The following is a 72,089-nucleotide window of genomic DNA, read 5'->3' as shown; positions in this document are numbered from 1 at the left end:
AGCGAATATCTCGTGTATGAAGTTAATTAGATTTTTTTTTTATCTTCAGTGATATTATGAGGTCATGCGTACTGAAATTCGTTCCGCTTCAATGATTTTGCCAGAAGGAGGCGTAGGCTCATGCAATTGGAGCCTGGAGGTAACTAAAATACTGAAATTTTAGTTATTTTCGTTTATAGATAGGGTCTACGGTAAAACAGCTGTATGATGCTAGGTCATTGTTGATAATACGCTATAAGTCAATTTTAAAATTGGTGTAGGTGGTAAATTTGGCAAAAATCAGTGGAGCGGAACCAAACGTTAACTCGATTTGCAACTCATTATAGTAGATTAGCATACCAAAAATCAGCTCAATACGTGAAGGCGTTAGAAAAAAAGTATGTATAACTGTTATTTTCATGAAATTTTCAAATTCCAAAGCCTGTAATTTTGGCAAAAATCAATGGAGCAGAGCCAAACGCAAACTAGATCTATAATTCATCATAGTAGACTCACTTACTAAAAATCAGCTCAATATGTGAAGGCGTTTAGAAAAAAATCCGTATAACTTATTTTCACAAAAATTTCGAAGTCCAAAGTCCATTTTTTCGGCAAAAATCAGCGGAGCGGAACCAAACATAAACTCGATTTTTAACTCGTCATAGTTGACTCACATACTAAAAATCAGATCAATATGTGAAGGCGTTTAGAAAAAAAATCCGTATAACTGTTATTTTCACGAAATTTTCGAAGTCCAAAGCCCATAATTTCGACAAAAAATCAGCGGAGCAAAACCAAACGTAAACTCGATCTTTAATTTGTCATAGTTGACTCACATACTAAAAATCAGATCAATATGTGAAGGCGTTTAGAAAAAAAATCCGTATAACTGTTATTTTCACGAAATTTTCGAAGTCCAAAGCCCATAACTTCGACAAAAATCAGTGGAGCGGAACCAAACGTAAACTCGATCTTTAACTCGTCATAGTGGTCTCACATACTAAAAATCCGCTCAATATGTGAAGGCGTTTAGAAACAAAATCCGTATAACTTTTATTTTTCACGAAATTTTCGAAGTCCAAAGCCCATAATTTCGGCAAAAATTAGCGGAGCGAAACCAAACGTAAACTCGGTCTTTAACTCTTCATAGTAGACTCATGTACTAAAAATCAGCTCAATATGTGAAGGCGTTTAGAAAAAAGTCCGTATAACTGTTCGTTGCGAAATGATGGAATGACGGATAAGAGTAACACAATATGGCCCGATCACTTTGTGGCGGGGCCATACAGATAGGATGAGGTTCAGTGACAACAATACCTGTAATAATTTCCATTTATCTATTCTATAGTCATTTAAAATCACTTAAAGTATAATATATAAACCTACAGTAATAATGCAAAAATATATAGTTAATATATTGAAAGACATTTGTTTGAAAGATTTCACTTAAAGTATAACATATACACTAACAGTAATATATAATGCAAAAATACAAAGTTGATATATTGAAAGACATTTGTTTGAAAGATTTCACTTAAAGTATAACATATACACTAACAGTAATATGCAAAAATACAAAGTTAATATATTGAAAGACATTTGTTTGAAAGACTTCACTTAAAGTATAACATATACACTAACAGTAATAATGCAAAAATTCAAAGTTAATATATCGAAAGACATTTGTTTGAAAGACTTATGGTGGTGTATGTCATAATTAATTGAAAGACTTTGGTAGCGCATCCAACATTAATTTTCAATGAAGACTTCTTGTAATACATTTTACAGTTCATAGAAAGACGTGTGGTGTAAATGAATTTTCCGTAATATTCCTGTCTGTCGTATATATTACCGTTTTCATTGACAGATTGACAGGTTAGGAAGAACGATTGGTTTAATTTAAAACATCTAGGATTTTCAAAAAGGGTGCTATGCAAAGTTCATAAATAAACTTTCATACTTCTATAATCACTAGAAAAAGGAATACCATTTGTTTTCATAATTCCAAATTTACAAAAAGGAACAGGAAAGACAGACAAAAAATAAAAGACTTCCGGCAAAAGGGGGAATCTGTCTACATACATCGGCGTCTGAATACAATTCGTTTAATTTAGAACTATAGATCACTGTCGATAATATGAATTCACGGTGTTGTAAGTTATCCGTCGGATGTCTATAGTAATTATGACATCAAGACGTTTTCTCAATCATAAGAATCTTCTGCATAAAGACTGTCAAAGCCTCTGAAAGAAAAAAAAACGTTATTATTATTTTTGAATATTTCAAAATCACAGAAATCAAACCTAAGTTGAAAATTGAAATACAACAGATATATTTAAAAAGGCACATCGATTCTAAAAGATTTCAAAGTTTTCTGTCTCAAACTTACCTGTAACAAGTATCAGATTTTTTACGATTGGTAAATTTTGTTTTCAAAAGTTAAAGGAACATATTTTAGTAATTACAAAACGTTTCCCCCTTTTTCAGATTCTAAAACGGCTTTCATGTTTATCGTTTACGATTGAACTGAGATTTTTTTTGTAAAATTGAAATGATGATAAAATTACCTGTTAGTTCTTTGAAAGGCAATGGTTTAGGATTCCAAAGCACGCCAAACCAGTAGATTGGTATTCCAGAAAATAAGATCGCTAGTCCTATGCCCATCTTATGAGGTTTTTGATATATAGCTAGTACAAGCACAGCAATGTTGACGATGAACATGGAAACAGGCACAAACAACATGGTCTAAAATTTACAGATAAAATCTCCAATTAGAAGATTAGAATGTTCTTCTGTTTATATGAAATACGAAATACGAAATATTTTATTAAAGAAAGCTCAATTATGAACATAATCATTAATAGCATAGATACAACAAAGAATAACATTTAAACTATCTAACTAAAATTAATACTACACAAGTATCAAAATATTATGTGTTATGTGTTCCAGGGGGATTAACTCTAGTGTAAAAAGACAAGTACATTATAAATAGCAAACAAAAATTTCACACTTTTATTCTAAGTAAAAAACACATGTTTAGGTACTTAGCTATACTTTTGCATACATCAGTGTCTTCATTACTTAACAACCACATAAACTGAGAATTAATATTTGTAGTATTAGTAATGTTTTTATTTAAACAGTTGTAGACTAACTCCTTCCTTAAATGAGAAAATTTTGGACAGTCTAATAAAAAATGTAACTCATCTTCAACCAAATTTATATTACAGCTCTTACAGATCCTGTCATCTATAGGAGTTTTTGGTATAGTGTATCTACCAATTTCAATATGAAGTTTATGACTGCTGGTTCTTAACCTTGTCATACTTACTCTATCATTATCTTTAGTTACAGCGGATAAATATTTTTCAAATTTAAAAATATTCTTAAATAATCTATATTTTCTCAATTTATCACTAGTTTGTAGTTGCTGAGGCCACTGTTTTTCAAATTTACACTGAAGACACTTTCTTAATACTAACAAAAAATAATTTTTAATAGATTTTGGATTCTTATAAAAGTGTGACAATCCACATTCATTTAAAATACATTTTATACAACTAAGCCAACATTGTTGGTTATTATCTATCATAGTAATATTTTCAGCTAATGCTTCTGACAGTAAAGCATCTTTAGGTTTATCATTATACAATCTAATCCAGTACTTAACCATTGACATAATAATATCAATATACAATTGAAAACGGCCTAGCTCACCATACAATGCCAGTTTACATGTTTTTCTATTTACTTTCAGCAAATATCTGCACATATTGAGATTTATCTTTTCAGTTGGTACAGTATTAAAAATCTGGTCAAATATATTTTCACTGTTATATCTATTACATTTTCTGGTGTCAAATATGCCCAGAATTTCAGAAGCATACAGTACAACTGGTTTCACAGTATGGTCAAATATAAATGTAAAATTTTGAATGTCACAAGGAGTGTTTTTTAATATATTAGTCAATTTAAAAAATGCCTCCTGACCTCTAGAATTTAGGTCATTGAGGGCACGTTTGAAACTCCCATTCAAACTAAATAGAACACCCAAATATTTATATTGATAAACAGACTCAATACTCTTGTCGTTTATAAAAAACTTTCTAGATATCATCCGTCCACTTTTATTAAATAGCATCACTTTAGATTTATCATAATTTATTTCAAGCCCCCAATTTTCACAATAGTTATGAACCTTGTTCATACAATTCCGTAACCCTTCAGCTGATTCTGATACAAGAAGTAAATCATCTGCATACAATAAACTATTTAGTAACTGTGATCAAAGTGATACAGGACAGCATGAAGCATCAAATAACTTAGTAATGTCATTAATAAATACATTAAAAAGACTTGGACTAAGATTGTCCCCCTGGAACACACCAACACTAGATGAAAAAACCTCTGAGAGTGAAGAATTATCTAATTTAACTCTAAGCTCTATATTGCTATACATGGATTTCAGTAAGGATAAAAACTTTCCACCCACCCCTGCTTTTATTAATTTGAATAGGAGTGCAGGGTGCAGAACAGAATCATATATATATATGTTATTTCCAGTCGTTGCATCTCAGTTTTGTCTTCATTTATAAACTATGTTAAAAAAAACAAGAGGCAACACATTTAAGTTATATATCTAGATTTCTACATAAACAAAAAAATACTTCTTTTTATTTGGTCTCTGGTGGACAGTTGTCTCATTGGCAATCATACCGCATCTCCCAATTTTTATATTTAAGAGGAAATAAAATAAATTTGGTTTGAAAATGAATAATTTCAATATCATACCCAAACTACTTGTAATGCTATTTGTAATCTGTTTTCAAAGTTTAAAAAAAATGTTGTGGCATACATGATGTGTGTAAATGTTGAAAACTACACAATATATACAGTATATATTACCTGATACGGTCTTGGTAGTTTGGGTTTTGTGATTCTTAAGTATAACAGTGAGGATACAACAGCTATTCCCATTATCGTTGAAAATAAACTGATAAACTCCATCATATCGGTAACTCCTCCTGTGTATAGCATTGCCAATCCCCATGCCAACTGAAATGTAAAAAATCGAGTAATTTGAATTAAAAGCAGGGTACCACACAGACACTATCATTGTGACATGCAGAGGATTTATTTCTACATTTTAATGGCAGCAAATAAATCATATATCCAGGAGACTGCCAAAACAGAGACTTCTCAAAACAAGTTCACATACTATATATACTACCTTTTTTTAGAGATCTACAAGTAGTAAACTACTTTTATTATAATTGATACTGAAAAAAACCTCATCAAATATATCAGGCTTATAATTTTGTACGCTAGACGCGCGTTTCGTCTACAAAAGACTCATCAGTGACGCTCGAATCAAAAGAGTTAACAGGCCAAACAAAGAAGGAAGTTGATAAGCGTTGAGGGTAAACAATTTCGAAAGGTTAGCTAAGGTAATATTTTCCTTGGAAAGAAAATCCTTAGTGTTTGGAACAATTCAAAATTTTGTAAACAGTTAATTTATAAATATGACAATTCCAGTGATAATTCATGTCAACACATAAGTGCTGGCAACTGGGTGTACCTTAATGCAGTTTACATGATCCAACAATGTACTCACACAAAAAATTGAAACATGCAAGTACCTATAATCTCGGACTATTGTTGTGTCATTTTTATCATACCTCAAACAACTCCCATTAAAATTCATAAAATAACATGTAAAGTCAAAACAAGTTAAGCACACATTTTAATAAGTACTGCACATTTGCACCCATTATGATGTGTTTTGTCAATAAATTGTTCTCAATACGAACATACAATTTTCAACGTTTGCTATGTTATATCAAAATCCCGGCATATCTTGTAATTTGGAGTTGACTGCGTAACATTCAAATGGTAAAAATCTTTAAGCGCATTTTTTCTACTTTTGTTGCAATTTTTTCTTTTTTCATATTCAACTGTAAGTAAAATTATTTTATAAGTTTACTTACAAGCACTATAATGGCTGGCCATGGAGTCAAATATTTCCGATGTATCATACCTAAGATAGTAGGCATATGTCCCACACGTGCACCCGCGAATATCAGCCTGTAAGTAAGGGATTTCTGTTAGTTTCAAGCGTTCGTGAAAAAATTTCTGTCTCAATCACTTCTTGTGTTTGTGTCTCTACGTGGCTTGTAAACATTGTACATACATGTATGATTCTATCCCACCCTATGGTATTATATTGTATCGGTCACACGGGAAAAGGAGGATATTCATATATTTGATTACGATGCCGCAAATTATAATGAACTAGAACACACCGGCGACATCGCGGATCCGTGACTGAATTAAAGTATCTAATTATGTATAAGCCTTATGTTTAGCCTGGATTTTCAGTATTGGTATTGTCATCTGATAAAGTCATGCTGTTTATAAGATGCACGGCTTTCTCTGCTTTCAAAATCTTCTGTTTGAACCCGTCAACCTGGAACTAATTTTTATTTCGAAAACAAAAGGGCCTGGAATGGTGTAAGTTTTAATCAACGCCATTGTCCTATATATATATATATAAGTTATATATAAAGTTGAATTTTTTTACTCGCCGTTTTTACGTCATGCCGGCTAACAAATAGGAAACTATGCCTACCCTTATTTTAAGTCTGTATTTTTAGTATTCGTATTGTCATCTTATAAAGTCATGCTGATTAAAATACTACAATAGGAAACAATGATTATGACCCGTGTATATAGATAGCCAATCCCAAATACACCGTTTGGTGGTGCGCCTAATTAACATGCATATGCGGAACGTACATATTAGGTAATAGGTAACAGATGACATATACTATTGGTATCGGTATCCACCCGGAACTTGTTAATTTTTGGTAATATTAATGATGTGGAAAACAAAAGGGCCGGGAATGGTGTAATTTTTAATCAACACTATTGTCCTATATTAGTTATATATAAAGTTGAATTCTTTGATTCGTCGTTTTTACCCCATGCCGTCTAACAAATTGGACCTCGTTATTTTAGTATTACAGATTCGCTGAAAGCTTTGTTCTAAACTTGATAATGCCAAGTTTAATCTTTAGATACACACAACAAATCCGCGATACGAAGTTTTTGCGAGATGTGGAGCAGTTTGATACTGAGAGTATTTGATATTTAATATGAAGATAACTTTATCTAAATGATGTAGAATAAACAAAAACAATAGGTAGAGATATGAGTTTGTGTCAGCTATGATGTCCTACAGTCTTATCGTTTTTGAAATAGAAAAAGGATCTAGGGATCAATACATGTAATTATATTCTAGTGACGTGTACTTCTACTTCCTTGTATTCGTACATCATTTCATAACCCAATGAAATCAATGTATTAGGGATGGTCAACATTTAGAACGTGTCCTTTATTTTCCCAGGTAAAAATAGGTTCTTCCGGGATGTGAAGAAATAATATTTGTATACACCTAACAGTAGCATACCACAGTGATTATTAGTAGCTAAACAAACTTTTTTTTTTATATCGTCTCATTCTGCATTTTTGAAAGAAGATATTGTGTTAATCAGTAAAAATGTTAAGATTGAGTTCTATTTTTATGTCGAAATTTTGGTCATATATCTCGGATTGTCAACTTTATCAAGATACAAAATTCAACATATTTCATAAGACATTTTTAACTATTTCGGAATGACTGGTATTTTCACATGCACGTTAAACTTTTTAAATCAATATTTGATATAAATTTAGATATTGAGATCGATTTATCATGTTTAGAATTTTGTATAATAATTTTATTTGAGAAAATCTAAATTCCTGTTACTGGAGATAATACAATACTTATAAGGAAGTGAAAATTGCTGTTGTTTAGTAAATATTTTTGTTTGTTTGAAAAAGCTACAATTTTCTTGTTAAACGTCAAACTATATAGAAATTAATCCCCTTATAAATGCAATTAAAACCCATTATCCTAATTTTAACCTGCTTGACTCAAACTCTAAACCTAAAACTATTTTAGATCCCAATAATGATATTATATTTTGTCTAGTGTAGAGGGCTATATAAAGCAATCCATGAAGTTGCGAAAACAAGGTCCACATTAGGCAATTATCTATATACTTATATATATATATTATTGATATTAACTTGACTTGTTAAGAACTTTTTTCATGTACATGTATTGTATGTTTCTTGTGTACATGTCTGTTATGTTTGCATTTTTTTAAACACGTCAGGGTTTTACTTTTTGCAATAAAGTTATATTATTTCGTATTAAAAAAATGAAAAAAAAGAAGACAAAAGAAACATATTTGAATTAAAAATTGAAAAAATAAGAGGAAATTGCTGTTGCTAAGTAATATTTTTCTGATTGAAAAAGTCGCAATTTCCTTATTGATAGTCCTAGACTCCTAGTCATGTTTCATATTAAAAACATTGGAAAGAATAAAAGGCAAGAAAATATGAGAGTTATACATTTAAAAATCAGAAAACTCGAATTAAGATAACATTATGATAAATGCGTTAAACTCTTCTTCCGCGTTTAAAGGTTATTCAGTACCTACTTGAAGTTTTCTAAGTAAACAACTTACCTCGAGTGTCCCATTATGGAGGCATTGAGTGCACCAATGGATGTCAGAGCTACAAAGACGGATATCACGGCAGTCAGTGGTTTGTAAAAACGCTGGATATACACCTGTAACGTAAAATTGCGTGTACATGTCTCATAATGATGACACTGCAATGTTTCGTTTTGAGAAAGCATAAGTCAAATTAAATATTATTTAAACCAATAAATTAAACGTCTGGTTGTAACTAAACAAATACAATCAACTATTTTTTTGTTTAGAATGACTGCAAGACTCGAAATTGTTGTTAAAGCATAGAATTAAGTGTTTTAACTTTTCTTCGTCTTAACTCGCCTTTAACTCCCTGAGACAGCAGATACCAAAGGGAAAAAAATCATTATAGTAGAATAAAACCGACAAAACAATGGACAGAAAGAAAACACAACCAAAGACCACCAACATTCAGTTTACAAAACACCACCGTGACAGAGTACTAAAGATTAATAACCCCATCAAAAGTCGGGGTGATCTCACGTGCTTGCTCCAGAATCGCATGCAGATCCTGCTCCAATAGTGACCCCATCTGTGTTACTAAGGTAAAATACGTTTTTGAGTCATCAGGTGATTATGCATTATATAATATCAGATTGGTGAATGTCTCTTGTCTTACCATAAGAAATTCCCTGTTCATAAACCATCGGCATAATACATTCTCTAACCGTAAGCGTAACCAATGTGAAAACGAGGTTTATCAGGACAAAGCTGACACAAGACAGTCAGCGGTAGAAACAATACAGACATCTTAAATACAATAGAGCAAAAACAATACTGAAAACTAGAGCAAAAGCAACACAAACCCCTTTAAAACATAACATAGGGGCGATAGTTTTTCGGTATTCTTTTGGGTTTTCTTGTACATGGCTAATTCAAAGATATGAAGCATATTGCTAACGAACGACTTACCAATGCAACAGCGTTAGATGCTACAACTTCCGACGGTGACATGAGCGTAAAATAAGCCACATTAGTCAGGACATATTTCATGATAACGGCTATCATAGCAATGAAAACTGATCTGGGCAAATCTCTGAAAAATACAAATTGAGAATTAATGCGGATTGAGACGTACGTCTTCAATTTTTGCACCCGTATTAAAGGCTATATTATGAAACAGCCGAAGAAAAATTAATATCAGGGTTTTTTATCAGTGATCTTAAAAATGATAATTAAGATGCTTACTTTTCTGGCTTTTTCACTTCTTCCATTAGACTTGTCATTACCTGCCTGTAAAATATCCAAAAATGTGTCAGGATTACAGTCGGTAGAGTACATTACAAAAAGCAAGCGGTCTAAGAAAATGTTTTTTAGTGTGATGAGTGTAGATATTTTGACCTTAACCCCAGACAAGAACCCTTTTTAACAACGTCCAAAATATCACATTCACATTCAGAATGACAACATGTAAGTATTATATAATGAACAAAAATAATCGGACTCGAACCGACTAGCATTTCTGTTACTCCTAAATGCCACGTGCTTTGTGTGAAGAAGCAGCAAATGGAAGTATTTAAGACTATGATGATTCGGCTGGGGATCGAACCCATGAGCTCTTGCACTCGAGGCAAGTACACTACCACGAGACCGACATATTGTTGTTATTGTCCTTATTAAGATATAACCGTTTCTCTGTAAGTGTCATTTAAATATAATACATAATACACTAACCATCCGCCGTAGGAGAAGATTGAATAAAATATTGCAACTGCAAATTCTCCTGGTTCTTTAGTTGTTCCTTCAAAAATATGCTCGAAGCTTTCAGTTTCCCCTAAAATAAAGAGATTATGAAAGTGTTCATTCACACATTTACTTTAAACGGTAGAAATTGATACAACGTTTGCTTTTAGAGGCATTAAAAAGACACATATACACACAAAATCTTCTCGTTTAAAATGCGACGAGAATCGGGGGGAAATCATTATGATTATTCTTGTCATCGCGTTATATTTAATACCCAGACTCTATTTCTCTTTCTTTTTGCATATTTATGTTAATTCTCGATCACATTTATAACTACATATATTCTATAGGTGGTTTTGCACAGTATTTATTGCTATCGGCATTTTGAGCTAACGACTAAGCATAAATAATTTGATAATATATTTCATACATACATACAACTTTTAGTGATTAACATACCTTTTGTGAAGTTAACTATCCCTGATGCTATGATTATCAATAAAGCTAAAACTTTTGTACTGGAAAGCAGTGTCTGTACTTTGGTTACATACTTCATGTAAACACAGTTGATGACCACAAATGTTACTATGAAACGAAAACAATAATTTGAGTCTAAATTTAAATCTAGTACAACACATCAGAACTTTGATCACAAGTAAAATTTACTTACTTACTCGCATAGATGTTATGAAATATTTATAGCGGTAGTTAGCTGATACCAAAGACTACTGAAGTCGAAACTAGGGTCATCTTGATCTTGCTGTAAGGAGTAGTGACATATTAAACACAACATTGAAGACCTTCCAACAATGACTATATACAGAATTAATATATAACAGCAATAGAGACGTTTTCTTATATCATACAGTTATAGTTGTTTATATTCTCGTCCTTTGGTCCCTAGTGGATAGTTATCCCATTTGCAATCAACCACACCTCTTTATTTTCATACTATTTCTAAGTACAACCTCCTTGGGAATTCTAGATATGTCGTATGCATTTCAACTTTTTTGTCAATGTAAAATTGATTAATAAAAAAAAGTATGACATACGCTAAAGAAATTGAGAGAATAAACAAATAAATTCTTACTCATTATCCATCCTGCTAAAAGTTTCACTGCATTTTCTGGAGCCTCACAATCGGGAAAAAATGGTTGGAAAATATACAAAGCTGCGGTGTATGCTAAAAAGGCCCAAAACGGACCAGATATTAAAACAACGTATCCCCACAGAATTAAAAAGCCTGGCAAAGGACCAAACGTCCTCATAACATAGGCATACGGACCACCAGCTTTTGGTAGCATAGTACCGAGTTCAGCAAAACACAACGCCAACATCATATTAATAAGTCCGCCAACCAGCCATACAATTAACGATGCGCCTACAGACCCTGCAGACTTCAATATTGCTGCAGGAGATATAAAAATTGAGGAATGTCCCGTCACAGCAATCATTATAGCAACGCAGTGAACAAGATTCAATGATTTCTTCATTTGAAAGTCTGAATGTTTATCTTTTCTCTCAATTTCGACCACTGGTGGCGTTCCATTATCTTTCTTGGATTCTTCGATGCTAGAAACCCCACTACTGTCCGATATATTATCATATGAATTGTCATTCACATATGCCTTATTTTCATGTCCTGATATTGAAACTAAATTCACTGGATTTTCTTTGCTTTCTGGTGTAGCAAAAATCTCTATCTTTTTTTTTGATCTTGTCATTCTGTTATTTTTTCTTTCAATTGTAGAGTTTCCTTTGCTTCGATATTATACGTTTAAAGTCTTAAATGTTACTGAAAGACCTTTTCACAAGTACACACAAAGGTAAGAAATATAAATTGAATCCGGTTCATCGTTTGTGAATCTATACTGTACAAATAATTATTAACCAATGGGGAGTCCGTTTCAAATCCGGTTATTCTATCTAATTATTGAAAGTCCAGCCCTTCGTTACTTGGTCACGTATTTAGTTTCATAATTTAAAATTTCTCCGAAACAGTATAAATCGTTTTTCTCATTACACAATCTTATAATTTAATAATTGTTTTTTTTTATATCCATACAACTTAACATGTCGATGCATTTAGTCAGTTAAACTACTTCTCGCTATTTTCATTAGGTTAGTATAATTCAGACTTGAGAGAAAATCCAGGTACATTGATCTCAATCTAATACCCAAGCAATATCACGGGTGTCATTCGGTGTATCGAGAGAAATGAACAATTAAGTGAAATTCTACTTCAAAATCTGTGAAAAATCGGCTATATTTTCAAAAGGTGGAACAAATAAAAAAAAAAAGTCTTTCAAAATGATTCAACTTCCTTAATAATACTGTGCACTAAGTTAAAGAAAAAATGCAGTACCTTTTAAGAAAACACAAAAGGCGATACACAATCCTATGAGAATCATTAGGAAAAAATCACGTCAGGATATATTTGAAACTTAATCTTTATTGTGTCATATAGTCCAGTAAAATGAAAGTATGTTATTACTTTAAAAAGTTCATATTATTTTTGAAAAAGCTGATTTTTGTTGATTTTTAATCAAAATTGATCGTGAAAGACAAGGCGTGACCAGACTTAATGATCAGAAAACAGCATTTCTTTTACCAATTGATATACTTGTAATTGGTTGAAGCATGTAATTACGTACTAAGAACGTAAATTAATGCTTTAATTTTTTTTTGTGATATATGTACATAGATCCCCTTACGGAGTCCATTAAGTGCCAAGTAAATAGAAATATTTTCGTTTGCCAGAGATGTAATCTGGTGCGCACTAGTTTGAAAAATCGTGCGCATGACTTTTAATATCTAGACGACATTAGAAAAATTATGCGCATTACTTTCAAAAACTGGTACTAGTGCCCACTTTTCATTTACTGTTATCAAATGAATATCGGTTCATTTTTTAACGCCGCCGGGGTATATGCAAAAAGGATATGCCTTTTTTACCCTCTCTGCCATGGTATTTGCCAAAAAATACTCTATCCGACTGGACGCTTGTAACGTCACGATCATCAATGCGTTTTGGAACGTTAACATTCGGTGTAATTAAACAGATATAGCATGTTCTTGAGGGGTATTTGCGAAAAATACCAGTCTTGAGAATGAATTTCCCTCGCCTTACGGCTCGCGAAATTTAACATTCTCTCGACTGGTATTTTTCGCAAATACCCCTCCTTAACATGATATATCTGTTCAAAATTAGGTTTTGTTGTATGTCTGTGATGTATGTTTACACAGTTTTGGCTGCTGGGTCCCATATATGGCCACGTTAACCAATTATGTCTGTATGGGTTTCCCAACCAATTTGGCAATATTACGGAACATTAAACAACTGTCATACAAGTGGGCGTATTAGCTAGCTAGAAGACAGGAATATGACAGTTTTTTTAAACAATGCTTTTTTCCAATTTTTACAAAGATCAACAAGGATCTTCGTTTTATAGATATGACTGCGCATAAAAATTAATGGAACTCAGATGAGACAATTTTAACTTTTCAAACGACATAAACTTATGCAGGACGAATAGACAGACTTATATTGTTATAAGAAAACTAGTCGGTGTGGTATTATCAAATAATCAGATCCAATGGCATTGAACCATAATAGCTCTATTCACAAACAAAAGTGAAGCGGAATAAGTCTTGCAAATTCAATCTTTTGATACACCAATTACAAATATAAAAAAAATCATTTGATCGTTTTCGTGAATTTTTTTCAATAACGAATAAGCGGCAACAGATCTTTCACGATCCTTTTCACGATCATCAAAATGTGGTACCTGATCTTTCACGATCCGAAATATCAATTTTTTACAAATATTACTGTTTTTGCAAATTTTCTGATTAAACTAAATCAAAATAACTTTAAGAACTATTTTAAACAGTAATATTGAACGATATTTTTAGGAGAAAAGTAGTGTGTGCATTAAGAATTTGAAAAAATCATGTTTGTTTACATTTTTATTTCATTGAAATTTCGAAGAGCAATCAGCCTTTTGTAGTTTGTAGAAACTGTGTACTTTTAAGCCTTGATTTTTCTCGGATACTGATCCTAATGTTGAACCATTTTAACAGACAGTTTTATTTTTCAAATATTTGTCATTATAATTGATTTAATTATATCATTTACTGACGTTGTATGCGTCTTCTCGATTAGATTTCCTTCAAGATCCTATACCAGATCTTTCACGATCCAATCGCAATACTTGACCACCGTTACTCATTCTTTCACGATCATTTCTCTCGATAAAACGAATGATAGCCGTGAATATATTATTGAATGACTTTTATGTAACGAAACAAGGAAAATCTTATTTATCTGTAAAAGCCAATCTCCAAATAACAACTACAGGTAACTAGAAATGGTTCTAAACGATCACCAAAAATCTTATTTATATGAACTAGAAATGGTTCTAAACGATCACTAAAAATCTTCTGTATAATTATGACAATCTCCTAATAACATCTACAGGTAACTAGAAATAGTTATTTATATGACATTCTCCAAATAACAGCTGGTCTAACTAACTAGAGAATGAATTCGGCAGCTGAAAATTATATAAACAGATGACAATAAATAGAATACTGTCGTGATGCCTACTTGGGACAGATGCGTTACAAATAATAATATTATCGTGCATTCCAACCCCGAGTGATTTAACGTGTATTCCTTCAGAAGAGTCCACAAAGGATGAATGTGGAATATAAATATGGTCACTTTGGTCTTCATCCGACCGGTAATAAAACCCTTGTCAAAGTGATGCGTCCGTTTGGCTCTGCGGTATGTACAATTAAGTACGCAGCTACGTCCGGTCAGAATGGGGACGTTAAATCCGATGCATCGTGTAAATTTAATGTACCAATATCTGCATGTGAAGAACCCTTGCAACCACTCTTTGAGGGGTCCGTAGGTGGTCTGTTGCAAGGCAAAATTTCAGTCCTAATCCAAAATATCCTGATTTTCCAGTAGCAGTCAAATTTTCAACGACCTTCATCCAGGACGGCCTATATTACAGGACCTACCTATTGTATTTATTGTTAATTTGTTCTAGTTCTGAACATGCATGGATTATTTGCAACTGGACGTTAAGCACCCAACAATCAATCAATCAATCCTTCACTAGAAAGAACGAACACAAAAGAAATACAAATGAGTAACCAAATGCCTGTTTTATTTGTTTGGGGCTCATATGTTTATTAGTTTTAATCTTTATATATTACATTTTGTTAATACATGGTTAATTGATTGATTGATTGATTGATGCTTGCTTTCCGTCGCATCAGCGCAAATGTTAAATCGTGGCGAGATCTTTTTGGTATAAAAAAGAGGCGGAAGATACCAAAAGATAAATAAAAACTTGTGTAAGTCGAAAAGTGATCCACAAAATCATAACAAAAAAACGGAAAACAACGAAAATACAAAGAACAGTCTACAAAACACTTATAAAGATAAAGTCCGAGCAACACGAATCCCACGATAAACCGGAAGTGATATAAGGTGGAACTCGTCGTCTTGCTCATGGTAATAAATAAACAGTATGAAAAATATGATATTTTTTTTAATTCAGACAACAGGTGCTTCACCATACTTAAACTAACATTGTAATAAAAAATAGTTAGATACAAATAAAATTCAATTAAAGCTATGTGATAAAAACAGTTGACGTAACAAAAATAGTTTAGATCTTAGCAGAAAAAAAGTATTAACAAAAATACCTAACTTGAAGTTAAATTTTAAAAAGAGGAAGTCCATAAAACTGACAAAATCAAACGTTAGACTATATCAACCAACGGAGCATATCAAACAATTTCTTTTTTAAATGAAACTATTTTATAGCTTGGAGTATTTTTGAATAAATAACAGAAATAAAAGTTTTGTTCCTTTTTATTTTTGTTTACATGCACATAATGATTTAATTTTTTGAATCGATACAGCATATCCTTTCTTTTCCAAAATGAAATCAACCCCTTATTAAATGTCATGCGTCGGAAGCGCTTTTCATGACTCACCTTCACCAGGAACGCCCAAAGCCGAATATTTGAAGCCAAGCATGTATAAGAACCGAAACAGTTGAAGCGCTATATGACCAAAAAGGACATAAAGATAATAGCTAAATCAATCTAAGGTCAACTTTGTCTGAGGGAGTTGAAACCTTAGTTTAACTTTATTTTATCCTGCACCACTTGTACAGATAGCACTTCACAGTTCAAGTTTCACTATTTCTTTTGTTTTTAGATAAATTTATTTTCCAACTTAACCTGAATGATTCCTTGCGCATACATATTACATCAACAAGTATTGAATACTCAGAAAACAATCTTAATAACTAAAAGAAGTTCGTTTTAGTTTCACTTATGGGGAGTACATATTTATAGTTGTGAAAGTGTTGTAGAATTTGTGATTGGGTATCTGCATACTTATTTTTTGTTTTGGAATCGTATTTACATATATATGTGCATGTATAATATTGACATTGATTAAATTAGAAAGAGTACACTATATGACAGTACTTTGATTTTGTATGCAACTCTTTTTTTTTTATTTTGTTATTTCTTAATACTGGCTAGTACTTCTTTGTTTAAGAGGCACTTTTCGATTTTGATAGACAAATTAAAGAACGAATTGTTGTGTTCATCAGTAGTATAGGAGGGACTAAATTAAGGCGACAGTAGTTTACCGATATTCAAATCTCAGAAATCCATTAGGAAGAGACAAATCAAGGAAACAAACAAAAACTGACAGAATTGCATAAACGGAGGTGACGTCGTTCATCAAGAAATATAGGATTGCTGTTCTGTGTATGCGAGAGCAAAAAAGGTGTATTGCGCAGGCATTAAAACCAGATACGTGACTGGAAGAAACTTGTGAAGGCCGTGATCTTTAATGTCCTCGATTGTTAAGGTAATGTGTATGTATATCGGTTTTCCAGAAGGTTTTACGTACAAAAAGTCACTAAAATTCTGTATATATATATGTATTTGTTCTCTGTGATGTCCGCGTTCTAAAGTTCAGTTACGGAAAGAGAAACTGCTGGTGCTTTCTTTGAGGTATCTCCAAGTCCACAAAGTAAGACACGTTCAAATTCCCAAGGGAGTGTTAGGACACAAGGAAGTTTGTTATTGTGGTGGAGAAAGCCGAAGTACTCAGAAAGAAACCCCCGGGCTCCTCAGAGGGAACAGACACGAAAGAGATATCTGCAGATTGATCTCCAGGTCAAAGTCGGGGGTCACTTTGTCCAACCGAGGCTCCCAAAGTACAAATTCTAGTTTAAACTTCGGTATAGGTACCAGAGATGTGTTTGGGAGAGTAAAAATCACTCTTCTAATGTACTGAAATTTCCAGCGCATCGAGTCAGGATCGAACCCGAAACCTTCAGCACTGTAACCATCGTTCTTTACCACACGGCCACGAACTCACATTTCTGAGGTTTCTGTGATGAGTTCAGAAGGATTACGAATGATATTTTCCTGCGGCTTTCATTTTTCCTTTAAAATGTTTACAACGGTAGATAAATGCTTTTCTCCGTTTTTCTTTTCTATATTTTTGTATAATATTTCCAACAGAGGTTTGGTTAGAGGGACTGATAAGGCTATTTACGCTGTTGTATTAAGAGCTTTACTCTTTTGAGGACCTTTGCTGCTGCTGCTTGAGTATGGGGTATTGCTGCTGCTCGTGTATAGGGTAATGCTGCTGCTCCCGAGTGTGTGGTTTTGCAGCAGCTGATAGGGGATTTGTTGTTTGGCTTTTGATTTTTTAGTAAATGAAGAATAAATAGCGTGAAGTAGTAGTGTTAAGGGCATACGATACAGTTTTAATCCCACGGTGAATTTTTGACGAAAGTTTGCATACCAGCTATTTTTCACCTAATCATTTCAAATATGTAATAAAACATATACCTTCATGTGCTACTTATAGAGATAAATGGGGTCGAAATTTTAGACATTTACTGGACATTTCGGTTTCTTGGACATTTCTATCCTATGACATACTTAACTTTTTTGTTTCAAAAGATAAACACAAGCGGAGTTTCGTAAAAACATCTTGAATATCTTCTCTTCAAAAGTGTGTTTTGAGTTTGTGTAACAATTTTTTGGAAATAACTCATTTTTATCAACTTGTCATGATTTTAGTAAAAAAAACCGGCATTTTTGGCTGTATATTAATTTATCTAATTAAAAAAAAATCATCGATGATTTGTTCCTAAAAATTGGCACAAATAATATTCATACATATTCAAGCCTAATGTCATTTTTTCACAGTTTGACGTCGCGAAAAATATCATTTTACGTTAACGACGTCATTACCTCCCCTGTAACTGTATCGTATGCCCTAAAGTGAGGAGAAGTCGGGAATTTATAATAAGGAATTAGATTTGAACATATGTTAACTAATGTTGCCAATTTAGTGGATGGTCATCTGTATTCTCAACTTGTGAGATTTCCCTACTTGATAAAGGCTTCGGCAAAAAACACTAACAAGTTGACAATCCTGGATGTCTACCTCTTGAGAAGATCGATCGTAATCGCATACTGATGAAAAGAAAAATGTATAACAATATAGTCGATTCGAATGTTAACTAGAATGATTTGATATTAAATTCTGTCTTTTAAAGTGTGTGTATTATACAAGGCATAGGGTAACTTAATTTCTAAACGTACTGGAAAACAGAATAGTCCGAACAGGTATATAAATTAAAAAGCAAGACAAAGGAATTTAGTCAAATATCATGACCGTAGTAATGTAAAAAAGCACTCGGATACATTTCTACAGGGTAATACATCCATGTTTAAAAGTTGATACATGTATACATTTTCTTGATTTGTGGATTGAAGAGCAAAAATTCGGGGAAATAGAAACAAATTGCAGACCATATAGAAATCTAGCAAGTGATACTTTGTAATTTGCCCGACAATTATGACTTTTAGTAGAGACGAATATCCCAAAAGGGACAATCAAACTCCTAAGTCGAAAATAAACTACAACGCCATGGCAAAAACCGAAAATACAAAAAGACAAACAAGGGTATACAAAACACAACATAGAAAACTCAAGACAGAGCAATATGAACAGCACCAAAAACCGGGGGTGATCTTATGTGCTCCAAAAGGGTAAGCAGATCCGGCTCCACATGAATCTATTGGTAAGTAAAAACGGCAAAAAGTAATTGGAAGCTAAGTTTTGCCAAAATTAAAAGTACTTCCCGACAGATAATGATATATTACTTTTCAAAACTATTTTTGAAATATTAACTTCAAAATATTCTATAAATGATTTATTTGATATATATTGTAAAACAAAATTCAAAAATAACAACATTATAAACTTTTAATTTTAACAGCAAACAGGATAAAATATACATCATGAAATGATACTGAATATGAAAGACATAATAAATAAATCGATGCAAAATGAAATGTAATTTTTGTTGTTATTATTTCATAATTTTGTCCGTTGATATCCCATATGTCCACTACCATTTTTGTTTTTTTTTGTACAGTAGAGTTTTTCCGACAATGATAAGATATGTTTGATACAGATATCCATAGAATTTCAATACATGGTACTGTGTTGTACTATTAAGCTTACTGCATTGTTTTTGTAACACCAAATGTTAGCTGATATACCGTACTTGAAGAATAAACATGATTTAATTGACTATTTTGTTTATGAACATGTCTGCGTTAAGTAAGGATACATGGCAGTTGCCCTGTGAGTGTATAAAAGTCCACTTTCATAATATCTATTCAATATAATAATTTATTTTCAATAATAAAATTTCTAACATACTGGATAAATCAATATATAATGAAAGTTCCCACCGAAACTTTTGTTACACAATAAAATTCTCTTGAACAAATATAATGTTGGAACTTTAGCAACAAATATGATTCCTACATGTATATAACACTTTGAGAGAAACCATTACATAGGAATATAAAAACTATAAAATTTGATTGTGAAATTGCAAGTATTTGTATTTGTGACAATACTCGTTTCAAAACAACATTACAAGATTTACAAAATATATAGTTATCACCGTTTTTAATTATAAAATAAAGGGGAATATTTATCATGTTACATAATTTCTAGGAATAGTTATATGTAAGAGAAGTTTTGTATATATTAACCTTCATGTACAGATGATTACAAAATGTACTTATCAAAATGCACTTGGTTGTAAACAATCACGTGATATACATGTGTATTTTTGCTGACATTAAAAAATCTGTCTATTGTACAATTTCCAGTCATCCTACGGTATGAACAAATTTTATGGGGCTTTATGTTCCAGGAAATAATTTTATGAAGAAGGATTAAATATCATTTGATTTTAGTTCTCAAGAACTTTTGTTATCTACTATCTACCATTTTGTTCCACGTGGAACATGTATTATGCGGAACAAATATGCAGACACAGCCCTTTCCCTGTATTATGTACAATCTAGAATAGTCTAGAGACAGAAAGTTGGATGGCCGATTTATTGATATCTAACTTTTAATCAGTGTAAAATGTAACATTCATTCACTGATTAATATCCTTGTTTGAACATTCCCATAGTTTACCCACGTCTGAAAGTTCGCTAATTAGAATAGTATAATTTATTAAAACTGCTTGTCAGATAATCTATATATTAGTATACTAAGATGCGAGCACTAGTAAAAAGTACTTTCGACATTGATAAAAACAGAAACAAAATGCTAAAATGAAAAATTAATAAATATTAATCAAATTGCTATACATGCAATAAATTGTTCATGTTAGGAAATTAAGTATTTTCTTTTTAATATTGAAGGCCGTACTTTGACCTATAATGGTTTACTTTTACAAATTGTGACTTGGATGGAGAGTTGACTCATTGGTTTTCATGCCACATCTTCTTATATCTATTAAGACAATATTTAAAACATTTTGTTTATGCATTTAGTGCAATACTTGTAAATAAAATAACTATATTTCTATACAAACTATGACAAGGAGAATGACATTCTTAATAAAGAAAATCAAGTTCAATGAATATCACATTTTTCAACACAACACTATATGTTAAATTTTTAAGTAATATTACAAAACCAAACGGATGGATTTTTAACCGTTTTTATAAGTCAAGATAATTTAGAAGTAAAGTAAACTAAGTCACTGTCTACAATACAAAACACACTACTCAAGCCAATGAACAAGTTGAGTTAGAGAATAAGCTTCCACAGACATCTTTAGCAACGATGTATGAAGTAACTGATTTGTAAAAGCATATTCAAAGCTTTTAAATGTTTCTATATCCCTTTTCGTCTGTCTTGAAGGCATCTATTTCATTTACAGATGTTAATGTTTTATTCGCATATGATGAAGCGCTATTTTATAGCTGTCCATTTAGTTCAAAATGAACCATGCCGTTATTTCTTGTCTCTTCTTCCGGTACAAAATCTGGAGCATTGTTAGCCCAGAGAGATGAACCATTACCATTGGACAAGTTAGTCGTTGCTGTTGCGCTGGTCGTTAATGATGCTTTTGATTGGTTCCTCTTGACATTATATCTCATTCCATCTTGTTGAGGTCGATATTTATACCAGTAGAATTCAAACGCCAGACAAATCAACGAAAGTGCAGTTCCAACAGCAATCACGAGGAAGACACCGCCAATATTTTTTATGCTTATACCATCACTTTCATTTTCAATGTCTGGACATGTTTTCTTCTTTTGGTTATTCGTCCACCATTTATGTTTCAACGTTTCCAACTTCCTTTGATTCAATAACTTTAATATCCTATAAAAGTATAAATTCAAAAGTAACATATATTCTTGGTTCCGCATGAGATGTTCAGAAAAGTAGAACATAATTCAACTGAATAAGAATCTATACAAAGAATAATTTTGTTATGTTGTTCCCAAACCAAATGAATATAAAAAAGGCAACTTGTGAATCGATTTGGAATGAAAATAAAAAACAAAAACCTAAAGGAAAGGCATGAACTGAAAATAGAAAGATCGTGTGGTCGACAGGGTAAGCGTATCCTATATGATTAAAATAACACTTTATAAATTACGTTCGTCGGGAGCGATTTTCTACATGCGTCGGGAGAGAGTTTCTTGATGAGCCTTATCAGGTATGCTCAATCCTAAATATTTGAAAGCTATAGATGTATTTATGCGTAGAAATTTTATATTTGAAAGCTATAGATGTATTTATGCGTAGAAATTTTATATTTAAAAGCTATAATAGATGTATTTATGCGTAGACATTTTAGAAGCTATATATAGAAAAAAAGAATAGCCAAATTTATCTAAGGTGAACTTTGAATGAGGGAGTTGAAATTTTAGTTTCTTAATAACTTCTTAATTTATCAACGGAAAGTTTCTGCAAATTACATTATAAGTCATGTCAGCAGCGACGCATTAAATACTGAGCTGGTGATGCCCCTGGGGACTAACAGACCGCCAGCAACAATATCGACCCAGTGCTAGTAAATAAAAATAACTTTTGAAGAAGAAGAATGAAAAGGATGAATGAGTTATAAGTGTAAATAATAAAAGACAAGCAATGAGAAAAGTATGTTACAAAGACGACGTGGTAGTGGTATGATGTTCCTTAGACAATCAATTACTTCTACATTCAAGGCAGTGCGTTCCTAAGAGAATATATTAGACATGTAGAAGACAATTGTTTCATTAGAACATCCCAGCTTAATATCTCTTCCGACCCTTTGTATTTACTACCTAAATTACACCAAAAAACCTTCAAATATCGTTTTCTCTTGCCATGGTTTCTAATAAATGTTTTACAACTACTATTTCTGTCCTTTATTTAGTTTGCTGATTTCTATCAAATAACTTATTATCAAATGTCCTAATAAAGCTATTAAAAATATGAAATAGAATAGTTCGGGAGTGTAAAAACTCTTGGGTGATCTAATTATATTAGCTGCGTTTGAAGATCCTTTCAATTCGGTTAACAATTAGAACGGTTGACTATCTACACTTCACTTCCACACAATATCATCAAGCAGAAGTTTTCATATTAACTTAGTAATGAAATAGCCCTTTGTAAAATTATAGTGCCAACTTATTTGCTGTGAGTCATATATAGGCACCAATTGCACCCCTTACATAGCGCACTTGATCCTGTATTGGTATGAATCACAGTTTAAGGCTAAACTCAGTATTCATCTAAATTTCCAATGATAGAGTTTTTGTTTAGAAAAGTACAATATTTGCGGTTGTTTTACAATTATGACGTTATGGATAGGTTAGAGATTAAAATGAATTGTACGTATGAAATTAATGTTCATTAGATAATAAGAAAGTTGATACAAAGTTATAAAACAATAGTTATTCTTTGGATTTTGTAAATATTCCATATATGGTGTTGTGGTAGTGCTCCATTCGGCAATCGAATTAGTCAAGGTAAATTGCGGCGACACCCTCTTCAGAACTAATTACTATTTGCGTTGTTATTGTATTATTCTAGTCCTACATGACCGGCATATTTAGTCAGTTTTATATCGATTACGTGGTCTTGATCTTGATCTTCATGTGAAGTTGTAATTTTGTTTTTTTTACTTCTTGCTTCGGAAAGCGGGAGGGGGCGGTATCTATTGTTGATTTTTTCAATACTGTAGAAAGATTTTTTTTATGCTTTCATTTATTTTGTTTTCAATTAATTAAAACATGAATAAATATGTAAGGCTATAAATTTCTGAAAAATTCTTAGAAACTGGTCGATAGTCAGTCATAGTTTGACATTGCACACTATCATGCTTTTGTCAGATTGTTTATGATACCTTTAAAACAGCAGTTGCAAAAGTACTGATTAATACTCTAGTCTTGAAAACAAGGTTTATTTAATAGTTGAACTTGATTTTGAACTAGATTTCAGTAACCAGAGTGCTCTCAGATCTGCACTTTTTGTATTTCTATTAATTATTTTTGTGCTATAGAAAATGAAAGGATATGGAGTAAATGTTCATAGGACAAAATCGCACACAATACATAGAAAACATAGAAAATTATCAATGAACAGGGCATTTATTCCTGTATGCATCGATCTAATGAGTTTTTCAAAAGAGATTTACAGTTTGTTCTTATGTTGTGCTGTTACACTATGCATGGGATGGTTGAGCGCTCACAAGCATGTTTAACCCCGCTACATTCTTTATGTGCCCGAAGTAGTCATGGTTGCTAGCAATTAGGGTTTCGTCAATCAACAATAAACTGTATGAGATTGTGTCCTTAAAAACTTTCGCAATTGAGTGAGTGAGTGGTAGACAAGGAGCAAATGAAAGCAATTAATTCATCTGTTCCATTGAAAGGTGGTGTATAACAAGATGAAAGAACTAACCCAACCATAAGATAATGATCCTGGAAAATTCAGATAACAAGTTTGAACGAGACGACAAAATCCTAAGAAACCAAATCATAAAACAGACGGACAAGCGTTCTTTAATAAAAGCTATGAAAAATAGCTAGTGAAACTACATATAAAGTGATCTAGACCGGTAATGTTAGTCCAAGTCTGTTCTGAGTAAACACCTGTAAAAAATGCTGTAAATGTCTAACATCATTTCTGACTACTTACGCATTGGACAGAATATTCCTCAGTGGTGAGCCTTCTTGTACAGCAAACGCAAATGGTTTACGGCTGAATTCTTCTCCAACTTCCCATAAGTCACATTTTGTCAACGTTTGAAATTTATTCTCCGCAGCATCGCCTATCATGATTGTAAAAATATGAGTTATAATAAACGGCATATAATAAACGTTGTATTTCATTAGAAAAACATTTAAATCTGAGTGAAATCCGTGGATTTCCATATTTGAAGATAATACAGTCTACAGTCTGAGTGTGTAACAAAAATAAGACGTTGGAATCAGCTAAATGTTTTTTATAGATCGAAATGCAGGAATGAATGTATTATTAAAAAAGAAGAAAATGTTAGTGCCTATATATATCTACAAGTGTATGTTCTTTCTTTGCGATTTTATCGACATACTGATTATTTATACATAGTGTGTTTCATCGAATCTATGTATCCTATATATACAGACTGAAACTCCATCTATGTCCTTATCTGCAAGTTAACATTTTAATCGTAATGCTTATGCAAACTTCGAAAGCAAACATTGCAAGGAAAATAAACAATCGTTAGTTGAACGTACTGTTGTGGAATAGCTTAAAATACTGCTTAAAGTGGCCTTTCTTATTCATTTAACTGTCGCTGTCTGTCAAGTTCATTTTGTTTATTTCATTTTAAATCAGTTGCTTTAAGCAAAAAAGTTAATATAACGTGCATATTTTCTGATTAACATTTCTAAGTGTATTGATGTAAAATGTAACAAAAAGAACAAAGACTTCTCACCAATATACGCAAAATCTCCCGAAATGACTCTCGTAGTGGCCTCTTCTAGAGTGTTGGGAAATCCTGTATCTTGCATGGTTTCCCACAGCTTTGTGTACTTGTTACTAACTGGATAATCCCAAACAGCAAGTTTAGCCCTTTGCACAGCATCCAAGCTGTCATTCAAACTCATCTGCTTCCAAATTCTGAAACGATCATATGTGGTTGTGCAGACTAAACTAGTGCATTAATGGATGGCTTCTTAACGCACAGTGGAAAATAAAAACATGTATACATATTCAGGAGGATTTCATGTTAGTTTGGTTTATTTCAAAACACGGAAGCAATACAGCTTATATTTTTATCATTAATATATACATCCACTTTATTTGAACTTAATTGATTACATCCACTTTATTTGAACCTTGGTGGATAGTTGTCTCATTGGCAATCATACCTCATCTCCTTATTTTTATATGTATATCATAACAGAACATTTTTTTTTAAATACAATCGGAGGCAAGAATACAAAAAATAAATCATTCAAAGAATTGTCCTGAAAATTTTATATCTGTGGCGTATTTTATATATTTTCCTGAATTAGACAATTTCTGTACCTTCTTTGTTGACAATAACTGAACTAATTTAAAAACGGATGCATTTGTATAATAATTGTTAATATTACATTCACATGAGACCTGCTTATATTCTAGCCGTTTGGTCTCTGGTGGTAAGCAACAAATCAAAACCAACAAAAAACACAAAGAAATGAAAAATCATAACCATACACAAACATTTATTTAAAAGACATTACGATAAAGACAAAGAAGGATAACGTTAGACATAAGAAATAACTACAACTAAAGCTTGTACGACATTATTGCCAACAAGACGAGGTCACAGTTTTGATGTGAAAATAAAAATACCACTTTGTAGATTTCGTGCGTCCAAATTTGTTTTTTGATTTATTTCTATCAGGAATACTCAAACCAAAACATTAAAAAGCAAAGGATAAATAAATACAAAGAAAATTATTATACAAACGAAAAATTGGCAATATGATAAGTCATGCTTAATATTTAAAATTACACACTTTCAGATATGGATAAACATTGTAACAACAACTAGAATAAAAATATGAGCATAAAATTAGAAAATATATAATCTTTATAACTTATTTTAATTGTGGGTTTCATTTTTTATATAAGGAATAGGAAAGTCTGCTTACGTGTAGAATTTCTGTTCAATTTCTGCCATTCTTTTAAAGTAAACAAGGCCAGTACTTCCATTCATTGGCGCATATTGAATCTTGTACTGAGACGATAGATCATCTAAGGATTTTATTGGCTCATCCATTCTTGAAACCGTCAAGAAAGCAGCCAGATTTGCTGTGTATGTTGCAATAACAATGAAACCAAACAACCACCAAGTGGCAGCAATAAGTCTACCTGATAATGCTCTAGGTGCTTCACCACCGCCTGAAATTATAATTGAATGTTTGTTTGTATTTTAAAAATAAGTCGTGAAAATAATAAAATGACACTTATCCTGTCTATTAAAACTTTTATTATATAAAACTTTTTTTTCTATTTTGAATTAGAAAATTAAATGAAACCTTAAGTTAAGCCATATGAACTAAAAAGTGTTACCTTGTGGTGTTAGTGACATCATACAAAACCAAATTCCTTCTTTGAAAGAGAAAACCCTAGGCTCTGGTCCTTGTCCATCCCAAAGCGTTTTATCATTCTGGTAACTATAGGGGCTAAATTTATCAAAGGCCCACAGTAGTCCACTAAATAAGAAAAACGCAGCGATGATACACAGCCACACATAATTGTCTAAAACTTCAATAAATTTTGTAATTTTGTAATCAAACTTAGGTTTCTTCATGAGTATAGTCAATCCTACGAGGTCATAATATGGAACAGTAAAGTCGACAACGTTTTCTCTCTCGGCCATCACTGAAATTGGTCCAACTGCAATATCAGCCTTCTGGAGAAAAAAAAAGATCAGAGGTGAGGTAGAGAACATTTCACACTGAGATTTTTCCATAGTCTTTCAATCTTTCTACAATTCGCAGTATCACAACTATTTGTGTATACTTGGAGGTTTTAACGCCGTATTTCGAATGTCTAGATACTGCAAAGTCCTAAATATTGCTCAAAACTGCAATTTTGATAGATTATTATGGAAAGCCTCAGCTGTCATATATTAGAGATTTACAAAACGTTATAATGAAGCTTAAAATGTAAAGTTAAGACAGCGTAATGTTGAATTGAGTCATCAAAATGCTAACTCAAAATTACAATATGCTAAGTTGAATCTGCGCAATGTTGACTTGCAATGACAAGTGCTTTAGTCGTGATAGTATAATGATAAGTCACGATGTTGTGATGATATGCCAAACACACGTAACGTTGAGTTTAATATACATGATGTGAAGTTGACGTTGCATGGTGGTAGCTTGCAGATGGATACTGCTCAGTCATCCACTTCGATAGCTATGATAACAAATAAAATGAATAGCTAAAATGTATGGTGCTGACTTGTTATTAATAAATGTTGAGCTGAGATAGTACGATGTTATATTATTGTGATATTACGATAGGTCTAACATGCAATCTGTTGATTTAAAACACCATGATGCACAGTTGAAAGTACATGATGTTAAGGTAAGATAACACGATGCTACACCACTATATTGAAACGAAAGGCTTACCATACACTTTGTTGACTTAAAACAACACGATGCAACGTGTTAAGCTAAGATGCTCACTTGAAACTACACGACGTACAGTTGAAATTTTGTAATGTTAAGCTACGATAGCACGTTGTTATATCATTATAATGTCACAATAGGCTTATTATACAATTTACTCATTTAAAACTCACAACGTACAGTTGAAACTAGGTGATGTTAAGCTAAGATAGCACGTTGTTATATCATTAGAATGTCACGATAGGCTTACCATACAATATGCTCATTTAAAACTACACGACGTACAGTTGAAAGTACGTGATGTTGAGCTATGATAGCACTATCTTATATCATAATAATATCACGATAGGCTTGCCATACAATATGCTCATTTAAAACTACACGATGTACAGTTAAAAGTACGTGTTGTTCAGCTAAGATAGCATGATGTTTTATCATTATGACGTCACGAGAGGCTTATCTTACAATGTGTTGACTTGAAACTACACGATGTAAATTTGAAGTAGTTCGGTCTTGACTTGAAACAGTATAAAAACATAACGTAAAGTCAAAATAAAACAATGATAGGATGACATATATTTGTGCAGAATTGAAGATTTTTGGTGTTGACTTCTATTATAGTACAAAGTTTAGATCGTTTGATGTTAAATTGAAAGACAATAATGATGCGTCAACATAACAGAGTTATGTGAATTGAAACTGCAATTCTATGGAAAAGAGCGAGGGACAGGTTTTTTTTTTCATTTGCAAATTAATAAATATTAATGAAATTTAACGCAAGAAGCAAAATGATATACAAAGAACGTTTTCCACATATTCATAAAGCAAAAGAATTACTCATCGCTATACAGTACACTTGAATACAATTTTGCATATTCTACATGTTTTGTTAGGATTTTATGCAAATTTTTGGATAAAAAAAAACAAAATCTGTCAGAATTTTTTTGATGAACCATATTTAAGAATATATCTATCTATGTTGTTTCTTTAAGGAATTACTGTAACATTTTTTCTGTCTATGAAGAAATAACATCAAAAATGTGGTGCACACTGAATAACCCGCGTAGCGGGTTATTTAAAAGTGTGCACCACATTTTTTAGGTTATTTCGAATAGACAGAAAAAATATTACAGTCATTCCTTATAATTTAATTCTAAAGAGGCGTAAATCATGATAAAAACGTTGATGACGTCACGGTCACATGACAAAATTATGTCTATGAGCTGATAGACAAAACACTTTCAGCCAATCAGAAGACGTGTTACATCCAAAATTAAATTATTAATATATACAACATAATATTGTGGCAATCATATTTCCGTGTATCTGTTCAGGAACCTCGTCGGTAATTGTCATAACTTAATGTTTTTCGTTATTTTTAAGAATTCAATTTTAATGACAATTCTTTGATGAATTCTGTTTAATGTGTTACCCTCACTATGTCTTTTGATTTTTTTTTTGTCGTTGGATTGCTGTCCCAGTTATGCATAACCCACATTCCCGTTTATTCATGCAGCGTTTACATAATAAGCTTTGTTACTGTTCATTTTTGTAAAGATTAAACAACTTTTTATAATAATCCTCATGTGATTAGTTTTTTTTCTCTCGTATAAATTCCTTTTACACGATAAAAAAAATATATCACTGACAGGAAATACAAAGTCTTATGCCTTAATCTGTGTTATCTCCTCTAACAAAATTCAAATGCTCTGGGAAATGATCTACTAAAATTAAAGCTTATTACACCACATCCGTGTCAGAGTTATCGGATAATTTTAATTTTATACCGCCCCTTTTCTCCGAAATAAAGGAAAATAATATGGACTTAATCTAAAAAATGAAACCCAACAGTTCTGATAAATGATACGCTAAAGAGTAGAACTGTAAAATAATGTGACCTCTCCCCCTTCAAAAAAAAAAAAAAACCAAACAAAATAATGAAATTATTGATTGAATAATAATCTATAAAATTCGAATGTATCCATATGGATGAATTGATAGGTGGAAGAATCCTATTACATGGGGCCAACCCAAACATAAAGTATGGTATATTCTGTTGTATACTTTTCGCTCATACATGAAGTCTATGAAACCTAATGAAATTTGACCTAGAGCCTCCAGCCTAAATCGTCAACTTTCTAAAAAAAAAATACATCATTTACAGCAGTGCCAACCAGCACCAAGTAAGATAGTGCCCAGGTTTATCCATATATCCACTCGGAGAATATTTTATTTTTTTAAATTGGTAAAGTCATTCATGGACAATGACCCCTATAACTTATAATAAGAAGCCAATTAATGATTTCCGTCACTTATTTTCTTGTTCATAGTGATTTTTATTGGTTCTTTGCAGTTTCTCTCTATCTATATGTGTTTTCAAAGAAAAAGAAAAAAATCAAAAATCTGTGAAAATTGTTTAAGTGCATGAATTATTTTGGTATTGCTTTGATTAATTTGTAGATATGTTTTTTTTTATGTCAACAGTTTCTCTCTCTCTTATAGTTTTCATGAGTGTGGTCTAAACTAAAATCGGTATATTTTTTTTTAATTATTTGCCAAAATGTAGTTTATTCTTTTTTGAAAAACATAATAAAAAGTTTGGGCCATAGAACATTTTGCAAGCTACAGGTTATGCAGTATTGTCAGATTTTGTATAAACTATACATGTATGGAAAACTCAATTTTAGAAAATAAAAATAAAAATTGGGATCACGAGACTTGTTTTCTGTCTACAAAACAAAATAGATAAAGTCCCTACACATTCCATCATTAGAGACGAAATATGCCAAAGGGATTTCAAACTCATAAGTCGAAAACAGACTGACAATGCTATGGCAAAAAATTAAAAAAAATATAAAACGACAAAAAATAATGTTATCCGAGTTATCTCCCCTTAAATGGAAAAGTTGGAAAAAAATATGCAAAAAACGTTCTGTATTCAAAAACAAATAGTCGTTTTAATCAGATAAATCACATAATTTTCTTCATCAAGATGAAAAGTACTACATATGAATAACATTCCTCTCTCAAAATTTGTATATTTTTTAGATCTATACTGATTGTGTTGTGCTATATGAGAATCTAAGATGGCGGAAGACACCCGATCTACCCTAAGGGCAATATCCCTAATGAGGAAGAAATTTACAATTTCGGTCACGTCGAGTTACTTGTAGATCAACTTTTGTTGAAAAGGGTTTCTAATTTCATTTATCTAACTATTATACTGTTCAGGGGACGGGAGAATCGAAAAAAAAAAACTGAATAAAAATACAAAAAAATGGATAAAAGAAGGCGAAAGATACAAAAGGGATAGTAAAACTCTTAACCAAACTGACAATGTCATGACAAAAACTCATCAGCCGAAATAAAAGAGAGAAAAAAGATCAAAAGCCAAACAAGAGTATATTAGGCGCAACATAGAAAACCAAAGACTGAGCAAAACGAAACCCTCAAAAAAGGGGTGATCTCAGGTGCTCCAGAAGGGTAAGCAGATCCTGTTTGATATATGGCATCCGTCATTTGAATTTGTGTTTAGTGTTCAGTGGCAAATATTACATGCATATTAGGACGAGAATATGTAAGAGTGATATGAATATGAATAAATCTTGGTTCTGTACAAGACATATTTTGCTTGCTTAGCCGAATTTTTAACAAACTAGTTGACAAACCGTCTCTGACAATCTGGAAATCCAAATAGCATCGGTTTTGATTAAGTCAAGATTTTTTGGTTTTATTTCGGGGAAAAGCGGTGCGTTTTACGTACAGTGGCAAATATTACATGCATATCAGGACGAGAACATGTAAGAGTGATATGAATATGAATAAACCCTGCTTTGTTACAAGACATACTTTAATTGCCTAGCCGAATTTTCAACGAACAAGTCGACACACCGTCAAAATTCAAATTTTCCGAATACTTCTAACGGGGGGGGGGGGGGGGGGGAAGGGGGTCACATTGTCAAATAGCTCTAACCCTCTCAGTCCTAAGCTTTAGCGTATTATTTGTCATATCAGTTGATCTTTGTTTTTTAAGATTAAGACTTCAGATTCTTATGTTTTATTTCGGGGAAAAGGGGAGTGGTAAATACAAATTCTCTGATAACTCTTACATAGATGTGATTTTATATGAGTAAAAATTAATTTGACCCTCACAGTCATAAGTCTTATAAAGCCACAATATTATGTTGTATATATTAACACACAACATAGATAAATATTTTCTTAAATATTGTTCATAAAAAACAGTCTGGTTTTTAATCATAAAAAAAATCCAAACAAAACATGTAAAATATACGGCAAAACTGTATTCAAGTGTAATATATAGCGATGAGTAATTCTTTTGCTTCATGAATTTATGGAAAACTTTCTTTGTATATCATTTTGCCTCTTGAGTTAAATTTCATTAATATTCATCAACTTGCAAATGAAGAAGAAAAAATCCTGGGGATTTGTCCCTCATTCTTTTCCATAGAATTGCAGTTTCAATTCACATAATTCTGTAATGTTTTACGCATCATAATCGTCTTTCAATTTAACATAAAACGATCTCATATTTGTACTATATTCGAAGTCAACACCAAAAATCTTCAATTCTGCACAAGTATATGTCATCCTATCATTGTTTTATTTTGACTTTACGTTCTGTTTTTATAACTTAACATTTTACTGTTTCAAGTGAAGACCAAACTACTTCAAATTTACATCGTGTGATTTCAAGTCAACACATTGTATGACAAGCATTCTGAGAGTATTGCATGGCAATACATAGTCCCCTACCAGGTAAAAATTCATTTTACTGGAACACGCTAACTTGTTCTATAACTTGTCATGGTGTAAAGAAAAGTAAATATCATGTCAATATCTTCAAGCATGAATAAAAACAGTGTGGAAAACTGATTATATGAGTGAAAAAAACATAAGATATGATTAATAGTTCTCTAAAATTAGATATGATGTAATACAGTGTATATCTATTTTCAAATTATAATCAAATATAATTAATAGTTCCAAATATTTTTTCTTTCATTTGTCACAAACTAATATAGATATGTAACTTATCTATAAAATGTCAACAACTTTTATCTACACAATGTAATGTATTGAAATATATACATTAATAAAAAAAGATTATTATCTAATTAAAGGATTTCTCTTCATATTTTAAAAAAAAAATATATATAGCATTTAGAAAAATTAGTTTATACTAAATAACAAACAAACTTGCCAAAAAATTCTTCAAATGATTTATCAAAGAATGTCTTTTGAAAAATTAGTTATCTCCCTTTGTACAGAAATAATGGTTTAACATAGTACTCTAACATTAGATATGGTCCAGAGATATGGTTCATAACTCTGGACTAAATCATCAGACCAGAACAAAATTCGAACTTGATCTATAACTTGTCATGATAAAACTATATACCAAATATCAAATCAATATCTTCAAGAACGAAGAAAAAAAGTGTGGAAAGCTGATTTGCCGGACTGACGGATGGACAGACGGACGGAGTGAAAACCTAAAGTCCCCTTTGACTTCGTCGGTAGGGGACTAATAAGCCTCTCGTGACGTCATAATGGTATATCATCGTGCTATCTTAGCTGAACAACACGTACTTTCAACTGTACGTCGTGTAGTTTTGAATGAGCATATTGTATGGCAAGCCTATCGTGATATTATTATGATATAACATCGTGCTATCATAGCTCAACATCTCATACTTTCAACTGTACGTTGTGTAGTTTTAAATGATCATATTGTATGGTAAGCCTATCGTGACATTCAAATGATATAACAACATGCTATCTTAGCTTAACATCACCTAGTTTCAACTGTAAGTCATGTAGTTTTAAATGAGCATATCGTGTGGTAAGCCTATCGTGACATTCTAATGCTATAACAACGTGCTATCTTAGCTTGATATCACGTACTTTCAGCTGTACGTGGTGTAGTTTTAAATGAGCAAATTGTATAAAAAGCCTATCGTGACATTATAATGATATTACATCATGCGATCTGAGCTTATCATTATAAAATTTCAACTGTACGTCGTGTAGTTTCAAGTGAGCATATTGTATGGTAAGCCTATCGTGACATTATACTGATAAACCATCGTGATATCTTAGCTTAACATCATGTACTTTCAACGTTGCATAGTGTTGTTTTAAGTCAACACATTGTATGGTTGGCCTTTCGTTTCAATATAGTGGTGTAGCATCGTGTTATCTTAACTTAACATAATGTACTTTCAACTGTGCATCATGGTGTATTAAATCAACAGATTGCATGATAGACCTATCGTAATATCACAATGATATAACATCGTACTATCTCAGCTCAACATTTATTAATAACAAGTCAGCACCTTACATTTGAGCTATTCATTTTATTTGTTATCACAGCAATCGAAGTGGATGGCTGAGCATTATCCATCTGCAAGCTAACACCATGCAACATCAACTTCACATCATGTACTTTAAACTCAACGTAACGTGTGTTTGGCATATCATCACAACATCGCAACTTATCATTATATTATCACAACTAAAGCACTTGTCATTGCAAGTCAACATTGCGCAGATTCAACTTAGCATATTGTAATTTAGAGTTGGCATTTTGATGACTTAATTCAACATCACGCTTTCTTAAGTTTACATTTTAAGCTTCAGCATAATGTTTTGTAAATCTCTAATATATGACAGCTGAGGCTTTCCATAAATTTTAATGAAATTTAACCCAAGAGGCAAAATGATATACCGGTACAAAGAAAATTTCCATAAATTCATAAAGCAAAAGAATTACCCATCGCTATATATTACACTGGAATACAGTTTTGCCGTATATTTTACATGTTTTGTTTGGATTTTTTTTTATGATTAAAAACCAGACTTTTTTTTATGAACAATATTTAAGAAAATATTTACCTATGTTGTGTGTTAATATATACAACATAATATTGTGGCTTTATAAGACTTATGACTGTGAGGGTCAAATTTTACTCATATAAAATCACATCTATGTAAGAGTTATCAGAGAATTTGTATTTACCACTCCCCTTTTCCCCGAAATAAAACATAAAAATCTGGAGTCGAAATCTTAAAAAGAAAAGATCAACTGATATGACAAATAATACGCTAAAACGTAGGACTGAGAGGGTCAGAGCTATATGAGAATGTGAAACACCCCCCCCCCCCCTGGCCTTGTTAGAGGTATCTGAAAATTGAATTTTCTTTTCCACGAAATAAAACAAAAGAATCTGGATTTAATCAAAAGTGATGCGGTTACGATTTCCATAGAATGTCAGAGACAATTTGTCGACTAGTTCGTTGAAAATTCGTCTAGGCAAGTAAAGTATGTCTTGTAACAAAGCAGGGTTTATTCATATTCATATCACACTTACATGTTCACGTCTTAATAAGCATGTAATATTTGCCACTGTACGCAAAACGCACGCAAGTTGTATTCTACTATGATTGAACCATGGTTGAATCTGGATTTAATCAAAACCGATGCTATTTGGATTTCCATAGATTGTCAGAGACGGTTTGTCAACTAGTTTGTTAAAAATTCGGCTAAGCAAGCAAAATATGTCTTGTACAGAGCCAAAATTTATTCATATTCATATCACACTAACATATTCTCGTCCTTATATGCATGTAATATTTGCCACTGTACACTAAACACAAATATATTATCATCAATTTTTTTTTATGAAAAGGAGCCTATTTTAAGCACGTTTATCGATTTGACACCCTGTAATTCATGTTTTTTGGGAGTTCTTCGAAAATTATAATATATTCCTTCTTTATTTGCAAAATCGCCAAGTGACAGGTGCCACATATGAAACAGGATCTGCTTACCCTTCTGGAGCACATGAGATCACCCCTTTTTTGAGGGTTTCGTGTTGCTCAGTCTTTGGTTTTTTATGTTGCGCTTAATATACTCTTGTTTGGCTTTTGATCTTTTTTCTCTCGTTTATTTCGGCTGATGAGTTTTTATCATGATATTGTCAGTTTGGTTAAGAGTTTTACTAGCCTTTTTGTATCTTTCGCCTTCTTTTATCCATTTTTGTGTATTTTTATTTAGTTTTTTTTTCGATTCTCCCCTCCCCCTGAACAGTATAATAGATAGATAAATGAAATTAGAAACCCTTTTCAACAAAAGGTGATCTACAAGTAACTCGACGTGACCGAAATTGTAAATTTCGTCTTCATTAGAGATATTGCCCTTAGGGTAGATCGGGTGTCTTCCGCCATCTTAGATTCTCATATAGCACAACACAATCGGTCTAGATCTAAAAAAATATACAAATTTTGAGAGACAAATGTTATTCATATGTAGTACTTTTCATCTTGATGAAGAGAATTATGTGATTTATCTGATTAAATTTGTTTTTGAATACAGAACGTTTTTTGCATATTTATTTTCAACTTTTCCATATAAGGGGAGATAACTCGGATAACATTATTTTTTGTCGTTTTTTATTTTTTTTATTTTTTGCCATAGCATTGTCAGTCTGTTTTCGACTTATGAGTTTGAAATCCCTTTGGCATATTTCGTCTCTAATGATGGAATGTGTAGGGACTTTATCTGTTTTGTTTTGTAGACAGAAAACGAGTCTCGTGTTCCCAATTTTTATTTCTATTTTCTAACATTGAGTTTTCCATGTATAGTTTATACAAAATCTGACAATACTGCATAACCTGTAGCTTGTGAAATGCTCTGTGACCCAAACTTTTTATTATGTTTTTCAAAAAAGAATAAACTACATTTTGGCAAATAATTTTAAAAAATCTACCGATTTTAATTTAGACCACACTCATGAAAACTATAAGAGAGAGAGAAACTGTTGACATAAAAAAAAACATATCTACAAATTAATCAAAGCAATACCAAAATAATTCATGCACTTAAACAATTTTCACAGATTTTTGATTTTTTTCTTTTTCTTTGAAAACACATATAGATAGAGAGAAGCTGCAAAGAACCAAGAAAATCACTATGGACAAGAAAATAAGTGACGGAAATCATTAATTGGCTTCTTATTATAAGTTATAGGGGTCATTGTCCATTAATGACTTTACCAATTAAAAAAAATTAAATATTCTCCGAGTGGATATATACATAAACTGGGCACTATCTTACTTGGTTCTGGAAAAATTGTTGACACTGCTGTAAATGATGTATTTTTTTTTTAGAAAGTTGACGATTTAGACTGGAGGCTTTAGGTCAAATTTCATTAGGTTTCATAGAGTTCATGTATGAGCGAAAAGTATACAACAGAATCTACCATACTTTATGTTTGGGTTGGCCCCATGCAGTAGGATTCTTCCACCTATCAATTCATCCATATGGATACATTCGAATTTTATAGATTATTATTCAATCAATAATTTTTTGTTTGTTTTTTTTTTTTGGTGGGGAGAGAGGTCACATTCTTTTACAGTTCTATTCTTTAGCGTATCATTTATCAGAACTGTTGGGTTTCATTTTTTAGATTAAGTCCATATTATTTTCCTTTATTCCGGAGAAAAGGGGGCGGTATAAAATTAAAATTATCCGATAACTCTGACACGGATGTGGTGTAATAAGCTTTAATTTTAGTAGATCATTTCCCAGAGCATTTGAATTTTGTTAGAGGAGATAACACAGATTAAGGCATAAGACTTTGTATTTCCTGTCAGTGATATATTTTTTTTTATCGTGTAAAAGGAATTTATACGAGAGAAAAAAAACTAATCACATGAGGATTATTATAGAAATCGTTTAATCTTTTACAAAAATTAAGAGTTACAAAGCTTATTATGTAAACGCTGTATGAATAAACGGGAATGTGGGTTATGCATAACTGGGACAGCAATCCAACGACAAAAAAAAAATCAAAAGACATAGTGAGGGTAACACATTAAACAGAATTCATCAAAGAATTGTCATTAAAATTGAATTCTTATAAATAACGAAAAACATTAAGTTATGACAATTACCGACGAGGTTCCTGACTTGGAACAGATACACGGAAATATGATTGCCACAATATTATGTTGTATATATTAAGAAACAACATAGATAGATATATTCTTAAATATGGTTCATCAAAAAAATTCTGACAGATTTCGTTTTTTTATCCAAACATTTGCATAAAATCCTAACAAAACATGTAGAATATGCAAAACTGTATTCAAGTGTACTGTATAGCGATGAGTAATTCTTTTGCTTTATGAATTTATGGAAAACGTTCTTTGTATATCATTTTGCCTCTTGAGTTAAATTTCATAAATATTTATTAACTTGCAAATGAAAAACAAATTCCTGGGGATTTGTCCCTCGCTCTTTTCCATAGAATTGCAGTTTCAATTCACATAATTCTGTTAAGTTGACGCATCGTTATTGTCTTTCAATTTAACATAAAACGATCTAAACTTTGTACTATATTAGAAGTCAACACCAAAAATCTTCAATTCTGCACAAATATATACTTTCAATTGTACATCATGGTGTTTTAAATCAACAGATTACATGATAGACCTATCGTAATATCACAATGATATAACATCATACTATCTCAGCTCAACATTTATTAATAACAAGTCAGCACCATACATTTTAGCTATTCATTTTATTTGTTATCATAGCTATCGAAGTGGATGACTGAGCAGTATCCATCTGCAAGCTAACATCATGCAACGTCAACTTCACATCATGTACTTAAAACCTAACGTTACGTGTGTTTGGCATATCATCACAACATCGTGACTAATACAGTCACGACTGAAGCACTTGTCATTGCAAGTCAACATTGCGCAGATTCAACTTAGCATATTGTAATTTAGAGTTAGCATTTTGATGACTCAATTCAACAACACGCTGTCTTAACTTTACATTTTAAGCTTCGGCATAACATTTTGTAAATCTCTTATATATGACAGCTGAGGCTTTCCTTAGATTTTGACAGATTCTGAAAATTTGTAATAAATATTGAGTCAAATTGCACCCAATGGCAATATAATGTTTGATTGTTGGTTGCTTGACGTTCAGTGTTTTATGCATGTTCAGGACGACTATAACAATATAAATAGTTGTTGTTCTTATAGTTTAACCCTGCTATACCAGACAAAACGTACAATGCATGCTGTCTGCATGTCTATACGAATATAACTTTTAATCAGTCGGCATTAAAATATAAGAATAGGTAAAGATAAAGTTTTTGTTTTAAAGATTTGATCAAATTACTAAACAATCGATTGTATCATACACCAGTTTGGACCCATGACACTTTTAAAAAAAAATCTAATGTATTCAGCATTTTCACAAGGTTTATCCAACTAAGAGACTTATTGTTCTAGCTGGATTAGGTTACAAATTTGGTGGTACTGGCTTAAACAATAAAATCACTTTGATTTGTTTTCTTAATCATGAATTCGATGCACATCAACGTTAATCCAGTATTTTCAACAACAACAGCAAATGTTTTATTATACTTAGACAAAACAGTGAACCAGAAGTTACTTGTCAATTTTCAAGTTAGAGTTCAACTTTTGTTTATCACCATTTTCATTCTCTTTCTTGCTTTCTTACGTTTCAATTTCAACACTGTCGCTAAAATTCGAAAATTTGTCTCAAAATGTTGTTCTATGTACAATTTTGTTTATCTTATCTTTTAATAATAAAAAAAAATACATACCCTATCCATTAGATGTTTAATAACACCATCCCACGAACCATCATCTGACATAGCGCCAACCAAGCCATCTGGTGACTCTTCAATCTCGTATTCAAAATCTGCTGTTTCAGCAATAGCGTCTAGTAGATCTAAGCAATATCCATCGTAGTCGGCTCTTGTGACATTTTTCTTGGAATTATCAGTCAACTTTATCACAAAAGGCTCATACTAAGAATTTAAAACAAAATTCATTAATAATGAGAAACCTTATGAACACTAAAATTTCAAATTGTACATGTATAGAAATAACTCCTTTTCATGCGGTTATACTGAACGTCGGCAAAATAGCTGCGATGTGCACGTAGTAAAAACTAGGAAGGTGATCCTGTGATATCCCCATCCAAAGCAACTGAGATATTACGATTGTATTTCTTTAAGAAACTGAGAATTTTATAAGATAATTTGATACTTTTGCCATAGTTCAAAGCAGTGTATACATTTTTTTCTGTATGCACATTGAAGAAATAACTTGGGATAGTCTGGTGAAAATGGATGTGGCCACAAAATTCGGTTGCAGTTTTTATTTTGACATAGGAAATATTATACAACAAAAAGACTTTCAAACATCAAAACAGGAGATAAAGTAGCACTACTTTATATTTAGTTTATTATTATAATACTATTATGGCCTTTATCAAAATTATTGATTATTCCAGACTTTTGGAAAATAACCTTCATTCGATTTAAAAAAAAAACATATTAACTTATGATGAAGGCTGTCATTGTATATTATTGTTTCCCCTTTTAGAGATTACATAGTCTTTGATGTTTAAAATCATTTGATCTAAGACTAAAAAATAACTTTATTTCTTCTTATTATTTAAATTACCTTCGGAACAATGACTACCCTATATTTCTTCTTTCCAACTTCTTTTGTTAGTTTCCCTTTGACAGATATACGGTCTACTTCGTTCCACGTTCCTAACTGTAAATAAAAGAAAAATAAGGAAACATGGTAGGACAAAAAAGAGAATATCTAAACAAATACAAGCCACAGTGCGACTTTCAACAACAGATTAAGATCAATACCATAAGAAATGCTATACAAGAACTTATGTAGACCAAATTGATAAAGATGAATAAAACGACAACCAAATATAAATAGAAAACTCACAATGTGAAAATTTAAAACTCAATAATGATGATTATGGCTGAACTATCACAAGCTAAATCTATTATTTCATTGCGTCAAATACAAATACTGAAAATAAAAATATTCATGAACATAATTTTGACATTTCAACCAGAAATAACAGTCATTTATTCTGATAGAGGTATCGTTAACCAACCATTACAACATATTGATGAATTATAACAAGCATGTGAAAATATCACACAAGATGAAAATTGTATAAAATCACTTTTACATAAATTACTAGATAAACCCAAAAGTTTAGCTGAACTCGTTAAACATTAATAGATATACAACGCATCGAGGACAAAAAGGATTTTAACAATAAAATAAATCGGGTAAATGACAGGATAGCGGCTTTTTTAAAACAAATTTGTACCAATGACGAACACCAGACGGAAACGTGAAACCAGTGTCAAGCATGAAAAAACTGAACAAGACAAAAAATTGTCCGAAAACTGGAAAATCCCCCTTTTTTAATGAATAAAACCCCATAACTCGGAAACGTCAAATCTCAAATTTATAAAAATCGAAAGGGAGCTTACGTCAATAGATATAAACAATTCACCAAAGTTTCATGCAAAATGGTTAAAGCGTTTTTGAGTTAGTGTACGACATGTTGACGACGGACGGACAGACGGACGGACGGACAACGGTATACCATAATACGTCCCGTAAACGGGCGTGTAAAAACCTTGTCCTCAACATATTAAATTATGATTTTACATTACGTTGAAGAGAAAAAAAATTGCATTTGAGCAGGCTGAAGGTGCCAGAAAAGTTAATCAGCCTGTTTAAATTGATTTCTTGTATGGGATTGGAACAAAATGTAATGTTTTGTAGCTAAGCAATATCCTTTTCAGACCGTTCATGAAAAATGACCATTATATTTTTGGGGTTTCACTTTCCGCGATCAACATGCGGAATCGTTACCAAAACACTACAGCCAATGTTTGAGGCCTCCAAAATTAAATTGTGTTCAATCTGTCAAACATGTGTTCTGTCTGTTTTTCAGTACGATTAGTTGCTTTAGTTTGCCAAGTTTGAATTCCTTGTTCATTGGAACAAAGACAACATTCATTAATCTTCATCGCCATGTGATTGACAGCAAATTATATGTCATTTGTTTATGAGTTAATGTGGTTCAACACAGTTAAATACCATATCACATATTAGTGGGTTCATATATGAAGGCCTTAAACATATATCAGTTGTAATATTATAAGTCCAGTAAAGAACTATAATTGCAACAGCAAGTGTCTGAGACAGAAACACGCCAAAACAAACCGCTAATAATATCAAACGAAGGATGGCGGACATATTGAATCTATGACAGATTCAAAATGTCTCTTATAATAAGTTGAGACAATAAAATGCAGGGTGATTGTAGACTTTTTAAAGTCATATTTTCGGACACCACCTTGCTAGAGAATTTGTTTAAGTTTAGGGTGGGATACCATTGCATGAGAAAAAACGGCATGCTTTGGCATATCGTATCAGCTGACATACATAATCACACTGTGGAACTACTCAAGAATGGTAATTTGACTATATGAAAACTGAAATCATCAAGTTTGAAAATATTGATTTAAATGACAAATGCCAATCTTACCGTATTTTTATTTAAGTTATCAAGTATGACACGATTGATCGTTAACTGGACATCCTGTCTCAGCATGCCTTTCCTGTATGATATGTTTCCATAAACACCAGTCCGTTTTGCCTAAAACAATTTGTAAAATATTTTATATATACTGAGTGCCAATAGAAACGCAAAATATCATGTTCTACGCACCTTTTGGTCCTTTTTTGAAAACCAATACAAGCTTTTTTTTCAATACTTTCCTCAAACATTTGGCGACATGTTACTTTAACAGTTTGTTCTTGCATTGACAATTTTCTAGTTCAGATTTTGCGATGTGTCCAATAGGAGTCAAAATCAAAACTCACTAATGTTTATTCAACTGTGAACACACTTGACCCAATGCAAATGAAATTTTTACATGTAATCTGCACTACTTTCTGGTTACCTTTGTCATATGGATTCATCTTGGTGAAAATTTGCCATACAAAGTGTAAATTTTATTTTTAATGTTAAGAATTAGGAATTTGTTAAAATCTGAAAATTACTGTTATCGATCTGTAGGCATATCCAAAGAAGCCGACAAAAATCTAGGAACGATTAACTAACTTTCTAAGAAGATAAGAGTTTGAATTTTTATTAAATGAAATATTATACATGAAAAAATGAAGGGGCTGTGTTTCTATTGGTACTTGTATATTAAAAAATCAGACTTCTTAGTGGTAGCACAGTTGGTCAGATAACAGTACAAGGAAGGAGGTGGGGTAATGCCACTGTTTTTGCCCATTCCATTCGAAAATCGCATGATAGTATTATCCTAGAACATCCACTAAATTGATGGATTGAATGATTGATGATTGATCAATTTACGAAGCATCAGCGGAAAAGACTATATCGCTCAAGAAGCTCACAAACCATAACATTTTCCCTTACTTATTTACTTTAAGCTTTCAAACTTCTTTCATTTAACAGAAAATTACCAAATTGCCTAATGTCCTATGAATCGTCTCATTAAACAATAACCTCATCTAAAGCTATTTTGTCAGAAAGTGTCTTATACAAAGATGTTTGATATTTTGTAGCTGATAAGACTTTTGATCACTTTTGGTCATATATAATGCAACATAAATGTGTTGGATCTAGAGATTTTAACATCTGGTAGTATAAATCTGACAAAAGAGCAAAATGAAGAAATATTTAGAAATGATTTTAATTATATAAAAAAGACCAAAAGGTTCCTTGTTTAATAATGTGTATAAGCTGAATGTAGTGATTCACACACACACACACACACACACACTCACACACACACATGCATATATATTTTTTTTTATTCCTATCTTTCCCCTTTTCTATACTGTTTCTTAATATGTCATTTAAATTACAGATGTTTGATTATATATTGTGTAATTATAAATTTGATATTTGCATGCTATGAAATTCTATTGTCTAATATTGTATTTAAGGAGAAGACGATCTAAGTTAGTCTAACTTGTGTTTAATCCTTTTTGTGAGTTTTTTTTTGCATATAAAATGTGTTTAAACTAAACATAAATGTGCATTTCTTTTCATATAACTCAGTTATGAGATTTTAAAGACGTGACAATGACATCGCAAGAGTCTCTCAAGAGCCTAAATCGCTCTCCTGTATAATTTTTGCTTAAATCTTTCATCAATGATTATTTTTGCTTTTCAAAATATATTAATGAGTGGCTAAAAAATGCCATTTAAATGTTCTTTGTATCTGTCATATTTTCTTCAAAAGCAAAAAAATGCATTTTACCCCTATGTTCCATTTTAGCCATAGTGGCTATGTTTCTTGACTACAAGGAAATAAAATACAAAATTTATACTAGATTCATGTACTCTGAAACTCACTCAGTCCAAGTTTGGCTGAAATTGATTCAGCAGTTTCAAAGGAGAATATTTTTTAAAGTAAGCAAACTAGATGAACAAATTGTGAAAAAATTGTCTTTAAAGGGCAATAACTCCTTAAGGGGTCAATTGACAATTTTGGTCATACAATAACTTATTTGTAGATCTTCCTTTGCTGATCATTTTTGCTGTTTACAGTTTATCTTTATCTATAAAAATATTCAAGATAATAACCGAAAACTGCAAAATTTCCTTAAAATCATCAATTCAGGAACAATAACCTAACTAGAGGCTCTAAAGAGCCTGTGTCGCTCACCTTGGTCTATGTGCATATTAAACAAAGGACACAGATGGATTCATGACAAAATTGTGTTTTGGTGATGGTGATGTGTTTGTAGATCTTACTTTACTGAACATTCTTGCTCCTTACCATTATCTCTATCTATAATGAACTTGGCCCAGTAGTTACAGTGGAAAATATTTTGTAAAAATTTACAAAAATTTACAAAATTTATGAAAATTGGTTAAAAATTGACTATAAAGGGCAATAACTCCTTAAGGGGTCAATTGACAATTTTGGTCATGTTGACTTATTTGTAGATCTAACTTTGCTGTACATTATTGCTGTTTACAGTTTATCTCTATCTATAATAATATTCAAGATAATAACCAAAAGCTGCAAAATTTTCTTAAAATTACCAATACAGGGGCAGCAACCCAACAACCCAGGGCAGATAGATCTTGACCTTATGAACAATTTTATCCTCATCAGATTTGCTCTATATGCTTTGGTTTCAGAGATGTGAGCCAAAAACTGCATTTTACCCTATTTACTATTTTTTAGCCATGTCGGCCATCTTGGTTCGCGGGCGGGGTCACCGGACACATTTTTTAAACTAGATACCCTAATGATGATTGTGGACAAGTTTGGTTAAATTTGTCTTAGTAGTTTCAGAGGAGAAGATTTTTGTAAAAGATTACAAAAATTTACGAAAAATGGTTAAAAATTAACTATAAAGGGCAATAACTCCTTAAGGGGTCAACTGACCATTTTAGTCAAGTTGACTTATTTGTAGATCTTACTTTGCTGAACATTATTGCTGTTTACAGTTTATCTCTATCTGTAATAATATTCAAGATAATAACCAAAAACGGCAAAATTTCCTTAAAATTACCAATTCAGGGGCAGCAACCCAACAACGGGTTGTCCGATTCATCTGAAAATTTTAGGGCAGATAGATCTAGACCTGATAAACAATTTTACCCTCTGTCAGATTTGCTCTAAATGCTTTGGTTTCAGAGATATAAGCCAAAATCTACATTTTACCCCTATGTTCTATTTTTAGCCATGGCGGCCATCTTGGTTGATTGGCCGGATCACCGGACACATTTTTTAAACTAGATACCCCAATGATGATTGTGGCCAAGTTTGGTCAAATTTGGCCCAGTAGTTTCAGAGGAGAAGATTTTTGTAAAAGTTAACGACGACGGACGACGACGACGGACGACGACGACGACGACGGACGACGGACGCCAAGTGATGAGAAAAGCTCACTTGGTCCTTTTGGCCAGGTGAGCTTAAAATCAGATACCGGATTTGGCTCATAATTTCAGGGCAGGTAGACCTTGACCTAATGAATACTTTAACTTCTTGTCTGATTTGCTCTAAATGCTAGAGTTTTTGAGATAAAAGTAAAAAACTGCATTTTACCCTATGTTCTATTTTTAGCCATGGCGGCCATGTTTTCTGAGGAAACAGAAAATAAAACACAAAATTTATTCTAGATATCCTAAGAATCATTCAGCTTAAGTTTGGTTTAATTTGGTTCAGTAGTTTCAGAGAAGAAGATTTTTTAAAGTTAGAAAACATGACAAACAAATTGGCTAAAATTGTCCTTAAAGGGCAATAACTCCTTAAGGGGTCAATTGACAATTTTGGTTATTTAATTTATTTGTAGATCTTATTTTGCTGAACATTTTTGCTGTTTACAGTTTATCTTTATCTATAATAATATTCAAGATAATAACCAAAAACTGCAAAATTTCCTTAAAATTACCAATTTAGTGGTTGCAACCCACCAATGGGTTGTTAAATTCATCTGAACATTTCAGTCCTGATAGAACTTGACCTAATGAACATTCTAACACCATGTCTGATTTGTTCTAAATGCTTTAGTTTTAGAGATATAAGCAAAAAACTGCATTTTACCCCTATGTTCTATTTTTAGCCATGGCGGCCATGTTTTTTGACGAAACAGAAAATAAAACACTAATTTATTCTAGATACTATCAGGATCATTCAGCTTAAGTTTAGTTGGAATTGATTCAGTAGTTTTAGAGGAGAAGATTTTTTAAAGTTAGAAAACATGATAAACGAATTGGGTAAAATTGTTCTTAAAGGGCAATAACTTCTTAATGGGTCAATTGACAATTTTGGTCATATAAAAACTTACTTGCAGATCTTACTTTGCTGAACATTTTTGCTGTTTACAGTTTATCTTTATCTATAAAAATATTCAAGATAATAACCGAAAACTGCAAAATTTCCTTAACATCATCAATTCAGGAACAATAACCTAAAAATCAGATACCGGATTTGGCTCATAATTTCAGGGCAGGTAGACCTTGACCTAATGAATACTTTAACTTCTTGTCTGATTTGCTCTAAATGCTAGAGTTTTTGAGATAAAAGTAAAAAACTGCATTTTACCCTATGTTCTATTTTTAGCCATGGCGGCCATGTTTTCTAAGGAAACAAAAAATAAAACACAAAATTTATTTGAGATATCCTAGGAATCATTCAGCTTAAGTTTGGTTTAATTTTGTTCAGTAGTTTCAGAGAAGAAGATTTTTTAAAGTTAGAAAACATGACAAACAAATTGGCTAAAATTGTCCTTAAAGGGCAATAACTCCTTAAGGGGTCAATTGACAATTTTGGTCATTAAATTAATTTGTAGATCTTATTTTGCTGAACATTGTTCTGTTTACAGTTTATCTTTATCTATAAAAATATTCAAGATAATAACCAAAAACTGCAAAATTTCCTTAAAATTACCAATTTAGTGGCAGCAACCCAACAATGGGTTATTAGATTCATCTGAAAATTTCAGGGCTGATAGAACTTCACCTAATGAACACTTTCACCATATGTCAGATTTGCTCTAAATGATTTAGTTTTTGAGATATAAGCCAAAAACTGCATTTTACCCCTATGTTCTATTTTTAGCCATGGCGGCCATGTTTTTTTGACGAAACAGAAAATAAAACACAAAGTTTATTCTAGATACTATAAGGATCATTCCGCTTAAGTTTGGTTGGAATTGAAGTAGTTTCAGAGGAGAAGATGTTTGAAATAGTTTACACCGGACGGACGACGGACGACGACGGACGACGACGGGCGACGACGGGCGCCAAGTGATGGCAAAAGCTCACATTTCCTTCGGAAAGGCGAGCTAAAAATGTAATACCAGAATTAATACACTTTTAAAAGATCTTAGGAATTAAAAATACTGTTCAATGTTCAAGAGGCATAATAATGATCTTTATGAATGTCAACAATATAACTAACTGATAACAACATATATTTCTGAGTCATTATGATTCACACAAGACATCTGATCAGATACTTACAAAAGATAAGAGTTTTAAAAACAAACGTTGTCATCCTTTTAACACAACGTTAACATTTCCCTCACTTTTGTATTCTAAAATGTGAGACATTCATGTTTTGGTCACTGCCTAATCCTTAGACAGACTGGCACTTAAGTAGTCCAAAAGGTTTTCCTTTTTACCTAATTGAAATTTTTTTCTTTCTTATTCTTGTTGACTATATTGCTTATTGGACGATTGATTTTAAATAACAAATCATTTGCTAAAAAATGCTTAGTTCTTTATGATTTGGCAACATGTGTTATATTCGTGACTAACAGAATTTAGTAAACAGACATCTGGTCAGACACTTACAAAAGACAGCCACATTTTATGAAACTTTGCCCAACAAATCACTTAAATTCAGATGTATGTCTAGAACATTCAGAATCAGTTTGTCCTCCTTTTAAATAGACAACAACGCTGAATATATATATGAGAATTGCATTGGTAAAAACCAAGGTAGTAAAAAATCTTCAATTATTGTAAATAGGAAATGTGAAATACACCAATCATACATATTTTTTAAAGGACTAGTAGTAATCATAATAGAAGCAATCAACAGTTCTACAAGGAACAAACTTTGCAAACACTATTTTTTTCTAAAATGACAAGACATTATTGCGATCTGTCTAACATTGTTTTCTTTGACTGTGTAATTGACAATCACGTGGCATGGTGATAAGTATATCTGGTATCACAATGATACCGTTATAGAACTATTACAAAAACATTTGTCACAATTTGACAATCATTTTCTTTTGTCTAAGTACAAGAAAAATGATGAGCAAATATAAATTTTACCGTTTTGAAAGGTTCCACGATTTTCTTTGATTCGTCGACTCGCGATTGGTTCCTTACAAGAGAAACTGTATTGCAATCAGGGATGATGACTGGTGTAGCGTTTATGAAACGATCTGATACATCGTCCAGAATCATTCGCAAATCATACATAAAAGCTGCGTCGATCTATAACAGAAAACCCTCTTTGATTGTTCAAATTTATCTTAATGGTACATAAGAACAGAAACTTTAGGCGGTTGTATCATAGACATGCAATCACGAATTTGAATTGTTTGATAGCTAAATCACTGTTTGTTTGCTGATTTTTAATACAAGCAAACACAAAAAGAGCCATTTATCATTTACTAAAATATTTTAATGAAATAAAATTTGTCTTTATAAAGAACTAAGGTAGAAAAAACATCTAAAACTTTAATAAAAAGGGAATGTAAAATACAACAATAATATATGCTAATTTTTTTAATTATTAATCATAACAGGAGCATATAATTTTGATGGACATGTAAGTAATCTTCTTAACCAAAAATAATCCCAATGTACTTCATTGATTCAAAAGTAACATACCGGTTATTATACAAAAGTAAATTACCAGCTTTAATACAAAAGTAACATGCAAGCTACTTACATTGAATCCGTATATGGTGAAAAAGTTTTCTCTGAGTTGTATTTTGACAAAGTCTAAATAAGCATCCCTTGACGTGTAGTTGTATGATTCGTTACCGTTGATATGTATAACAGACTCCGACTTCCCTGATCTACACTTCGAGCATAATTCATGTCCCTGATAAACATAAACGGTAGAATAGCATATTTAATTTACATAATATAACGTCATTCATTTGCCTGATACAAATATTGTGAACTTATCTGACAATACTCCAATCTAATTAAAATATAGAACTCGGATTTACGAGTATGTAGTATAACGAAATCCGAGTTCTATATTTTAATTAGATTGATCAATATTCGTAGGTTACTAATTTTTATGGATTTTGTGGGTAAAGTTGAACAACCACGAATTTCAATCTTCAACAAAAATACCAGTTTTTATAGACTAGAATTTGTCAAATTCACGAAATCATGTATCCACGGAAATAGAATTTTGCCTTAATCCATGAATATTGGTACCCACGAAAATAACTGAATCCACGAATATTTTTCATATTTTATGAAAAACCTTTGAATTCATTTTTATGCTAATTTTATGGGCGCCTCTCTTGATCCCGTCACCACACATGGTTAAAAAAAATGTTTGCTTTCCTCTTTTTTTGTGACTGCAAAGAACGTAGAAATAATACCCCAAAAAAATAGTAAGTTACTAAAGACCATGGTAAGATGAATACCAAAATTTATGATAAAAGAGATGATTTTTCATTTCCTATTGTTAATTATCCATTTTTAGATGGTGACGTTCCCTAGTCACCATCTTATGGTGTTTATATATCTCAACTTGTTCGGTTCGCTCGTGTATGTAACAACGTATTTGATTTTAACGAAAGAAATCTCTGTATTACTGAAAAATTATTACACCTTGGTTTTCGATATCACAAACTAGTCAAAACATTTACTAAATTTTATCATCGGTAAAAGGACATCATTTGTAAATATAAATCAACATGCAAACATCTTATACGTTCAGGTATTTCACATCCAATCTTTTATGGTAATATTCTTTACAAAGCACAAAAATGTCGGATTTTACCTCAAAAGGTAACCAAACCTTTAAACAGACTTACTCGGAAGGGATATAGTTACGATACTGTTGTCAGGTCATTAAGAATTGCATATTTTGGTATTAATATTGATTCACTCATAGGGTCTTTGCATCGGAAATAACACATTTATTCTAAAACCAGTTGTTGGCATGATACGGGTTATGTTCTTCTCATATATTTTATTATGGTATGATACTAAACCCCTAACGGGAGGGATTGTACTTGATTTTCATATGATGAAGACATAATCTTTCAATCAGTTTAATTGAGGTCTTGAGCTGGCATGTCAGTAACTGCTAGTAGTCCTTTGTTAATTTAAGCATCATTGCCATTTTGATTAGTTTCTTTTGTTACCTATTCTGACATCGGACTTGGGCTTCTTTTAAACTGAGTTTTACTGTGCGTATTGTTGTGCGTTTCTTTATTCTACATTGGCTAGAGGTATAGGGGGAGGGTTGAGATCTCACAAAACATGTTTAACCCCGCCGCATTTTTGCGCCTGTCCCAAGTCAGGATCCTCTGGCCTTTGTTAGTCTTGTATGTTTTTTTTAATTTTAGTTCATTTATATGTTTTGGAGTTTAGTATGACGTCAATTTTCACTGAACTAGTACACATTTTTATTTAGGGGCCAGGTGAGGACCACCTCAGGGTGCGGGATTTTCTCGCTGTTTTGAAGACCCGTTGGTGGCCTTCGGCTGTTATCTGCTCTTTGGTCGGGTTGTTGTCTCTTTGACATATTCCCCATTTCCATTCTCAATTGCAATAAAATTTGTTTAAAGTTATCCCTCTTTAAATAATTTGTATTAGATTTAACATGAATCAATAATGTAAAAATGTATTGAAAATTTTCTAAATAATTAAATAATAACGCCAGCACATCATTTGGTCATTTGTTTACTCGTTATTGTAATATTTAAGCAAGTTTAGTTTTCCATCCAGCCTAGTTTAACAAAAAAAAAAACAACAACAAATAAAACAACAAGGACAAACAAGGTCTCATATATAGCAGATATGTTTAGCGGATTTTATGGCTAAATGTAAAATAGTTGCATTTGTATTAAAAAAAGAAGGTTATACCGATTCTTTTCATTCTAGTTACCTACGAATGAAATAACTACAAGAGAAATTGACCATACTTATAGTTATATTGATCATGTTTATTCAGACCAGGGTTATAAGCTAGTCTGTTATAAAAAGTAAAATAACAAACCTACCGAACTAATATATAATGTAATCACTCTGTTTCTATTCACACATTTTCTAATTATAATCGTGTTCCCTCCAATTTCTTGGAGAAAGTATTGGAGGGGGTAATGTTGATTAGAGCGTTAAACAAGAATAAATGAAGTTCTTGGGTATATCTCAGTGAGATAGCAACCAAACATTAAAATAAAATAAAAATAATAAGACATATTTACGCACTGTTTTGTAGAAAAACAAATATTTTTTAAAAATCTAAAGTACTATACTCTGCATAATCCAAGGATGCATATCACCAACAATAGCATGAATAGGATAGTTCAAAATAAATAGCAAACTGACCTTTTGACATTGGGAAAGCAGAGGTAAACTATTTTTGATCCTCTGTTATGGGGGATGATCTCAATTGCATCATCTGTTTAAATAAAAGTACCTTCGTTATAACAAACCAGTTGTAAGCTTCATCCATAAGTTCTTGCTTTCTTGCCTGAAACAAAATGTTGACATTATTTAATGCAACGTTCGTTGCATATACAAATTGTGAACAAACGATGCTGATGAATTGTATTTTGATTTAATGCAACTATGTAAAATTGTGGCAAAATATTTAAAGTTTATGATGTAGACTCTTAATATGTTATTTCCGGTAGGATTGATACCTTTGAATTTTAAACCTGTGAGCGAAACAAGTACAGGGCAAATCGGTCCTACCTCTTTTGTGCGTTTGATGCGCTTTTTGGATTTACCTTCAGTTGTTATGATCAAACAAAAAACAAACAAGTGAAACTGCGAGCTACTGCTCACTGATGATACCGCCGCCGCAACTGGATAATTTTAATAGTGTATAAATATGTAAGTGTTCGGTAAACAGGAAGTTGTTGAGTGATGAATCTGAAAACGCATCACACGGTATAGCTGACTTATATAAACCCTGAAACCAAATTTCAGAAATCCTTATGATGTAGTTCCTGAGAAAGATGCGACGAAAAATATTCATGGGACGGACGGACGGACAGACAGAGGTAAAACAGTATACCCCCACTTTTTTAAAGCGAGGGTATAAAAAGCCAAGGGTGCATAAATACTTGAATACGAGAGGCGCTATATAACCAAAAGGGGTATGAAGATAATAGCCAAATCATTTAAGATCAACCTTACATGGAGAAGAGCTATGTAACCAAAAAGGGAATGAAGATAATAGCCAAATCATTTAAGGTCAACCTTATATGGAGAGGAGCTATGTGACCAAAAGGGGTATGAAGGTAATAGCCAAATCATTTAAGGTCAGCCTTGCATGGAGAGGAGCTATGTGACCAAAAGGGGTATGGGAGGAGCTATGTGACCAAAAGGGATATGAAGGTAATAGCCAAATTATTTAAGGTCAACCTTACACGGAGAGGAGCTATGTGACCAAAAGGGGTATTAAGATAATAGCCAAATCATTTAAGGTCAACCTTGCATGGAGAGGAGCTATGTGACCAAAAGGGGTATGAAGATAATAGCCAAATCATTTAAGGTCAACCTTGCATGGAGAAGCGCTATATAACCAAAAGGGGAATGAAGATAATAGCCAAATCATTTAAGGTCAACCTTACATGGAGAGGAGCTATGTGACCAAAAAGGGTATGAATATAATAGCCAAATCATTTAAGGTCAATCTTACATGGAGAGGAGCTATATAACCAAAAGGGGTATGAAGATAATAGCCAAATCATTTAAAGTCAACCTTGCATGGAGAGGAGCTATATAATCAAAATGGGTGTAAAGATAACAGCCAAATCATTTAAGGTCAACCTTGCATGGAGATGAGCTATATAACAAAAAGAGATATGAAGATAACAGCCAAATCATTTAAGGTCAACCTTGCATGAGGCTGTGACACACCCAAGTTTCTTAATCATTTCTTTATTTATCAGCGGGCATTTTAAGAAAGTACATTAAAAAATAACGTGCATATTGAAGAACTGACTACTGAGCTGTGTTGGTTGTCGCTTACTGTTGTCTTATTTATAACACCCGACACCAATATGTGACCCAATAATGTCAATATTTGTGGGTCATTAGGAGTACCAAATACATTACAATTTTTTAAATTATGATTTTTATCCGATGTTATTTCGAGGGGCGGAGTACTTTTAGATACGATTTCAGAATATATTTTTCAATAAGGTCATATGTAAAACTCTTTTATGTTATGGTGGCCAACTTAAATTTTGTCATGGTCATAAGATAAAAATTTGAGAGAAAATTATATGAAGAATTAAGAACGTTCTCGAAAAACTATTTTAAGTGATGTACAAGTAAGTAAAATCTATCAGACGTTTTTACAAAATTTCTTATGGCAATACGATATAGCAGTATAGTTATCATGGATCGATTTTCCACCATATTTGGAAGCAGCCAATAATGAACCAAATCTAAAACAAATTGCCCCATATTGCAGAGAAAATATTCATCATTGTCTTTTTTTTGTTATTTTGTTTGCAGGATTATCGTATATTACATTGATTTCGATATCATGAATGTGACTGTGGCTTAGAGGGTGGGAATGTTTAGCTCATATTGAGCATTGAGGAAAAGGTTTTGAAAAAAAATAATGGGTATGAAATAGCACTGTGCGATTACTTTTGGTCATGTGAGCCAAAAGTACGATATGTTTACGCTTTAATTTCTAACATGATTCGGTAAAGGAAAAAGTTAAGAATGTAATAGTCTACAGCTTTCGTGGATTTAAATATTGATATAAAAGAACAAAACAGGCAACTACCTCGCCTAAAACACTCTCTGCACTGTTCTTATCACTAACAAGAATGAAAATTTTTGTCCCTATATCTTTCAGCTTTTTCATCTGTTCGGCAAGACCCTCTCCTATGGCAATTTCCTGGTATAAGTGCTGTGCTGGAACACCAGTTAAAATTCTCTTGGCTATGGTATGAAGATCTTAAAGTAAAATAAAATGAATAAGGCGTTTAGTTTTTATCTGATAATTCATATTTGGAGGTCATTATGCTCATCCCAATATTTATCAATTTGTCATAATAGTTCGTTCATAATATTTAAACCACTTCAATTGAACAAATTTTTAGTTTTAGATATAAATAAACTTCACCCAATACATTTTGTGTTTCTATGACTCGCACTGCTGGTAGAAACTTAAACTAGAGGCTCTGTGTCTGTGTCGCTCGCTTGGATATATGAACATTTTGAACAAAGGCCACTCTCCAATACTATGTGTTTATCTTTTGAAACAAAAAGTTGGGATCTGTCTAAAGGATAGAAATGTCAAAAAAATCAAAATTTTCAGTAAATGTATAAAATTTCGACCCGCTGTATCTCTTAAAGTATAGCACATGAAGGTATATTTTTATTACATATTTGAATTGAGCAGGTGAAAAAAAGCTTGTATGCAAATTTTCGTCAAAAATTCACCGTCGATTGAAAACTGTATCGTATGCCCTTAAACATACCAAGTCGTCAAATTTCATGAGCGACACACGACTATGCTGCTTAATACTGATTAAGTTATGACATCAGGAAAATGTGTGCACAATGAGATGCACATTTTCAATGTGTACATTATACAAAGATTCTATAAACTCAGGGTCTGTTAAAGGAGGAAGAGTTGATAACACCTAACGAGCATCAAGAATGTTTCAGAAAATTTACCAAGTTTCAAAATCATGAAAATCCTTTAAAACTTCTTTCCAAAAGTTTGGTGTATCGTTTTAAATACACATACTCAATCTAAAGGTGCTTCTGTATTGCAAACTGTAGGAAGAGTTCATAACACAAAATAAGTACACCATTTCTCTTCTCTCTCTCTCTCTCTCTCTCTCTCTCTCTCTCTCTCTCTCTATATATATATTATATATATATATATATATATATGAACAAGTCTAAATTGAAAACAACGTTCAAACCTATGATTGCGTTGGATAAAAACCGCAATTTTTATACGTGTGCTTGCAAAGCAAATTTCTTGGTAGAGGGGTCTAAATACAGCACAAACAACATTTTCCAAAATACCTACAAGATTCAGGCATTTTACATAATGACTAATTTTTCTAGGTATTTTACAAAATGCCTGGAAAAATTGAAAGGCATTTTACAAAATGCCAGATTTTTTTATAGAATGAAATGTTAAAAAAAACGATTGAAAGCTTTGATAATTACTGAATGTTAAAGCTTGCATTTTAGGAGTTTTAATTATCAAAAATAAATTTTACTGAATTATTCCAAATTCACTCAAGCAGAAAACTCGGCAATTATTTGTTATTTATTGGGTTTCGCAATAAGCACACACGTCACAAATGAATATCTTCTTTTTCATACGTTCCCAAAAGATTCAAAGTACATTATCATGATTAGTTTGACTTGTATCTCTTGGATTATATCGTTTAACGGACTGAAGCAGATCTGCCCACGACGGGTGGTGCATCTATAGCAGGAGACGCTTACTCTGTCAATGCACCATTATTTGTCTCTTCTTGGTCCATTTTCGAGATTTTAACCACATTTAAATACTGTCTCATTAATTCGTCAGATTGAAAAGACCCAGGAATTCCTTTGAGGTAGTTGTGACGTAATAAATATTCGCTCAAAAATAAAATATAAGAATATTTATAAATGAATGTATTGAAATAAAACAAAGTAAAGAATTGTCAAATTTACAAAGAAAGTTAGAATAGTAATTTAAAATAGAAATGTTCATATCTTCGTGAAACAAAGTTGAATTGGTTTGAGAAGTTATAAGTTCAATTATATTTTTCTTTGAAAATTAAAAAGGATTTATAGAAATGGCAGGTGTCTGATCTATAAAAATTTGAATAAAGTACAACACAATATTATGTAACAGGAAATTTTATAAAAACTTATCAAAAAGAGTGGGACATGTTAATCCCTCCCCCCCCCCGAAATGAATTAAGCTTAAGTAATTATGAAAAAGGGGCACGTTTTAGACAATACATCATTATCAATAGAGATAGCGTCCCTTATAAAAAAATATCTTCTACTGTCAAATAGTTCAAGGGAGGAGTAACTCAAATTAGTTGTTAATTTTGGAAAAAAAAACTTTTGATTGGGCAATTAATCTCAGGTTGATCCTGGCGTGGCCACGTGAGGAAAACGTTTTAAGAGATAAATTTTGATAATAAAACTTCCCTTGGCAACTTGATATCGTACAATAAAGATCTAGCCTAAATTTGTGTCCATTATATTTAAGGTCCAGTTATCAAAACACAAGACGATACAAAAACACCACAAGTATCGACACAACAGATACCAACAGATTGATCGAAGATGAAGATACTCATATCTTTACCTCACAACCAAACACGGCCTTTTATGGCGAACCCCATGCTATAGAGGGGAATTTGTTTGGATGTCAATCCACTGCAGAAATAACACATATTAATTATAACCAAATTGTTCTCGTCTTAAAAATGCATGAATTATTTGCTACTGAAAATTACTCAATTAAAACAAACTTCTTTTTCTCTGCTTCATATGTTTCACTTCACTGTTTTGAATCTGGATTTTTCCAAAAAAATCTAAAAATTCGTTTGTAAAGTTTGTTCTATTGAAAGAACAAGTTGTCCTTCTGCTATTTTGACAAAGTAATCATAACTTTAATATATGAAATACAGAGTGAGTACATACTTAACGTAGTTTCACTAAAAAGAACATATCATATGACATACAAACTTTCCCAGCTGGTTTTTGAAGAATAAATTAATTATACTGAAACCATTAGTTATTTTCTTTGCAAGATGTTGTGTTTTTGTCCACTTTTTGTCATATGCATCTCAATGATATCATTTTTCTACAAATTGCCTGAAAGTGAACAGGCAATTTGTTGAATTTTGTTTCAAAATTTCAGTCATTTTACAAAATGACTAGGTATTTTTAGTCATTTTATATAATGCCTGTCAAGGTTAGGCATTTTATGAATTGCCTGAAAATTCAGTCATTTTACAAAATGCCTATAAATATATATATATATATATATTCAAACATTCTTGGACGTTTGAAGGCGTCTGTTCGAGTTGAACACTTCAGAAAGAGTCGATTACACAATGACACGTCTCCTAAATCGAAATCATATGCTACTATAATTTGACTTAGCTTAACCATTTGAAAAAATAAAAAATAATTATCAAATTGTTTACAAAATGTTTTGTATCGAAATAAAGTTAAAAGGTTAAAAATGAATTCAAATCAAATCATCATTTATTTAGATCGTACAAAATGTTAGCTTAATTCATATGAGTCTGGATGGGGGTTCCTCAATTCTGCATTCTTTAATCTTTACGCCATTTTTTCTCTATTCTTTATATTATTTGCCCATTATTCTCTGTTCTTTACACATCAACACCCCATTGTTCTCTTTCCTTTATTTTTGTTGGCCTATTTTTTTCTATTCTGTTAAACCAATCCAAACCCTCCTAATATCAATTTTTTTCTATTCTGTTAAACTAACCCAAACCCTCCTAATATCGACAAAGACGACTGTGGTACTTGTACTAATAACTTTGAATATAACTGTGTTAGAATAGTGGTACTTGTCGATTGATCGGGGATATTTAATGTGTTTGAAAACACGAAAATAACTAGCTCATTATAAGAAAAGTAAATATGCATAGTCCAGTTTACCAAAAACAGTAAATGTACTTGTTAGAACATTGCGAATAGATTAGCCTAAAACAAGCAAAACCAATAATGTTGCGATTGTTTCGTTTATCTTAACTATGTTTGTTAATGCATTTTAAGATTATGAAAATTTGCTTATTTTTTGTGAAAAGGTCAACGTGACTTTAACGCGTACGTCATGACAGTTGTGAAATGATCACTTTAGTGTGTTTAATCTTACAGGACTTAGTTAGGACTGGTTAGATAAATTTTCACTGAGTGAAACCATTGAAGGATCTTTCAATACTTAATCATGGTGGATATGCAATGCAGCTTTTGTTAAATTGAATTATTGTTATACTAGTCCAGCTCGGGTCTCGGTGACTTATCTTATTTTTTTGCTGAATTAGTTTTTTTTATACACGACGTAGATGATAAAAGATGTCTACGGTAACGAGAATAAAGATAACTCAGTTTTAATCCGTATCATTCATTTGAAAAAATTATTTGTTAGTCTTTTTATCAGAAAAATGTTTTTAAAAGCTTCTTTGATAAAAAAAAAAAGAAAAAGAAACAACAAATGCTTACTTGACATTTGAAAAAAAAAACATTTACAAATCAGATGGGCAATGATGAATCACAAGTCGATGAAGGATAGACAAACAACATTTAAAAAAACTTAACAGAAAATTAAAGATTCCATACCCCCCCTCCCCCGGTGTTTCGTGTTCTATTTTCCGGTGAACTCAATTGGAAAAGCAAGATAAAACTAAGATAATAGCAATCAAGTGCTTTGGAACGATAAGCCTTTCCTACTCCTACAAGTGGCATCCATCGTGTTGTTTAAAATGATTCAATGTTAACACAGATGTTTCGTAAAGTGACACGTCTGTTAGATCAAACAGATTTGATTGACACAGCAAGAACAGCACGATAAAGAAAAATAAGGGACAATACTTACCAAATGACTGATCGTTAATTACTTGCCAAATGACTGATCATGAAGTTTTAATACTTACCAAATGACTGATCATAAAGTTCTTACCAAATGACTGATCATAAAATACTTACCAGACACTGATCATACAGCACTTACCAGATGACTGATCATAAAGTATTTACCAAATGACTGATCATAAAGTATTAATACTTACCAGACACTGATCATAAAATACTTACCAGATGACTGATCATACAGTACTTACCAGATGACTGATCATAAAGTACTTACCAGATGACTGATCAGAAAGTACTTACCAAATGACTGATCATAAATGACTTACCAAATGAATGACCATAAAGTACTTACCAAATGACTGACCATGAAGTACTTACCAAATGATTGAACATAAAGTGTTAATACTAACCAAATTACTGATCAGAAAGTGATTATACTTACCAAATGACTGATCATAAAGTTTTAATACTTACCAAATGACTAATCATAAAGTAATCACCAAATGACTGTTTATAAAGTACTCATCAAATGACTGATCATAAAGTACTTACCAGATGACTGATCAGAAAGTACTTACCAAATCACTGATCATAAATGACTTACCAAATGAATGACCATAAAGAACTTACCAAATGACTGACCATGAAGTACTTACCAAATGATTGAACATAAAGTGTTAATACTAACCAAATTACTGATCAGAAAGTGATTATACTTACCAAATGACTGATCATAAAGTTTTAATACTTACCAAATGACTAATCATAAAGTAATCACCAAATGACTGTTTATAAAGTACTCACCAAATGACTGATCATAAAGTACTTACCAAATAACTGATCATGAAGTACTTACCAGATAAATGATCATAAAGTATTAATACTTACCAAGTTACTGATCATAAAGTGTTAATACTTACAAAATGACTGATCATAAAGTGCTTACCAAATGACTGATCATAAAGTACTTACCAAATGATTGAACATAAAGTGTAAATTCTTACCAAATGACTAATCATAAAGTAAATACCAAAATGAATGATCATAAAGTACTAACCAAATGACTGATCATAAAGTACTTACCAAATGACTGATCATAAAGTACTTACCAAATGACTGATCATAAAGTACTTACCAACTGACTGATCATAAAGTACTTACCAGATAACTGATAATAAAGTACTTACCAGATAACTGATCATAAAGTACTTACCAAATGACTGATCATGAAGTACTTACCAAATGATTGAACATAAAGTGTTAATAATTACCAAATAACTGATTAGAAAGTGATTATACTTACCAAATGATTGATCATAAAGTTTTAATACTTACCAAAAGACTTATCATAAAGTACTCACAAAATGACTGATCATCAAGTACTTACCAGATAACTGATCATAAAGTACTTACCAAATGACTGATCATAAAGTATTGCAATCTTAGTGAGATTCGCATATCTAACAATGTCTGGTATGACTCGAAACATCGTCGACCCAGGCGGCTCCACGCCTATGTGCAGATCAGGGTCAAAGTCCTTTGACTGTAATGTTGAAGTGTCCACAACAGTAATATATGGCAGACCAACAGTACGTGCAAATGATCGTATCAATAAGCCCACGTTTGGGGCAGCCATGTCGATAATTGCATTTGCTCCAGTTTTTAGCTGTTCGCAGACTGAAAAAAAGTAAACATACAATAAGGCTCTGGGTGTTTTTGTTTGTCGTGGGTAGACACCTTAAATCAGTGATGCGTTTGTAAAAGAAATGTTCATCATTGACTTTTCAGAACTCAAGTAAAACAAATATAAAATATATGTGTTTCTTGGAAGCTTAACTTGAACGTACTTATCAAAATGGCTGACACAAACAAATCAGAGATGTTTAGAATATATGTCTTTGACCTTAGGGTCTACCTCAAGGACATTTTAATACCGTTAGCACCAGTGATGTTTAATCAATATGTCCCTGACATTAGGGTCTACCTGATGGACATTTTTAATATTAATCTTGTCAACACACAATAAAGTTAGAATAATTAATGTGATTCCTTGTCATGTTTAAGACTGTTAGTAGGAGCATGGAAGTAATATTCAATATTACTTCCATGGTAGGAGCTAATATTTTCGAGTTTTAATAGTCAATGTTTAAAATGTTGCATTTTCGCGTTTAGAATTCATTGCATCAATTTCTGGTTGCCGGGTAACGAGTTAGTATATTGCTGAAGAAACAATAGCCCTTCTTGACGGCGGATACATATCGATAAGGCCCGATTCTTGAAATTGCAGCCGAAATGTTGACCTAAAATATTTTTTATATATGTTTTAAGTTAGTTTATCGTATATGATGTAAATCATGAAAAACCAGGAATGGACTCAAACAGGAATCCAATAAATGATAGAATCTCTAATTTACTCGTAGATCTCACCTATAGCAACCAGAAGAAACATTTACTCGCGGTTCTCTATAGCAATCAAAAGAGACATTTACTCGCGGTTCTCAATAGAAACCAAAGGAATAGTTAAGAATTCAAAAGAATTATGCAGTGCTAATACAAAAAGTAATATTTCAAACTGAACTACACTGCGGGAAAAACAGTCAAATATAAAAATGGTATGATTGTCAATGAGACAACTTTCCATCAAAGACCAAATGACGTAGAAGTTAGAATCTATAGGTCACCTCAGGGCCTTTGACAGTGCACAAAACCCATACCATACCGCATAGCAAGCTATAAAAGGCCCCGACATGAAAAATATAAGTTCAAATATTCAAACGAGAAAACTAACGGTCTGGTGTATTGTGAAAAAACAAGGCAAAGATGATGCCCTGTTGGTTTTAGTAACAGTGATGTTGAAGGACAACTTGAGATGGTCGTGATTTTTCAGACACATTTGATGCATCCGCAATGATTGTGATTTAATCCATTTATATGACCAAAAAATTCAACAACCCATCATTTGTGGAAAATTTAAAGAAAATAAAAATCCTGACAAGACGCACACTTAATTATATATATACTAACATCTTTAATAATAAAGTTCTGGCTTGAAATCCGTAGGAAGAGTAAGCCAGACAAACAATACACTCTGTAAGCCTCATATTGCTAAAAAAAGTTAAAAAACACGACATTTGTTGAAAATCTAAAGAAAAGAAAATCCATAGAGCAAATGAACACCTTTAGATGATATACTATCATCCTACATAATATGATAGCTCTTGCTTGAAACTGTAGTAGAAGTTAGTCCTATGAAGCGTTTACCATAAAATTGAGAATAGAAATGGGGAATGTGTCAAAGAGACAACAACCCGCCCAAAGAGCAGAAAACAGCCCAAGGCCACCAACACAGCGATAAAATCCCACACCCGGAGGCGGGCTTCAGCTGGCCCCTAAACAAAAATGTGTACTAGTTCAGTGAAAATGGACGTCACACTAAACTCCGAAACATATAAATGAACTAAAATTTTAAAAACATACAAGAGTAACAAAGGCCAGAGGCTCCTGACTTGGGACAGGCGCAAAAATGCGGGGGGGTTAAACATGTTTTGTGAGATCTCAACCCTCCCCTAGCCATGTATGCCTTATATAACAATAAAATGACAATTTTATGGAAATTTAAAGAAAATAAAAGATTCTGACAATATGCGCATCTTTGATATTAAAATCACACCTTACATAATATAAATTGGTTTGCTTGAAAACAGTAGAAGTTAGCGATCCAACCCACATACCCGATGTGGGACGGACGCACAGGGGCCAAACAATTGGTCCAATAATTTGTTCTCGTGGGCATAACAATAAACGATAAAAAATATGATATACATAAACAAACGACAATCACGACAATGTTTGCGGGTGCCCCCATTAACTTGGGGCAGTGTTGTAACATCACAACATGTTTAATCTTCAATAATTTCTATAAATTAAAAATCTTACCTTCAGCTAAAGTTTGGTTCTGGTCATGTGATTTGATTACTTTTATCTTCCCTTCCCATTCTAAAGTTCTTCCTATTAACTTATTTTGCTTAAGTTTTGCGTCTTCTACTACAGCAACTGCAAAATTGGATTAATAAGGATAAATGGATAAATGTGATAATAAGTAAATTAATCGTGGCTATAAGATATCGTGGTTAATTGTAAAGACACTCTCCGTGAAAATTTCTTACGATTTCAAAAAATTTTAATGTACGCCACTACAACTCAGTGAAGCAACCATAGCACAATGGCACATTTCACGGAGGAGGACGAAATACCTTTAGTCATAGTTCGCCATGGACATCCTTTCCAACCACAGGCACTTGTCTCTGACAAAAATATCTTTAAGATATGTAAACAATTTTTTTTCAGAGACAAGTGTCTGTGTTTGCCACAACGAAATCACAAGACACGTCGTTTTCAACTCCCGTTCCTGGAGATTCAACTTTTTTGTTACCTATGAGATTTTTGCATTATAAAGATAATAGAGTACCAATCTTTGAACAAATTTTAAAAATGAAATTTTAATCCTACCAAAAAACTGCGATCTAGCTCCTATACACAAACACACAAGCAGAAAACCCCGATACACAATATCAATCGCCATTTTGTTTGTTCGTCTGGTAATCGATGGCTTACCTTATTGTTAATTGGAAATATCAATTAATTGTCAGGTAGACGACCTAAATGGAAAAATAGTTGATAAATCAATACAGAAAATTAAAATTTGTATTTGTAGTTTTGCTGTTTATTTCATGACCTATCAAATATTCATTATAAAAGTATGTAGGATAAAGTTACTAATTTCCTACCAAATGCAAGAAGGACGAGACAATAGACAACTCTCTATTCTGTAATATCATGCATCAAAATACGCTTCCATACATTCGACTAGTAACAACTTATTACATCACCCCAGTTTCCCAAAATCTGAAGCTAGCGCCTTTTATGTACATTGGTATGAATGGCGTTAGTCGATTTCAAAGTAAAGAGAAAATGAACCGCTCACAGATGTTACTGACATATTATCATATACTTATAGTAAATAACTTATAATTTTTACAGTATGTTAATAACAATAAATTAACGTGAATTCCATATTTACCGAAAGGGGGCTTATCGGGGGGATATTAAGAAAAATTTATCAACCGCTTTCGGCTATTCAGTATCGCATGGCATTCCGGCGGTAATCGGCAAATTCCGGAAAATACACCTCAATGGTACGTTTTCAGTGAAAAACATAACAAAACAGGGTACAAAACAAATATTAGGAAACAGGAAAATACATTATGTAAAATGCAAAAAGAATGATCAATAAATGCATTTTCAAAGTTTCCAGCATAATTCAGCAAGTTACTTTACAAATGTTGACTTTTCCAAATAGTGTTATTTTTGTTTTATGTTTTGTTGATTTTTTTTATCGTCAATATAAAAATGTATTATCTGTTGTTTTTCTCCTCTTTTGTGGCATATGATAGAAAGATTTCATATCGGGTGTATTACATTTGGCGTCCGTCGTCCGTAAACTTTTCACTTTTTTAACTTCTACTTGAGAACCACTTAAAAGGATCAATATATTAAACTGTTAATTTTCTCCACTGTTGAAGCATATGATAAAAAGATCATAACATGTCATTCATCATATCAGATGTATTATCAACCCTCGGACAATATCAGCCATCGATCTTTCGGCGTCATCGAGTAATTATATATAATTCTGTTCATGTTCATTTTCATCGTGAAAATAAATAATAAATAACATTGACTCATGTTAAACAACTATTTAAGTAACTTTAAAATGACGCTTAATCAAACTCCTGTCTACTGAGTGTTTTATGACGATAAACCTCAGTCTACAAAAATACACCATCTATGTCAAATAAGTGACACATATATATAGGCATCATTTACGTCAGAATTCACAATAGCAATATAGCAAAACGGGCGCAACACTGGTTCCAACTACATCATATAAAAACGCTACATTGACTATCATGTTGACTAACAGACACACAAAGGTTGTACATCAGCGTTACATAAGAACCATAGAAGAGTCATATGAGCAACACAAGCCCATCTGTTTCATTTAAAAAAAAAACTCTTCAAATCTGAGAAACATATTAAAAATGTATGTGGGAAATACGAGTATTGATCTTAAAAATGTGAGCAAGTGACGAATGCGCGAGGCAAGCATTCGGGTATAATAGATCGAAAAATATTATATATACACAGAAACCCATTTACTAATTGGAGTTATAAAACAGATATTTTACAAAAAGAAAACCAATTCGTTAATGGTGCGTCACATAAAATAAAACTCTTTCAAATCTAGTGAATTCATATTGTAAGGTCATATAAAATTGAGAATGGAAATGGGGAATGTGTCAAAGAGACAACAACCCGACCAAAGAGCAGAAAACAGCCGAAGGCCACCAAAGGGTCTTCAATACAGCGAGAAAATCCAGCATCCGGATGCGTGCTTCAGCTGGCCCCTAAACAAAAATATGTACTTGTTCAGTAATAATGGACGTCACACTAAACTCCGAAATATATAAAAGAAACTAAAATTAAAAATCATACAAGACTAACAAAGGCCAGAGGTTCCTGACAGGCGCAAAAATGCGGCGGGGTTAAACATGTTTTTTGAGATCTCAACCCTCCCCTATACCTCTAGCCAATGTAGAAAAAACAAACACACAGCAATACGCACAGTAAAACTCAGTTTAAAAAAATCCCGAGTCCGAAGTCAGAAAAGGTAACAAAAGAAACTAAACAAAATGTCAATGATACACATATTAACAAAGGACATATTCATACTGCAATGACAAATCCCTTCGTACATATAATGTAGGTTCAACAAGTTTGCACCAACAAAATTTGAATGTTTTCACTCGTGAAGGTTTATTTGTTCGAAACTGGTCCAAGTAGCCATTGCGGCACATTTTTGTCCTATCTTAAGTACAAGATTGTTCCATGTAATCCTTGTATTTACTTTTCGTTTTCTCTAGATCAGCATGTCTACAATATCGAGATATATATATAATATTTAATAAAATTAGTATTTGATGTGGCGGTATCTTTTACGACAGACAAAACATAGCTGATCTGAAAGGTACACATCTACTTGCATACATCATGTACTGTGTTACAACCCTAGATAAAGCCGACAGGAAATGCATTACTCGACTAACGAAAGCTATATTTTTATATAGCCTAGTTGGTCGAGTGATCTAGTGCGCTCGACACAGTACCTGCGGTGTTGCCATTGTGTCCCAAAAGCAAGGGTTCGAATCCCGCTGAGGGAAGAACAATAATTTGCTAATGCAAATTTGCAGATCTAACATTGTTGGGTTAAATTTGAGACGAATTATATTGATAGAACATGAAATTATTGTATGATTTACAACGAGAAAACTTTCCATGGAGAACAAACGACACATCTCAAAAACCACTTCCGTATTGTAAGCTATAAAAGGCTTCAGGATATAATGATAACAAAATGTGGCACAATTCAAAAGAAAAACAACGGCCTGATTTATATTACAATTAACGAAAAAGAGTAAACAGCAAAAATTAACAATCATAAGATTACAGTGTCATTGCTGTATACTAGTACTTCTTTCTAATTGAATTCGGGCCAGTTTATTCCTGCTCGTGGTCGTAAGACGCAATTACGGTTTGTGAATTTTAAACTCTCGAAAATGTATAAGATTTTGAATTTGAATTACATAAAACGTCTTCCTGATTCTTTTTGTCCTACGGCATCATGTTGTTGGAATGATACGATGGTAATTTTATTCAAAGAGGAACCACGTAAAGAGGGATTGCGTTGCGTTGCTTTAGGCACTCAGTATATAAGTTTTGTTTTGTGTTGTACAAAGTTTGTAATTATGTGTTATTTCCAGTCTGTCATGTCGTCTTAATATTCCTAATTTCCTTAATCGCTTCACTAAATTATTACAAACTGCATTAAAAAATATGAGCCATAAAGTGTCCTGCATATTACCCTTATTTAGCAGTCATATACAATAAGACATTGGTTAAAAGTATACCTGGTGATGCTTCAATTAGACAGTAACCCCAAAAATAAATAAATAGAATAAAAAACCAAAACAATAGAAAAAAAACAGCTTTTAGATGTCAACACAATTTCTTCACTGATAAGTTTCCAACCTAAAAATTGTGAATGAATTCTATCTAAGATCTGCCATCAACGTGCAGTATCATATTATTTTATGCTTCGCTTTTGATCACAGCTGCCATCAACGTGCAGTATCATATTATTTTATGCTTCCGGCTTTTGATCACAGCTGCCATCAACGTGCAGTATCATATTATTTTATGCTTCGCTTTTGATCACAGCAGCCATCAACGTGCAGTATCATATTATTTTATGCTTTGCTTTTGATCACAGCTGCCATCAACGTGCAGTATTATATTGTTTTATGCTTCGCTTTTGATCACAACTGCCATCAGCGTGCAGTATCATATTGTTTTATGCTTCGCTTTTGGTCACAGCTGCCATCAGCGTGCAGTATCATATTATTTTATGCTTCGCTACTGATCACAGCTGCCATCAGCGTGCAGTATCATATTGTTTTATATGCTTCGCTTTTGGTCACAGCTGCCATCAGCGTGCAGTATCGTATTATTTTATTCTTCGCTTTTGATCACAGCTGCCATCAACGTGCAGTATTATATCGTTTTATGCTTCGCTTTTGATCACAGCTGCCATCAGCGTGCAGTATCATATTATTTTATGCTTCGCTTTTGATCACAGTTGCCATCAACGTGCAGTATTATATTGTTTTATGCTTCGCTTTTGATCACAGCTGCCATCAGCGTGAAGTATCATATTGTTTTATGCTTCGCTTTTGGTCACAGCTGCCATCAGCGTGCAGTATCATATTATTTTATTCTTCGCTTTTGATCACAGCTGCCATCAACGTGCAGTATCATATTGTTTTATGCTTCGCTTTTGGTCACAGCTGCCATCAGCGTGCAGTATCAAATTATTTTATTCTTCGCTTTTGATCACAGCTGCCATCAACGTGCAGTATCATATTATTTTATGCTTCGCTTTTGATCACAGCTGCCATCAACGTGCAGTATCATATTATTTTATGCTTCGCTTTTGATCATAGCTGCCATCAACGTGCAGTATCATATTATTTTATGCTTCGCTTTTCGCACAGCACTTATTATTATATCCTTATACTACTGATTATAATTTTGATTCTATTGGTACAATTAATCAATTTATATATACATGTATAATTCATTGTTGATGTTAATAAATCATGTAGAAAGCGGAATATGTTTCTTAAAAGTATCCTAATATATCAGTTGTTTATTTTATTTAAATTATGATAATTGCGTTATTTACTGAAAAAATATATGTCTATCCAGGTACAATAAAAAGTCAATATTTCAAAATGTGTCTTGATATCATACTATTTACTAATGTTGCCAGGTAACGCATGCCAACATATAATACATTTCTCCTGTAAATGTACATAGAATCGATGGGTTTGATGGCTATTTAGTTGTAATAGAAGTCGATTTGATGCTATTATATGCACTGGAATACACAAGGCAGTTCAACCATGAAAGGTTTTTTCTGATAAGACAATGATTTTATAACTGGAGTGGTTACAGTTATTGGCTTTGGTGGACGACTCACCACCTGGTAATTGCGCCCTGGTAACTTACTTATTTGAATAATCCGTTGTATTTTTCGAATTAAGTACTTTTAGATTATTTAATTTAATCATGTAAGTGAGAGTATATAGAAAAAAAATACACGGATTTACTGCTTGTCTAAGGGTGCGTATGTTTCTATAGATTGATTGATTGGTGTTTAACGCCCCTTTTAGCACTACTTAGACCGCTAGGCCACCGAGGCCCCTTGTTTCTGTAGAACATATAACTGAGGTTTTATATTTTTACAAACTATTGTACTTACATTTATGATGATTAAGTGAGATTAGTGGTCCGAGTCAGAGGTACCGTGGGAATCGTGTTGTGTATATGTTACAGTGATTTTGTATAACCAGGGATTATGTAGAATCCCTGATTTTTCAGGGATTCTGCATAATCACTAAAATCATTAGTGATTATATATAATCCCTGAAAATGACCAGTGATTTTACACATCACTAAAAATTTTAAGAATTATTTTACAAATTCCCTGGAATGTTTTCAGGGTTTATCAACAATACAAAGATTCTCTGTTTGGTAAAAAATAATTCAAATACAGACAAATAAATTGTATGTATAGCCTCTTTATGGTTTAAGTGGATAGTTGTCATTCCCTGACCATTTATCAAATCTTATTAAAGTGGACATTTTTTTCTGGTGATATTATATTTACCTGTGTTAAATCACATTTACTCATAAACAAATAAGTATTTTAAATTGAAATTAATAAAACCAACATAAATGCACATATCATGTAATTTGCCGTGAAACAAAGGGGATGAAAGTTTACGAACAAGGAATTCGAACTAAGCGATGAAATGCAACTAAACGTCCAGAATCACAAACAGAACACATGCTTGACAGATTGAACACAATTTTGAGGAGGCTGTGATGCCGATTCCGCATGTTGATCGTGGAAAAGGAGACCCCCAAAAACATAATGGCCATCGTTCTTAAAAGGGCTGAAAAAAAGGATAATGCCCGACTACGAAAAATGAACTTATGCCCTGATGATACAGAAGGAAACAATTTTATGTGTCTGATTGACCTTTTTAGCACCTTTAGATATTTCAAATGAACACTTTATTTCTCTTCAAAGTGCAGTAAAATCAGATTCAATATGTAACGGCTTTTTTTTCTTTTTTTTTAAAGGGGGATAAGCAGAGGAAATGTTCAATAGTAGAGGGTCTGGATGGGGTTTTCAGAATAGAGAATAATAGACAAACAGTGCAAAATAAAGGTTCTAAAAAAGAATAGACAAAAATATACAACAAAATAAGAATAGACAAAAATATACAAAAAAAATGAGAATAGAGAATAATAGTGTGCTAAAACATACAGGATAGAGAAAAATGATATAAAAAAATTAAAGAATAACAAAATGAGGCACCCCCATCCTCACCCTCATAGTAGATGTCATCCAAATTTACAATGTAGATAGTAGTTTGTAAAAATTAATGATATGTATTAGAATACTGTGCTTAAGATTTTGATATTTATGTTTCTAAAGATGTTTAAATATGATTTTATAGAATAAATTATTTTACTTTTATTCATCGTCTCTTCATTCCAGTTATTATGTATAATCCCTGACATTTTTTCTAGTGATACTGTATAATTCCTGAACATTTTAGTAATTATATATAATCACTAAAGTTACCAGTGATTAAACATAATCCTTATTTCTACAAATCACTGTAACATGTAGTATAGTATACCTTGGTAAGCATGCATTTTATTGTTCGCTATTCTCTAATCTGGTTATAATATTGTCTGACCAGATTACAGAATCGGAGGTGATTGTTCTCCTTGATTCGAAATTGTTTCTGCTACATTGGAAGATAAGTTTCTTCTGTAAAAATTAAATCGACTGAGATTAGCTGTTAACAACCTGTTATGAATTCAATAAACACAAGTAGTCCTTTATCTTTTTTCTTGGTTGGCTCATAGACTTTATACTGTCATTTAACACGTCATTTGTGTAATATTTCATTTCTATATTAAACTAACCGACAAAAATACTTGCAGAACATATCACTCTTATCGAATGAAACTGGTCATGATGGCAGAATTTGATGGGAATACTAAGAAAACCGAAAGATGCATAAGAACTTAGTTACATTTTCATAGAGATATACAACTGTAGAAGTTTTCTCTTAAAACATTGAGCAAATTCAACAAAGCATGGCGTTTACTTTTAGTGTAGGTTAATTAGTTCCTCTACATGGACCCCCTAAATCAGACTTAGTGGTTTAAAACCGCCAATATCACAAACTGGAACTTATACGTAAAAGTCAACGAATCATGAAACCACAATGGGTTAGAATGACCTGATGTCGTAAGGAAGCTGAAATTTTATCCTAGCTGTATAATCATGGTTTTTTATTGCACCTTTATACTTTCGATTTCCTTTTTACATGGACGTTTTAAAAGACATGCCTGGTAATATAAAATTAGTTGAGACTTTAAAAAATAATCTAACCTGTCAAAGTTCATACGCTTGACCAAAGCAAGAAACCGCGCCAAGGTTCATGTGCTTGACCCAAGTCAGGAATCGCTTCAAGGGTTATCTTTTTTTAAATCAACAAATTGTTTTTGTCATTTGGCAAATTTGGTGTTGATAGAAGATTTTTGTAGGTCTCAGTTAGATATGTACTACTGTTTTATACTCTGGGCTATTTAGAGCTTGACACATTGTATAAACTCTTGTTGACCGGTAGATGTTGTTTAATTTCCGTTGTTCGTTGAGTCTTATCATATGCACACAATTTCTTTATTCAAATAGCTATTCGTGAAAAAAAGACCTTTATAATCTTTCGTCATAGTTC

The 72,089-nt window shown here is 32.3% G+C and overlaps 2 protein-coding genes across 2 annotated transcripts; both read right to left on the bottom strand.

The window, feature by feature from the left end:
- Positions 1–1,317: 1,317 nt before the first annotated feature.
- Positions 1,318–12,154, bottom strand: LOC127735682 (Y+L amino acid transporter 2-like). Its single transcript, XM_052245942.1, has 10 exons — positions 11,359–12,154; positions 10,728–10,853; positions 10,257–10,356; positions 9,771–9,815; positions 9,495–9,618; positions 8,556–8,659; positions 5,970–6,066; positions 4,888–5,037; positions 2,547–2,724; positions 1,318–2,222 (listed from the first exon to the last, which is right to left on the bottom strand). The coding sequence occupies exons 1-10, from the start codon at positions 11,990–11,992 to the stop codon at positions 2,170–2,172; spliced, it is 1,611 nt and encodes a 536-aa protein (XP_052101902.1). The 5' UTR covers positions 11,993–12,154; the 3' UTR covers positions 1,318–2,169.
- Positions 12,155–19,534: 7,380 nt separating this feature from the next.
- LOC127735676 (ionotropic receptor 25a-like) lies at positions 19,535–64,185 on the bottom strand. The gene is made up of 15 exons (XM_052245932.1): positions 64,096–64,185; positions 63,523–63,639; positions 61,000–61,263; positions 54,770–54,942; positions 52,436–52,489; positions 49,712–49,867; positions 49,087–49,251; positions 42,790–42,900; positions 40,875–40,970; positions 40,007–40,213; positions 27,259–27,601; positions 26,838–27,087; positions 25,631–25,815; positions 24,850–24,982; positions 19,535–22,041 (listed from the first exon to the last, which is right to left on the bottom strand). Exons 1-15 carry the CDS (start codon positions 64,166–64,168, stop codon positions 21,633–21,635), a joined length of 2,736 nt encoding a protein of 911 aa, XP_052101892.1. The 5' UTR covers positions 64,169–64,185; the 3' UTR covers positions 19,535–21,632.
- Between the last annotated feature and the right edge of the window lie 7,904 nt (positions 64,186–72,089).

Source organism: Mytilus californianus, unplaced genomic scaffold, assembly GCF_021869535.1.
Source record: "Mytilus californianus isolate M0D057914Y unplaced genomic scaffold, xbMytCali1.0.p SCAF_3, whole genome shotgun sequence".
Classification (NCBI taxonomy): domain Eukaryota; kingdom Metazoa; phylum Mollusca; class Bivalvia; order Mytilida; family Mytilidae; genus Mytilus; species Mytilus californianus.
The sequence above is the reverse complement of the archived record's forward strand: the minus strand, read 5'-3'. Positions and strand labels throughout refer to the sequence as shown.

What these genes read in the sequence shown, in the direction of transcription:
- LOC127735676 (XM_052245932.1), bottom strand. Translation starts at nt 64,168, where the DNA reads ATGGCGATTGATATTGTGTATCGGGGTTTTCTGCTTGTGTGTTTGTGT. An exon ending in GAACCAAACTTTAGCTGAAG is followed by an intron (nt 61,264 to 63,522) that starts GTAAGATTTTTA and finishes ACTTTTTTTCAG; the next exon opens with TCTGCGAACAGCTAAAAACT. An exon ending in GATGTCACTAACACCACAAG is followed by an intron (nt 27,088 to 27,258) that starts GTAACACTTTTT and finishes TTATAATTTCAG; the next exon opens with GCGGTGGTGAAGCACCTAGA.
- LOC127735682 (XM_052245942.1), bottom strand. Translation starts at nt 11,992, where the DNA reads ATGACAAGATCAAAAAAAAAGATAGAGATTTTTGCTACACCAGAAAGC. An exon ending in ATCTTCTCCTACGGCGGATG is followed by an intron (nt 9,816 to 10,256) that starts GTTAGTGTATTA and finishes GATATTTTACAG; the next exon opens with GCAGGTAATGACAAGTCTAA. An exon ending in CATCTAACGCTGTTGCATTG is followed by an intron (nt 8,660 to 9,494) that starts GTAAGTCGTTCG and finishes TTTACGTTACAG; the next exon opens with GTGTATATCCAGCGTTTTTA.